Genomic DNA, 65761 nt, shown 5'->3' with positions numbered 1-65761 from the left:
TTCTAACAGCTATTCTTTCTCCTATTCTTAATTTCTTACAAGAAATGTATTCAGGTTTTTTTATCAATATGTTTTATTTATATTTATACAGATGTCACTCCATTATTCGTTTATTGAAGTCATATATGTACCTAACAAAATATTAGCCAATAGGCCATTGATCTCAATAATGATTCCCATAATCCTAGGACACCTTCTCTTTTACTCTTCCTTTCCATTCTTACTTTTCTCCTGTAAAGCATTTTATATTACTTGAGCTTACTTATTCTATAGTTGTAATCTTATACTTCTGCGGTATCTTACCCTTTTCCTACATCACTCATCTTAAAACCATGGTCTACTTTGACTTTCATTTCAGGTATTATATGCTAGGCACCAATAACCAAACATTTTCTGAAAGACTGTAACATGTCACCAGACTGTTTACATTCTCCTGCTTTCACAGGCTGTCAGGGCTGCACCAGGCTCTCTTCTAGCCTTTCGTTTCCTTGAATTTGACTTTTGACAGAGCTTGTCCATAACATGATGTTTAACAAACAAATTCTGGTTCTTCTTGTGGAGACACCATGACTATTTATGTATTACTATTATTATCCATCTGTTTATTCAATGTATATTTTGGATTACTTTTCTTATAATAGTCTTTCTTTCTGATTTCTGATGCTTGAGACACTCTGTATAGAGCCAAAGATCCTCATGAATATGATAAATCTGTTGTTACATTTTTAAATATAATTCTAAAATGATTGCCAAAACATAGACATTTACCTTATATCACCTTCAAACTATACATATTCATAAACACACAAAGCACATACACATTGATATCTAAAGATAATTCAGATATCCGATCTGTGGCATGTTTTATTGACCCTGCAGTGTCTCAAACAGCCCTTATAACTTATTATTTAAGCTTATGATTATTTAGAATAAAATGTCAAATAATCCCACTCGATTATTTCATTATTTCACTATCTCAGTTTTCTTGATCCATTGTGAAAAAGTTCTGTTATTTCCTCCTCATCTGTAGAGGCTACATTAGCCCACTCCCCGGTCTGATATTCTCGTAGTAACTGTATCCAAATGTTGGGCGGACATTTAGCCTTCACGATGATGTGTACATCGTGCGGGTGAAGGAGGTGAATAACCATCTTTTCATCTAGAATATCCCAAAAAGTTGTGTTACCCTGGTTTGGTTTTAATTTTGGGAGGGACGCCCATATCATTTCTTTTTCTCCTGGGGAGAAGGGGACATGGGTTTTAGTCGTATAGACTATTGATTGACCTTCCTCTTTACTCTGTCTAGTTTTGACTTGCATGGGTGCAGCTGGGACCGTTTTCAGAGCGGTCATATCTGGATACAATGTATTATTATAACCAAAATCAGTGATTGATTTATATTCCGGATTATATGGGGGAGGAGCGCTAGCAAAACCTCCTTTTTCATATTCCCATGCTTTGCGATCTAAATCATCCCAATCGGGCCTGTCGTCCTCGGAGTGATCTGTGTCGCGACGCGCTCCTAACACGGCAGCACATCGCGCACCTACACCTTCACCTTTTCTGACCACTTTTCTTGCCCTTCTAATTTGCCTTGTAGTTCTATTAATTCTATCGTATTTTTCACAACTTCTTCTCTCAATTCACATTACTGTTTATGATGATCTTCCATTTCTGTTATTTTCTTTTCTTGATTCTCACCAACCTGACACAATATCACAATTCCTTTCTCTGTCTTATCTGGTTGTTGTTGCTTCCACCAGTCCCGGTGCTCCTTCGAAGACCAGTCTTTCTCCCAACTTCCTTCCAACATTTTCTTCTCTACATTCTGTTTTTTTATTTCTCAAAAAACCAATAATGCTGGTGTCACTCACTGTGACGATTTATCTGAAATATTACATTATTATATATTATATTATGTATATATATTATAATAAAAACAAACACTCCAGTAAGGTACGGACACCCGTACATGACACTGGCTAAGGTAAGGGAACCCATAAACAACCATAAGCACCCCCGGACCTAGGACAGACTGTAACTTGCTAACTTGCTAACTGTTTTGTTTGCTTCACATCGTTTGCTGCTAGTTGCATGCCAAACGAGTTCGTTCTGTCCAAAATATAAGCTTTTTTCTTCTAATAAACTCAATAAAAATACAGTGCACTAGCAACTATTTCCTTTCAAAAGTTGTAGTCCCGTTTCAGTTAAAACAAAATGTGTTCTTCAAACAAAGAAAATACTTGTGTTTCTTTTCCCTCTTTACCTGCTCTTATCACAAAGCTTCTCAACACAATCTCAGGTGCAGGTGCACTCTGCGCTATCCTTTGCCCGAGCTTTGTCCAGGAAAACTCACTGTAGCCATCTTAGTTCAACACGGGCTCTCCTTACCTGCGAGTCACACGGGTCCAGTTCACTTTGCAAGTGAACAGTCTCTTCTCAGAAACAATAAGGAAACTTGGAAAGAAACACAATCCCAGGTCGGTGTTAAAAAAAAGTTCTTTGTTTTCATATTAAAAGAAAACATTTGTATTTTCTCTGCACACTTCACAGCTCCAATTAGCACACTCAACTAATCCCTGCCCCTTTCAGAACCGTCACTAAAGAAAGGTACTCACAGTCATTTTAAAAATGACATCCTGTAGTGTTTGTTTTCAAAATATGATCTTATTATCACTTGAACCAAATAAATCCTTTGACCCACTAATACCAAATTACAGTTATGGGGGCCACAGATGTGATTTGAAAATACGATCTTCCATGTCTTTCTGTTGTGTTTTGACCTGGGGATCTGTAATTGTCCAAGTGGCTACTGCACATGTACTTATTTAATATTAAATGTGTTATTTAATTAGGCTTGGTTCTGGTGAGCATGTACAAGACGTCAGCTTTTTAAATAACTGTGTGTATTGGATCATACACATTTTAGAAATACTCTCTCAAACTTCCCGCATTGGTACCTCACCAGGGAGGTAGAAAACAGCAATAGCATTGAAAAAGTGTGATTGTAGTTCTGCTCTTCTGCAATATATTTCTACAATATCTTTAACATCTTCTTTAACATTGTTTTAAAGGCTGGGACCAATATGGTGGAATATCTCCAACACACGGACATTGAGAGACTCGACCCCTTTGTGCTGCTGCTCAGAGACCAACTCTCAGTTGTCTCTGAGTAGGCTATGGATCAACTTCCTTTCCTAATATGAAGGAGACCATGGATACAAAACCTATGAAAAACAGGTGATTATTGTTATTCTTCTCATTATAAACTACTTAATACATCTCTCCCATAAAGTACAACAGGATAGTGGTGACGTCATTCAGGATTGGATTGCCATTGGTCAAAAGCCCTCTGAGAGAAATTGTGTGGCGACACTCCACACTCTTAGAAGAAATTGTTCTGCACAGAACCATAAAGGGTTCCTCGAGTAATCGCTCTGGTGGATCCCTTTATGGTTCTATGTAGAACCCCTTCAAAGGGGTTACATGAAGAACCCCCAAACATAGCGTTCTACACAGAACCATTCGTTTTAAAATGTTATATATAGAACCCATTCAAAAGGGGGACACGTGCTATACCTGAATTTGTTTTCCAAATACAATCTTTAAAAAATGTATGAGTTCATATATACAAACACACATACACAACGAAAAAATCGCACTACTAGTGAAGTAACTTCATTTACATTATATGCCACAACTCCTCAATTTGGAAAGCAAAAACAAGACATCTGATGTAAAAGTGTAAACTAATTACGAACAGCACTTTTGATTTTTATCTTCAATTCAGGGGCTACTTATTCGAACAGTAAACTGTATTCTCTCTTCAGAGTGACTGGAATGTTTTTGCCTACATTCAACTTAAATATGAAAGTTTCCAAAAACGGCATAGTTTTCTTTAAGGCTATTCAATGCCAAACACAAAATTCTCTCTGCTTTCAGTGCTTGTCCTTCAGCACAATTACACAGGTTCATGATGTTCTCATTTCAATACATTGTTTTCTTATTTAAACTATTTGACTTTGAGCTTACATTGAGAATAAAATCACTTTTGCAAGTAAAACCTGGCCAAGAAAGGAAGCAGCACTACAATAAAACAATACACAGAATACAAAGCAGTTCCTTCAAAAGTGAAAGTGATAAAGAGTGATGTCTGTCAGTAAATTACGTTGAGATACATATTGGTTATTTTGAATTAGGAGTCCAACTTCAATAACTTCTATTAACAAGCCAAAATATAGATCAGAATTACGGGTAATTGAAAATAATATGTAGCGCCTAGGTAAGCTTGGATGTGTTCAGAGAAACACTAAAAACGGACCTTCCTCACACCCGTCTTGTTGAGGTGGACGTGGTCATACAGGTGATGTGGCTGGATGTCTCAGTGGTGTGCCAGGTGGACGTTGGGGAGGAGGGCACATCTTCGGGATACTTCTGCGTTGATGGCCTGGATGATGTGCAGGGGCACGTCTGTGCGGGGCAGCAGTGTGGAGATGGTGATTTTGGCAGTTTGGAATTCCTCTGTGGCTTTCTTTGCCACCTGTCTCAGGGCTGAGGCCACATCGCCCCTGCGGGCACTCAGGTCGTTAGTGCCGGTGTGGATGAGGATGTGTTTGACCTGGCACAGCCTCCTCTTGGAGAGCAGCTCCAGGGCTCTCTGTGCTGTGGAGCACCAAAGCTTTTTCACTTTTCGCCCAGGGAAGAGGCGCCTCTCATCCAGGAACTTCCCATTGGAGTCGCTCAGAATGACCACCTCTGTGTTGACCTGCCACTCCGGGTTTTGCGTCGGGAGTGGTGGGGGCAGCGGGTGTGTTTTAGGGGAGTGGCGTTTCAGGGGTTTGTGTATTAGTGGCAGGTCTGGTGATAGTGGGTGTGTCAGGAGTGGTGGGGAGTGTGGGTGCGTCAGTGGGTGCGTCAGGGGTTGTAGGTGTTGTGGGGTCAGTGCAGTGCAGTCTCTGTGCTCCTCTCTTAGCTTCTCCAGCTGGCTCTGCAGGCTCCTCAGCTGGCTGTGCTGGGGTGTCCTGGTCAGCTCCTCCCTCGCTCTGTGCAGCTCCGTCCTCAGGGTTTGGCTCTGCTCCTCCTGGTCTCTCACTGCTGCTCTCAGCTTATGGATCTCAGCCTTGTGGTGCATCTTTAGTCCCTGAACTCCGCAAACTTCAGCTCCAGCACTGATAGGCATTCCTTTAGTGTTTTAATGTTGCTGGAGAGTTTTGGGGAGACAGGGGGGCAGTCTGTGGGAGATGGGGCACTGTCTGGCTCCGTGTGGCTGGGGGCAGACTGCAGGGTGGCCGGCTATGGCTCGTGTTTCTCTACCTCAGTCTGCTGCTTTGAGGTGTGGAAGCCGAGAGATAATTGGTCCAGGCTGCTCTCGCTGTCCTGCACCATGATGGTCCCGTTGTGGTATACATTAAAAGTGAGCATCACACTGTCTGTGTCTTTCTCTACCAGCACTGAGATCTGCCTGCCTCTGCTAATGCCCCTCTTGTTGTTATTGGGGTATGTCTGGCACAGGGTTTTGTGAAAGGCGGTGGGGTACTGAGTGTAGAACAGTAGATTGTTCTTGACCCTGTTTTCTCCTTTACCGGTGTAGTCTAGGATGAGGGTCTCAGGAGATGCTCTCATCACAGCTTGTTTGTAGTCCTTATAGCCTGTGCAGAGCGAATGTCTTCAGGGTATCGGATTTCAAAAGGCAGCTCTGCAGTCAGACTGCTGTTCGATAGATTTGTATCAGTCTCAGTGGCAGTTGGGCTCTCTCCTACTGTCACTCTATTCAAATTGGAGCTCTGCATTTTCATTGGCTGAGTCAACTACTGAGAATGCTTATTTATTTTATTAATACATATTTTTTTGTTTAATTATTTGTCTCTATAGGTGAAAGGTCTTACCTCCAATTCTTGTCTTCAGCTTTTCTTTTCTGACTTTTCTTCCTGAACTGTCTCTCTGCTTTCTTCTTTTTGTGTTTCTCTTAAAATTATTATTTTTTGAATACTTTTTCTTCTGAATTTCTATTCCATGTCTTCTGTGTATGTTTATAGTGCTATATATTCATTTGTAAATGACAAATTAAATCCGCTTATGTATAAAAACAAATGTTTTTTAGGAGCTCATATTCCTCTCTCTCTCTCTCTCTCTCTCTCTCTCTTTCTCTCTCTCCCTCTCAATTCAATTCATTTGTATTGTCAAAGCAATTGGACATACATACATATACATACATACATACATACATACATACATACATCTACACGGAAAATAAATAATAGAATTATGAATCACAATAAGATGTAATGAAGTACAGAAAATGAAAATGTAAAAAAATGTGATCTTTAATACATACAAATAAAGAAAATAGGTTTACTATTTCCAGATTCCTTTTTTGAAATACAATGACATGCATAACAAACAAGTATTTACATTATATTTACAGCCGGTGCTCGTGTGTCACTGTGTCCCTCAGGCTGTGGTAGGCGCTGACATATTGGGCAGCCAGGGTGGCTGTGTGTCCCTCCCCCAGGAGGACTGGCGTTTTTCTTTTTTCTCAGTTTTGTCACAGGTTGGGTGGGCATCCATTATGTTGTTACAGAATTTGTCCCTTATTTTGGGCTAAAGCTTTCCGTGGAGGGGAACGTGGATCAGTTTGTACCATTTTTGGGAGAATCTGCCTTGTTGGGGCGGAGCTGTGACCAGGTGAACAGCAGATCGGGCATAGGTGGGCATGTGGGCAGAGGAGTTGGAAGGCCGGTCAAGCAAATAAGCTTGCTAAGGTACGCAGCAGCAGCAAGCATCCCCCACATCCAGCCAGCCAGCCAGTCTGCAACGGCAAGCAACGGAATGTACGTGCTCTGTGATGTCATAGCAGTCAGCTGAGAGAGGCTCGTGATGTCATCGCTGAGCTGGCTGGCTGGCTGGCTCTGTGTGTGTGTGTGTATGTCTGTGTGTGTGTGTGTGTGTCTGTTTGTCTGTTTTTCAGTCTGTCTGTCTCTCTCTCTCTCTCTCTCTCTCTCCATCTCAATTCAATTCATTTGTATTGTCAAAGCAATTGGACATACATACATGCATACATGCTAGAAAGTCATTACTATGTTATCTTAAAGGCTAACTAAGCAGAACATATATCATTATAGAACAGAGTCCATAGGTCTACACATGGTTTTAGGGAACAGGCACGTAGGTCATACCGTTTGACATTGTTTCCAAGGTTCTCATCGTAAATAACAAACAGAAATCAAACTAGCTTCTGGCCTGACCTTCTAGCTTGACTCTATCTTTCCGCCTTATATACTTGGTGAATAATTGAGGAAGTAGCACCAAGTGACCACATTAGGCTGCCTGAGGGTTTCTGGGGAGTGTAGTTGTCTAGGGTCAGTTTTCTTCCCTAGAGTGCAGACCTTGCAGCAGACCTGGCCTGACATGTCTGCCATGTATGACCCTGCCCCTTGGTTTGTCCCACATCCTCCCCCCCAGCTGCGACCCCATAGGTCGAGCGACAGCCGCAAAAAAGCATGCACCCGGGACAGCCCATCAACATTCCCCATGGCCTTCCCTGGCCTGTGCTGCAGGGTGAAATGAAAATGTTGGAGACTCAAAAACCACCTCATCACACGGGCATTCCTGTCTTTCGAACGATGCATCCAAGTGAGGGGGGCATGGTCAGTGATCAGGGTGAAGTGCCTGCCCAACAAATAGTATCGAAGACTGTCCAAAGCCCACTTCACTGCCAAACATTCTTCTTCAACTACCAAATAATTTATTTCATTGGATTCCAACTTTCTGCTAAGGAACAACACCGGGTGTTCGTGATCACCCATTCTTTGGGACAAAACCACTCCGATCCCCACCTCAGAGGCGTCCGTCCGGACTATAAATTCTTTCTGAAAGTCAGGTACCATTAAAACGGGGTTGCGGCAGAGCGCCTCCTGTAGGCTCCGGAAAGCCCGGTTTGCTGTATCACCCCATCTAACCATATTGGGTTCTGTAGCCTTAGTCATATCAGTCAGAGGGGCCGCTAAGGTAGCATAGTTGGGAATAAACCTCCGGTAATACCCAGTTAACCCTAAAAATGCCCTAACCTGCTTTTTATTGACAGGCCTAGGCCAAGAGTTTATGGCTTCAACCTTGGATATTTGGGGTTTCACCATACCCCTCCCTACTGTATAGCCCAAGTATTTGGCCTCTTCCAACCCCAAATTGCATTTGGTTGGATTAGCCATCAGGCCTGCTGCATGTATTGAATCCAATACCGCTTGGAGCTGAGACAAATGTGATTCCCAATCTGGACTGTGAATGACCACATCATCTAAATATGCTGCCGCATACGTCCTGTGTGGTCTAAGTATGTGGTCCATCAACCTTTGAAAGGTGGCAGGAGCACCATGCAGGCCAAAGGGCATCACTGTGTAGTGAAACAGACCATCTGGGGTTGCAAAGGCTGTTTTTTCTTTGGCACCCGGGGTCAAGGGAATCTGCCAGTAGCCCTTGGCTAAGTCAATAGTTGAAATATAGCGAGCATTCCCAATATTCTCTAACAATTCATCTACTCGGGGCATTGGGTATGCATCAAACTTTGAAATTTCATTAACCTTTCTAAAATCATTACAGAATCTCCAGGAGCCATCAGGTTTGGAAACCATGACTATAGGGCTGGACCACTCACTGTGGGATTCTTCAATAACCCCTGCCTCCAGCATTTCCTTAACCTCATTTCTAATAGTGTTCCTGCGAGCTTCTGGTACCCTGTAAGGCCTCATATTTACCTTCTTTCCTGGGAGAGACACAATGTTGTGAGAGACTAAATGGGTACGCCCCGGTATGCCTGAGAAAACTTCCCTATTATGTATTATCAAGTCGTTCACCTCCTTCAACTGGTCAGGTGACAAGGCAGCTGCAATATTCACCTTCGGTGTCCCTAGTGGCTGAGGGGGGTAAGTCAACATCAACACTTCCCTGTCCTTCCAGGCTTTTATTAAGTTGACATGATATATTTGTTCTGGGGGTCGGCGGCCGGGTTGCTGAACCTTATAGTTCACTTCCCGTATTCGCTCTATAATCTCATAAGGTCCAATCCACGTAGCCAGAAATTTACATTCTACAGTGGGAACCAACACCAACACCCTATCACCAGGCTGGAACACCCTCAGTGTAGCCTGACGATTATAGGCGAATTGTTGGTGTTCCTGTGCCTGCCTTAGGTGCTCTCTCACAATGGGAGTGGCTATTCTCTCTTGCATAGCATTGATGTGCTCGACTACACTCCGGAAAGGAGTGGACTCGTGTTCCCACGTTTCACGGGCTATGTCTAATATCCCCCTGGGGTGCCTCCCATATAACAGTTCAAAAGGCGAAAAGCCCAGGGAAGCCTGTGGGACTTCCCTAATGGCAGACATCAAGTAGGGCAGCATGAATTCCCAATTTTTCCCATCCTTATCGATTACCTTTCTTAGCATGGACTTCAGGGTCCTATTAAATCTCTCAACCAACCCATCTGTTTGTGGGTGGTAGACTGATGTTCTCAACTGCTTAACCTGCAACAATTTACACAGATCGGTCATAACCTTAGACATAAAGGGTGTGCCCTGATCTGTTAATATCTCCCTCGGTATCCCCACCCTACTACACATCAACATTAGCTCTTTTGCAATACCTTTTGAAGCCATGGTCCGCAGTGGAATGGCTTCTGGGTACCTGGTGGCATAATCCAAAATAACCAGTATATACTGATGCCCTCTGGCTGATTTCGGGAGAGGTCCCACCACATCCATAGCTATCCTAGCAAAGGGGGTCTCTATGATGGGCAAAGGGACCAGTGGGCTTCTGAAGGCTGGTTTAGGAGCATGTAGTTGACATTCAGGACATGAGCTACAATGTTCTGTCACGTCTGCATGTACGCCTGGCCAGTAAAACCTCCTCAGGAGTCTATCCTTGGTTTTGTCCATCCCCAGATGTCCCCCCAGGATATGCCCATGTGCCAGATTGAGAACTGTTCGTCTGAATGGGGTGGGAACTAGCAATTGCTCCACAATGTCCACCCCTATCTTATTTACACGGTACAATAGGTCATTTTTTACCATAAAATAAGGATAAGCTGTTGGCGGGTCTGCAGTAGTCATAGGGGTCCCATTTACTACCTTCACATTTTCTTTAGCATAGTGTAGAGTGAGATCTCGCACCTGTGCACTGCCAAAATCAGTGGGGAGTCCCTCTAACACTAACACTTCTACATTGTCAGCTTCAGGGGTCTCTATGAATGGATTCTCACCCACCCTGCTAGTGCTGGGTTCCTCACCCTCCATAGGGTCATCTACGTCACTACATTCCACCCCTATGTTTTCAGTTTAATTTTCCCCAACCAAAACCTTCACTGTCGACTCAACTGGAACCAGGTCTACTTTTAGCTCTAGTTGTGGGATCGAGGCAACTTCTGGCTTACAGTTTTCAGTGTGCATTTCCAATTTACTATGTTTTCTATCTAGTTTTCCAAAATTAGGAAAATATCGTCCCAGTATCACATCATATGGCATGTTGGGTACCACACCGACTTCGTAATCTAGTTTCCCGGCCTCTGTCTGTATGTTTACAAGGGCTGTGGGATAGGGGCGTGTGTCACCATGTGTGCATGTGATACTGAGCTCCTGATGTCTATCCAGCTTGTTGGTCGCTACTAATTTTTCTGTGACCAGTGTAACCATACTGCCAGAGTCGAGTAGAGCAGCCACTTCTTTCTCATCGACTATCACTGTACACATGTGTTTTGGATTAGGTACTCCGCCTATGAAAACATCCGTCCCAACAGGGCAGGCATAAAATACCGGTTTCTCTTTCCCCATATCACACACATTACATTGCATTGGTTCCTCTCTACCTGGGCAGTGGGCCGCAATATGTCCTACTTTGTCACAATTGTAGCAGACAATTGGTTGTGATGGTGACCCCCTATAACCCTTAGTCTCGGCTTTAGGCCCCACCTTTGCCCCCCCCAGTCTTGCTCTTTTCTTCCAACCCAGCGCGTCATGTTTCCCAGAGTACTTTGGAACCATCTTACCCGGTCCGCTGGTTCGTCATGGCCTGGGGAACGAGTTTTTAACCTCCGGTACATGCTCTGCTGCTCCGGCTGTATAGAACCGCTCTACAATGGCCACCAAGGTGTCAGCGGACAGCACCTCATTCTGGCCAACCCAGCGTCGAACGTCCTTGGGCAAACAGCGTTGGTAGTTGTCAAGGACTATGGCCTCCACCACCTCGGCTGATGAATGGACCTCTGGCTGTAGCCATTTCCTGGCCAGATGGATCAGATCAAACATCTGCGTTCGGATTGGTTGTCCTGGTTGGTAGGCCCACTGCTGAAACCGATGTGCCCTCACTGCGGTGGTCACGCCCAATCGGGTCATTATCTCCGCTTTCAATTTATCATAGACCTGGGCGTCCTTCAGCTCCAGATCAAAGTACGCTTTCTGTGCATCCCCTGCCAGATAAGGTGCCACAAGCCCTGCCCAGGAATCTTTTGGCCATCTCTCTCTCTGCTGTCCTCTCAAAGGTCATAAGGAAGGCCTCAACATCGTCCTGTTTTGTCATTTTCTGCAGAAAGTGATTGGTGCGGGGAGTGGAATGGGTTGCAGCCCCCTGTGGCCCAATCCTGGTTGCAAGTGCTTCAACACTCTCTTTCAGCTCTTTAGTCACCTTTTCCTGCTCTTCTCTAAACATTTTATTTGTATCATGCTGGACCTGCAGTGCTTCCTGATGCATCCGCATAGCATCCTGGTGAGCCACCTGCTGCACCCTGGTCGCTTCCTGTTGGGCTATTACAGCCTGTAGTTTTTTTTTATTTGGATAAAAAAATTCACTTAGCCAGTCTGGGTTTCATGAGGTGCTGCCCGCATTCTACACCAAATGTGACAAAACGCCTTGGCTGTACACATGTGCGGGTCTTCTCTGTGATCTTCTTAGGAGTAAAAACCAGTAATGACCCAGGGAGGAGGTTGCAAATACAGGGCTGTGCCTGTATGTTTACTTCAAACAAAACAAATCTGAAAACAAAACCTAACTCACACTGGAGTTGTAACTAATCTTACATAATCATTCTATTTTAAACAAAGTCTGGAATAAATAAGTCTTGGCTTTCTCCTTATGAGCTACCTCTGTTTTCCAGATAACTCACCCTATTGTCTCTCACTTCTCTCTCTCTCAGGCCCGCCTTATATACCTGGTGAATAATTGAGGAAGTAACACCAAGTGACCACATTAGGTGCTAGAATGGCTGCCTGAGGGTTTCTGGGGAGTGTAGTTGCCTAGGGTCGGTATTCTACCCTAGAGTACACACCTTGCAGCAGACCTGGCCTGACATATCTGCCATGTATGACCCTGCCCCTTGGTTTGTCACAATACATACATACATACATATACACGGAAAATAAATAATAGAATTATGAATCACAATAAGATGTAATGAAGTACAGAAAAAGAAAATGTAATAAAATGTGATCTTTAATACATACAAATAAAGAAAATAGGTATACCATTTCCAGATTCCTTTTTTGAAATACAATGACATGCATTACAAACGAGTATTTACATTATATTTACAGCCGGTGCTCGTGTGTCACTGTGTCCCTCAGGCTGTGGTTGGCGCTGACATATTGGGCAGAATGTGTCCCTTATTTTGGGCTAAAGCTTTCTGTGGAGGGGAACGTGGGTGAGTTTGTACCATTCTTGGGGGGCTCTGCCTTGTTGGGGCGGAGCTGTGATCCAGGTGAACAGCAGATCGGGCATAGGTGGGCATGTGGGCAGAGGAGTAGGAAGGCCGGTCAAGCAAATAAGCTTGCTAAGGTACGCAGCAGCAGCAAGCAGCCCCCCCATCCAGCCAGCCAGCCAGTCTGGCTGGCAGTGACTGAGTGGTTGACAGACGGCAAGCAACGGAATGTACGTGCTCTGTGATGTCATAGCAGTCAGCTGAGAGAGGCTCGTGATGTCATGGCTGAGCTGGCTGGCTGTCTGGCTGGCTGGCTCTGTGTGTGTGTGTGTGTGTGTGTGTGTGTGTGTGTGTGCGTGTGTCTGTCTGTCTGTCTGTCAATTCATTTCAATTCAATTCAAAGGTGCTTTATTGGCATGATCTATCACAATATTGCCAAAGCAGATACAAATGTTCTATCAATCAAGACAAAACATTGCAATACAAGATTCAGTGGAACAAATATAGTACACATTGAAATAAAATTAAGTAGGATATAAACCATATTTGTTGTTTGTATCAAAATTTGTGTCATGACATCAGAAAAATCACTGTTTTTATTTTGTTTTGCAAATGGAGTGCCACAGGCTGGTGTCTACACACTGTCTCGCAGGCTGTGGCAGGTGGATACATATTGCGCTGCTAAGAAGGCAGTGCGCTCCTCCTCTCCCAGCAGGACGGGGAGTTTGCAGCAATCGGGGATCATGCTGAACTCAGGGATATGCATTTTTAATATTTTAAAGTATGTCTCCCTGATTTTTGTGTATTTAGGGCAGGACAGCAGGAAATGCGCCTGTGTTTCGACCTCCCCTAGGTCACACTGGCTGCACAGCCGCTCTTCTCTGGCAACCCAGAATTTTCTGTAGCGGCCTTTTTCAATGGCGAGGCTGTGGTCACTGAGCCTGTATTTAGTTAGATTTTGTCTCTCTTTTATATTTTGGATTTTTAAGTATTCAGCCAATGTAATGTTTCTATTCAGGGCCTGGTAGCATTCCAATTTGTTTTGTAATTCTAATTCGTGTCTCTAATCTTTTGTGTATTTGCTTTTCAGGTACATGTCAATTTTCCCAATTGTTGTTGTTTTGGTCATTGTGTGTTCGGGCTCTGTGAGCCTCAGAGCCGTGGGGGCGTTTCTGTGTACGTGTAAGATGTTTTTATTAAATTCTAGGTGGAATATTTCCATGGGGCTTTTGTCCCAATTGTTGTTATTGAGGTTCATGAGGGGACCCCACACTTCGCTCCCATATAGCAGGATTGGTTGGATGATGGAGTTTAATATTTTAATCCAAATACTTATTGGTATTGTTGTTTTCCCAAATTGTGTCTTTATGGCATAAAATGCCCGGCGTGCCTTGTCTTTTAATGCGTTTATAGCCAGGCTGAAGCTCCCTGACGCACTGATGGTCAGGCCAAGGTAGTTGTATCTGGTGCAGTGCTCTAATCCAGTGCTGCCCAGAGTGGGGCTTTTTTCTGGAAAACCATAACTCTGGTCTTGTCCAGATTGACTGCCAGGGCCCATTTCTGACAGTACTGCTCTAGCAGCGCCAGGTTCTGCTGAAGCCCCTGCTCTGTGGGCGACAGCAGCACCAGGTCGTCTGCATAGAGCAGGAACTTGATCTCTGTGTCATGGAGAGTTAGGCTGCGGGCGTCAGACTGCTCCAACACTGTGGCCAACTCGATGATGTAGATGTTGAACAGTGTTGGACTCAGACTGCAGCCCTGTCTCACTCCCCGCCCCTGAGTGAAGAACTCTGTTCTTGAGTTGCCAATTTGAACTCCGCATTTGTTTTCAGAATACATTGATTTAATGATGTCATAAACTTTACCCCCTACACCACTCTGTAGAAGTTTATAAAATAATCCCTTGTGCCAGATTGAGTCAAATGCCTTTCTAAAGTCTACAAAACAGGCAAATATTTTTCCTTTATTGTTTTGGGTATATTTATTTATGAGGGTGTGTAGAGTGTAAATATGATCGGTTGTGCGGTGTTTTGGTAGGAAGCCAATCTGACTCTTATTCAGGACACTGTGCTTGGTAAGGAAGGCCAGTATCTGGGCGTTCATGATACTGCAGAACACCTTCCCCAGGTTACTGCTCACACAGCTGCCCCAGTAGTTATTGGGGTCTAATTTGTCTCCACTTTTAAAAATCGGGGTGATCAATCCTTGATTCCCGACCTCAGGGAAACACCCGGCTCTCAGCACCAGGTTAAAGAGTTTGAGCAGAGCCTCCTGCAGCTGCGGGCTGCTGTGCTTCAGCATCTCAGGGCTGATGCTGTCGGGGCCGCTGGCTTTCCTGGGTTTGAAGATTTTGAGTTGATGTTTTAGTTCCTGTATTGTAAATGGGTTATCTAAGGGATTTTGGTTATTCTTAATGATTTCTTCCAATTTATTTAGGTTTTTTAATATTTTAACCTGTTCTGGCTTTGGATTGTTTTCAACATTTTGGTAAAATTTTTCAAAGTGTGTTTTCCAGATTTCTCCATTTTGAATTGGTATTTCATTTTTTGTTTTTGGGGTATTTATTCTGCCCATATAGTGGTCTTTTTTCTTACTGAGGAGTTGCTTGTAGTGCCGCAGGGCCTGGCAGTAGCTGAGGCGAGCCTCCTGGTTGTCGGGCTCTCTGTGTTTAGTGTTGGAGAGATGTCTCAGGTGTTTCCTAGAAGTTTCACACTCCTGGTCACACCACTGTCCTTTTTTTCTTTTAGACGATTTCATATTTTGGTTTTTAATTGTTTTAATGTTTGATTTTAAAGCCAGTCTCTCAAATATTTCATTCAGTGTTTTGGTGGCTGAGTTTATTCCGTTTTGGTTTATTTGATAGTGTGAGGATTGATATCTGTCTAACATGTTTTCAATCTCATCACTATTCAGGGCTCTTGTGTAGTTCTCTGTGCTGGGCTCTGACCATCTCTAACTGGGTGGCAGGGAGACCAGTTTTGTGGGAAGTTTGGCTCTGACTTGTGGCTGCGCTGATCTTTTTAGGTAAAGTGTTATTTGGCTGAGGTCTGATAGTGGAGATTGTTGTCTGACTACAAACGCATTGTTGGCTTGTGGGTCCAGGTCAGTTATGGCGTAGTCCACCACACTGCTGCCCAGAGCCGAGCAGTATGTGAATCTCCCCAGAGAGTACCCCCTGGTCCTGCCATTGATGATATATAGACCCAGGCTTTTACATAGGCGCACTACCTGCTTCCTGCTCTTGTTTACCACGCTGTCGTGGCTGTGTCAGTGTGGAGGTGTGTGTGTGGCACAGCGGGGAGTCTCCGAACAGGTGTGTGTTCCCCTCTGTATTGATGTAGTCCATCTCTCTGCCAGTCCTGGCATTGAGATCGCCACACAGCAGTACAGAGCCCAGGGTCTGGAAGTGGCAGATTTCGTTTTGAAGCTCATGAAAGCCTTCCTCATTATAGTAGGGGGAGTCTGCGGGTGGCATATAAATTGCACATAGGTATATATCTGTGTTATTTTGTAGGGTGTCTTTTCTGATTTTCATCCACAGGTGTGTGTCTCCTCTCTGTACTGGGCATAGGGCTGCTCGGAGCTCCTCCCTGTACCACACGATAATCCCCCACGAGGCCCTGCCACACCTGACTTTGGGTTTTTTATAGGAGGGCACAATCAGCTCCCTGTATCCATTGTATCCATCCAGTGTATAGACATATCTGCACAGCACCAAGTCTCTACAAGAATGAAAACATCTGAACTATTTACAGTGTTGATCAGTTCAGGGCCTGTGCTCTTCATTCCAAAAGTTGAGGAGTGTAAACCCTGCATATTCCAACTGCTTATTTTAAAGGACATGTTAATATATTTTATTATACTTGTCTCTTCTACATAAGAAAGTTTAATTTGTGGTCTACAACTGATATTATATTACTATTAATAATTATATATGGATATACATAATAATCACTCAAAGATTTTATCTTTGCATCAAAATATCAGAATAATTAAATCACATTTTTTCTTACTCTCCATCTCCACAACCATATATATGTGTGTTGAGGCTCAGTTAACTCAGCAGTGTGGTACAGATGACACTGAGGAGTTGCCTTATCTGGGCCAGCTGGGCAGCATCGGGCCTCCAGGCTCTGGAAGCCGCTGCTGCGTGGCTGTGTGGCTGTGCTGGTCCCCGGCTGTCCGCTCTGCTGTGCTGGATGGGCCCTCTGGGGATGGGGGGGTGGGGAATGGGGCCGCGGGGTCTCAGGGGCTGGGGCTGGGGTGGAGCCGGTGGCTGGGGATGTGGCCGGGGGCTGGGGGGTTTGCTCCTGGTCTCGAGGTGGGGGTGTGTGGGGTTTCGGCCCAGGGTTGTGTCCTTGAGGACCTTTGAGATGATCCTCACACCCGTCTTGTTGAGGTGGACGTGGTCATACAGGTGATGTGGCTGGATGTCTCAGTGGTGTGCCAGGTGGACGTTGGGGAGGAGGGCACATCTTCGGGACACTTCTGCGTTGATGGCCTGGATGATGTGCAGGGGCACGTCTGTGCGGGGCAGCAGTGTGGAGATGGAAATTTTGGCAGTTGGGAATTCCTCTGTGGCTTTCGTTGCTACCTGTCTCAGGGCTGAGGCCACATCGCCCCTGCGGGCACTCAGGTCGTTAGTGCCGGTGTGGATGAGGATGTGTTTGACTTGGCAAAGCCTCCTCTTGGAGAGCAGCTCCAGGGCTCTCTGTGCTGTGGAGCACCAAAGCTTTTTCACTTTTCGGCCAGGGAAGAGTCGCCTCTCAACCAGGAACTTCCCATTGGATTCGCTCAGAATGACCACCTCTGCGTTGACCTGCTACTCCGGGTTTGCGTCGGGAGTGGTGGGGGCAGCGGGTGTGTTTTGGGGGAGTGGCGTTTCAGGGGGTTGTGTATTAGTGGCAGGTCTGGTGATAGTGGGTGTGTCAGGAGTGGTGGGGAGTGTGGGTGGATCAGTGGGTGCGTCAGGGGTTGGAGGTGTTGTGGGGTCAGTGCAGTGCAGTCTCTGTGCTCCAGTGATGTGTAGCTCCTCTCTTAGCTCCTCCAGCTGGCTCTGCAGGCTCCTTAGCTGGCTGTGCTGGGGTGTCCTGGTCAGCTCCTCCCTCGCTCTGCGCAGCTCCGTCCTCAGGGTTTGGCTCTGCTCCTCCAGGTCTCTCACTGCTGCTCTCAGCTCATGGATCTCAGCCTTGTGCTGCATCTTTAGTCTGTGCATCTCATCCCGGAGCTGATCGCACAAGGAGGTCTGGGCCAGGGTGCTCAAGGTCTGCTCCCTGAACTCCGCAAACTCCAGCTCCAGCACTGATAGGCATTCCTTTAGTGTTTTAATGTTGCTGGAGAGTTTTGGGGAGACAGGGGGGCAGTCTGTGGGAGATGGGGCACTGTCTGGCTCCGTGTGGCTGGGGGCAGACTGCAGGGTGGCCGGCTCTGGCTCTTGTTTCTCTACCTCAGTCTGCTGCTTTGAGGTGTGGAAGCCGAGAGCTAATTGGTCCAGGCTGCTCTCGCTGCCCTGCACCATGATGGTCCCGTTGTGGTATACATTAAAAGTGAGCATCACACTGTCTGTGTCTTTCTCTACCAGCACTGAGATCTGCCTGCCTCTGCTAATGCCCCTCTTGTTGTTATTGGGGTATGTCTGGCACAGGGTTTTGTGAAAGGCGGTGTAGAACAGTAGATTGTTCTTGACCCTGTTTTCTCCTTTACCGGTGTAGTCTAGGATGAGGGTCTCAGGAGATGCTCTCATCACAGCTTGTTTGTAGTCCTTCTTAGCCTGTGCAGAGCGAATGTCTTCATGGTATCGGATTTCAAAAGGCAGCTCTGCAGTCAGACTGCTGTTCGATAGATTTCTATCAGTCTCAGTGGCAGTTGGGCTCTCTCCTACTGTCACTCTATTCAAATCGGAGCTCTGCATTTTCATTGGCTGAGTCAACTACTGAGAATGCTTATTTATTTTATTAATACATATTTTTTTGTTTAATTATTTGACTCTTACCTCCAATTCTTGTCTTCAGCTTTTCTTTTCTGACTTTTCTTCCTGAACTGTCTCTCTGCTTTCTTCTTTTTGTGTTTCTCTTAAAATTATTATTTTTTGAATACTTTTTCTTCTGAATTTCTATTCCATGTCTTCTGTGTATGTTTATAGTGCTATATATTCATTTGTAAATGACAAATTAAATCCGCTTATGTATAAAAACAAATGTTTTTTAGGAGCTCATATTCCTCCCTCTCTCTCTCTCTCTCTCTCTCTCTCTCTCTCTCTCTCAATTAATTTCATTTGTATTGTCAAAGCAATTGGACATACATACACATACATACATATACGCTCACCTAAAGGATTATTAGGAACACCTGTTCAATTTCTCATTAATGCAATTATCTAATCAACCAATCACATGGCAGTTGCTTCAATGCATTTAGGGGTGTGGTCCTGGTCAAGACAATCTCCTGAACTCCAAACTGAATGTCTGAATGGGAATGAAAGGTGATTTAAGCAATTTTGAGCGTGGCATGGTTGTTGGTGCCAGACGGGCCGGTCTGAGTATTTCACAATCTGCTCAGTTACTGGGATTTTCACGCACAACCATTTCTAGGGTTTACAAAGAATGGTGTGAAAAGGGAAAAACATCCAGTATGCGGCAGTCCTGTGGGCGAAAATGCCTTGTTGATGCTAGAGCTCAGAGGAGAATGGGCCGACTCGATTCAAGCTGATAGAAGAGCAACTTTGACTGAAATAACCACTCGCTACAACCGAGGTATGCAGCAAAGCATTTGTGATGCCACAACACGTACAACCTTGAGGCGGATGGGCTACAACAGCAGAAGACCCCACTGGGTACCACTCATCTCCACTACAAATAGGAAAAAGAGGTGAGACATTCAGATGGTAGAGTCAGAATTTGGCGTAAACAGAATGAGAACATGGATCCATCATGTCTTGTTACCACTGTGCAGGCTGGTGGTGGTGGTGTAATGGTGTGGGGGATGTCTTCTTGGCACACTTTAGGCCCCTTAGTGCCAATTGGGCATCGTTTAAATGCTACGGCCTACCTGAGCATTGTTTCTGACCACGTCCATCCCTTTTTGACCACCATGTACCCATCCTCTGATGGCTACTTCCAGCAGGATAATGCACCATGTCACAAAGGTGGAATCATTTCAAATTGGTTTCTTGAACATGAAAATGAGTTCACTGTACTAAACTGGCCCCCACAGTCACCAGATCTCAACCCAATAGAGCATCTTTGGGATGTGGTGGAACGGGAGCTTCGTGCCCTGGATGTGCATCCCACAAATCTCCATCAACTGCAAGATGCTATCCTATCAATATGGGCCAACATTTCTAAAGAATGCTTTCAGCACCTTGTTGAATCAATGCCACGTAGAATTAAAGCAGTTCTGAAGGCGAAAGGGGGTAAAACACAGTATTAGTATGGTGTTCCTAATAATCCTTTAGGTGAGTTCATCGTAGCTCTTAATACTCTCTTTCTGTCTGGAGGAGATATAATTGAAGTATTGTACACGTACCCGGCTACTTTCAACACCCATTGCTGCACTGATATTTTTCCCTCCATTTTTCTTTATCCATTTTTTTTTTGCTGGAAGTTCCGTCAATACCCGTCAGCCTTTAAGAGACATCATGCAGCCAGGGCTCTTGGCTTGCGGCCACACCGTCCTGAACGCGCCCGATCTCGTCTGATCTCGGAAGCTAAACGGGGCAGGGCCTGGTCAGTACTTTGATGGGAGACCTCCTAGAAATACCAGGTGCTGCAAGCTTTTTCGTCTCCTGGGTAACTTCATCATAGCTCTTAGTACTCTCTTTCAGTCTGGAGGAGATATTATTGAAGAATTCTACACGTACCCGGCTACTTTCAACACCCTTTGCTGCACTGATATTTTTCCCTCCATTTTTCTTTTTTCTTTTTTCTTTTTTATTTTTTGCTGGAAGTACCGTCAATACCCGCCAACCTTTAAGAGACATCATGCAGCCAGGCCTCTCGGCTTGTGGCCACACTGTCCTGAATGCGCCCGATCTCGTCTGATCTCGGAAGCTAAACGGGGCAGGGCCTGGTCAGTACTTTGATGGGAGACCTCCTAGAAATACCAGGTGCTGCAAGCTTTATTGTCTCCTGGGTAACTTCATCGTAGCTCTTAATACTCTCTTTCTGTCTGAAGGAGATATAATTGAAGTATTGTACACGTACCCAGCTACTGTCAACACCCTTTGCTGCACTGATATTATTCCATCCATTTTTTTTTTTTTTTTTTTGCTGGAAGTACCGTCAATACCCGCCAACCTTTAAGAGACATCATGCAGCCAGGCCTCTCGGCTTGTGGCCACACTGTCCTGAATGCGCCCGATCTCGTCTGATCTCGGAAGCTAAACGGGGCAGGGCCTGGTCAGTACTTTGATGGGAGACCTCCTAGAAATACCAGGTGCTGCAAGCTTTTTACGTCTCCTGGGTAACTTCATCGTAGCTCTTAATACTCTCTTTCAGTCTGCAGGAGATATAATTGAAGAATTGTACATGTACCCGGCTACTTTCAACACCCTTTGCTGCACTGATATTTTTCCATCCATTTTTCTTTTTTTATTTTTTGCTGGAAGTTCCGTCAATACCCGCCAACCTTTAAGAGACATCATGCAGCCAGACATCTCGGCTTGCGGCCACACCGTCCTGAACGCGCCCGATCTCGTCAGATCTCGGAAGCTAAACGGGGCAGGACCTGGTCAGTACTTGAATGTGAGACCTCCTGGAAATACCTGGTGCTGCAAGCTATTACGTCTCCTGGGTAACTTTATCGTAGCTCTTAATACTCTCTATCTGTCTGGAGGAGACATAATTGAAGGATTGTACACGTACCCGGCTACCTTCAACACGCTTTGCTGCACTGATATTTTTCCCTCCATTTTTCTTTTTTCTTTTGTTTTTTGCTGGAAGTTCCATCAATACCCTCCAGCCTTTAAGAGACATCATGCAGCCAGGCCTCTTGGCTTGAGGCCACACCGTCCTGAAGACGCAAGATCTCGTCAGATCTCGGAAGAAAAACTGGGCAGGGCCTGGTCAGAAATTGGATGGGTGACCTCCTGGAAATACCAGGTGCTGCAAGCCTTTTACATCTCCTGGGTAACTTCAGCGTAGCTCTTAATACTCTCATTCAGTCTGGAGGAGACATAATTGAAGTATTGTACACGTACCCGGCTACTTTCAACAGCCTTTGCTGCACTGATATTTTTCCCTCCATTTTCCATTTTTTTTTTTTTTTTTTTTTGCTGGAAGTTCCGTCAATACCCGCCAGCCTTTAAGAGACATCATGCAGCCAGGCCTCTTGGCTTGCGGCCACACCGTCCTGAACGCGCCCGATCTCGTCAGATCTCGGAAGCTAATGGGGCAGGGCCTGGTCAGTACTTGGATGGGTGAGCTCCTGAAAATACCAGGTGCTGCAAGCTTTTTACGTCTCCTGGGTAACTTCATCATAGCTCTTAATACTCTCTTTCAGTCTGTAGGAGATATTATTGAAGAATTGTACACGTACCCGGCTACTTTCAAAACCCTTTGCTGCACTGATATTTTTCCCTCCATTTTTCTTTATTCTTTTTTTTTTTGCTGGAAGTTCCGTCAATACCCGCCAGCCTTAAAGAGACATCATGCAGCCGGGCCTCTCGGCTTTCGGCCACACCGTCCTAAACGCGCATGATATCGTCAGATCTCGGAAGCTAAACGGGGCAGGACCTGGTCAGTACTTGAATGTGAGACCTCCTGGAAATACCAGGTGCTGCAAGCTTTTACGTCTCCTGGGTAACTTCATCGTAGCTCTTAATACTCTCTTTCAGTCTGCAGGAGATATAATTGAAGAATTGTACACGTACCCGGCTACTTTCAACACCCTTTGCTGCACTGGTATATTTCCCTCTATTTTTCTTTTTTTTTTTTGCTGGCAGTTCCGTCAATACCCGCCAGCCTTTAAGAGACATCATGCAGCCAGGCATCTCGGTTTGCGGCCACACCATCCTGAACGCGCCCGATCTCGTCAGATCTCGGAAGCTAAACGGGGCAGGACCTGGTCAGTACTTAAATGTGAGACCTCCTGGAAATACCAGGTGCTGCCAGCTTTTTACGTCTCCTGGGGAACTTCACCGTAGCTCTTAATACTCTCTTTCTGTCTCCAGGAGATATAATTGAAGAATTGTACACGTACCCGGCTACTTTCAACACCTTTTCCTGCACTGATATTTTTCCATCCATTTTTCTTTTTTTTTTTTTTTTTTTTTTGTTTTTTTGCTGGAAGTTCCGTCAATACCCGCCAACCTTTAAGAGACATCATGCAGCCAGGCCTTTTGACTTGTGGCCACACCGTCCTGAATGCGCCCGATCTCGTCAGATCTCGGAAGCTAAACGGGGCAGGGCCTGGTCAGTACTTGGATGGGAGACCTCCTAGAAATACCAGGTGCTGCAAGCTTTTTACGTCTCCTGGGTAACTTCATCGTAGCTCTTAATACTCTCTTTCTGTCTCCAGGAGATATAATTGAAGAATTGTACACGTACCCGGCTACTTTCAACACCTTTTCCTGCACTGATATTTTTCCCTACATTTTTCTTTTTTTTTTTTTTTTTTTTTGCTGGAAATTCCGTCAATACCCGCTAGCCTTTAAGAGACATCATGCAGCCAGACATCTCGGCTTGCGGCCACACCGTCCTGAACGCGCCCGATCTTGTCAGATCTCGGAAGCTAAACGGGGCAGGACCTGGTCAGTACTTAAATGTGAGACCTCCTGGAAATACCAGGTGCTGCCAGCTTTTTATGTCTCCTGGGGAACTTCACCGTAGCTCTTAATACTCTCTTTCTGTCTGGAGAAGATATAATTGAAGAATTGTACACGTACCCGGCTACTTTCAACAGCCTTTGCTGCACTGATATTTTTCCTTCAATTTTTTTTTTTTTTTTTTTTTCTTTGCTGGAAGTTCCGTCAATACCCACCAGCCTAAAGAGACATCATGCAGCCGGCCCTCTTGGCTTTCGGCCACACCGTCCTGAACGCGCACGATCTCGTCAGATCTCTGAAGCTAAACGGGCAGGGCCTGGTCAGTACTTGGATGGGTGACCTCCTGGAAATACCTGGTGCTGCAAGCTTTTTACGTCTCCTGGGTAACTTCATCGTAGCTCTTAATACTCTCTTTCTGTCTGCAGGAGATATAATTGAAGAATTGTACACGTACCCGGCTACTTTCAACACCCTTTCTGCACTGGTATTTCTCCCTCCATTTCTCTTTTTTTTTTTTCTGGATGTTCCGTCAAAACCCGCCAACCATTAAGAGACATCATGCAGCCCGGCCTCTTGGCTTGCAGCCACACCGTCCTGAACGCCCCCGATCTCATCAGATCTTGGAATTTAAACGGGGCAGGGCCTGGTCAGTACTTGGATGGGTGACCTCCTGGAAATGCCAGGTGCTGCAAGCTTTTTACGTCTCCTGGGTAACTTCATCGTAGCTCTTAATACTCTCTTTCTGTCTGCAGGAGATATAATTGAAGAATTGTACACGTACCCGGCTACTTTCAACACCCTTTGCTGCACTGGTATTTCTCCCTCCATTTCTCTTTTTTTTTTTTGCTGGAAGTTCCGTCAATACCCGCCAGCCATTAAGAGACATCATGCAGCCAGGCCTCTCGGCTTGAGGCCACACCGTCCTGAACGCGCCCGATCTCGTCAGATCTCGGAATTTAAACGGGGCAGGGCCTGGTCAGTACTTTTATGGGTGACCTTCTGGAAATACGAGGTGCTGCAAACTTTTTACATCTCCTGGGTAACTTCATCGTAGCTCTTAATTCTCTCTTTCTGTCTGGAGGAGATATAATTGAAGAATTGTACACGTACCCGGCTACTTTCAACAGCCTTTGCTGCACTGATATTTTTCCCTCCTTTTTTTTTTTTTTTTTTTTTTTTTTGCTGGAAGTTCCGTCAATACCCGCCAGCCTTTAAGAGACATCATGCAGCCAGGCCTCTTGGCTTGCGGCCATATTGTCCTGAACGCGCCTGATCTCGTTAGATCTCGGAAGCTAAACGGGGCAGGGCCTGATCAGTAATTGGATGGGAGACCTCCAGGAAATACCTGGTGCTGCAAGCTTTTTACGTCTCCTGGGAAACTTCATCGTAGCTCTTAATACTCTCTATCTGTCTGGAGGTGTTATAATTGAGGAATTGTACACGTACCCGGCTACTTTCATCAGCCTTTGCTGCACTGGTATTTTTCCCTCTATTTTTTTTTTTTTTTTTTGCTGGCAGTTCCGTCAATACCCGCCAGCCTTTAAGAGACATCATGCAGCCAGGCGTCTTGGCTTGCGGCCACACCATCCTGAACGCGCCCGATCTCGTCAGATCTCGGAAGCTAAACGGGGCAGGGCCTGGTCAGTACTTGGATGGGAGACCTCCTGGAAATACCAGGTGCTGCAAGCTTTTTACGTCTGCTGGGTAAGTTTATCGTAGCTCTTAATACTCTCTTTCTGTCTGGAGGAGATATAATTGAAGTAATGTACACGTACCCGGCTACTTTCAACACCCATTGCTGCACTGATATTTTTCCCTCCATTTTTCTTTTTTTTTTTTTTTTTGCTGGAAGTTCCGTCAATACCTGCCAACCATTAAGACACATCATGCAGCCAGGCCTCTCGGCTTGCGGCCACACCGCCCTTAACACCCCCAATCTCGTCAGACCTCGGAAGCTGAACGGGGCAGGGCCTGTTCAGTACTTGCATGGGAGACCTGCTGGAAATAAAAGGTGCTGCAAGCATCTTACGTCTCCTGAGTAACTTCACCGTAGCTCTTAATACTCTCTTTCTGTCTGGAAGAGATATAATTGAAGAATTGTACACGTACCCGGCTACTTTCAACACCCTTTGCTGCACTGATATTTTTCCCTCCATTTTTCTTTTTTCATTTTTTTTTGCTGGAAGTTCCGTCAATACCCGCCAGCCTTTAAGAGACATCATGCAGCCAGGCATCTTGGCTTGCGGCCACACCATCCTGAACTCGCCCGATCTCGTCAGATCTTGGAAGCTAAACGGGGCAGGACCTGGTCGGTACATGAATGTGAGACCTCCTAGAAATACCTGGTGCTGCAAGCTTTTACGTCTCCTGGGTAACTTTATCGTAGCTCTTAATACTCTCTATCTGTCTGGAGGAGATATAATTGAAGTATTGTACACGTACCCGGCTACTTTCAAAACCCTTTGCTGCACTGATATTTTTCCCTCCATTTTTCTATTTTTTTTTTTTTTTTTTGCTGGAAATTCCGTCAATACCCGCCAGTCTTTAAGAGACATCATGCAGCCAGGCATCTCGGCTTGCGGCCACACCATCCTGAACGCGCCCGATCTCATCAGATCTCGGAAGCTAAACGCGGCAGGACCTGGTCAGTACATGAAAGTGAGACCTCCTGGAAATACCTAGTGCTGCAAGCTTTTACGTCTCCTGGGTAACTTTATCGTAGCTCTTAATACTCTTTCTCTGTCTGGAGGAGATATAATTGAAGTATTGTACACGTATCCAGCTACTGTCAACACCCTTTGCTGCACTGATATTTTTCCATCCATTTTTCTTTTTTCTTTTTTATTTTTTTTTTTTGCTGGAAGTTCCGTCAATACCCGCCAACCTTTAAGAGACATCATGCAGCCAGGCCTTTCGGCTTGTGGCCACACCGTCCTGAATGCGCCCGATCTCGTCAGATCTCGGAAGCTAAACGGGGCAGGGCCTTGTCAGTACTTGGATGGGAGACCTCCTAGAAATACCAGGTGCTGCAAGCTTTTTACGTCTCCTGGGTAACTTCATCATAGCTCTTAATACTCTCTTTCTGTCTCCAGGAGATATAATTGAAGAATTGTACACGTACCCGGCTACTTTCAACACCCTTTGCTGCACTGGTATATTTCCCTCTATTTTTCTTTTTTTTTTTTGCTGGCAGTTCCGTCAATACCCGCCAGCCTTTAAGAGACGTCATGCAGCCAGGCCTCTTGGCTTGTAGTCACACTGTCCTGAACGCGCCCGATCATATCAGATTTCGGAAGCTAAATGGGGCATGGCCTGGTCAGTACTTGGATGTGTGACCTCCTGGAAATACCAGGTGCTGCAAGCTTTTTACGTCTCCTGGGTAACTTCATCGTAGCTCTTAATACTCTCTTTCTGTCTCCAGGAGATATAATTGAAGAATTGTACACGTACCCGGCTACTTTCAACACCCTTTGCTGCACTGGTATATTTCCCTCTATTTTTCTTTTTTTTTTTGCTGGCAGTTCCGTCAATACCCGCCAGCCTTCAAGAGACATCATGCAGCCAGGCATCTCGGCTTGCGGCCACACCGTCCTGAACGCGCCCGATCTCGTCAGATCTCGGAAGATAAACGGGGCAGGACCTGGTCAGTACTTGAATGTGAGACCTCCTGGAAATACCTGGTGCTGCAAGCTTTTACGTCTCCTGGGTAACTTTATCGTAGCTCGTAATACTCTCTATCTGTCTGGAGGAGATATAATTGAAGAATTGTACACGTACCCGGCTACCTTCAACACGCTTTGCTGCACTGATATTTGTCCCTCCATTTTTCTTTTTTCTTTTGTTTTTTGCTGGAAGTTCCATCAATACCCTCCAGCCTTTAAGAGACATCATGCAGCCAGGCCTCTTGGCTTGAGGCCACACCGTCCTGAAGACGCAAGATCTCGTCAGATCTCGGAAGCTAAACGGGGGAGGACCTGGTCAGTACTTGGATGGGAGACCTCCTAGAAATACCAGGTGCTGTAAGCTTTTTACGTCTCCTGGGTAACTTCATCGTAGCTCTTAATACTCTCTCTCTGTCTGGAGGAGATATAATTGAAGTATTGTACACGTATCCAGCTACTGTCAACACCCTTTGCTGCACTGATATTTTTCCATCCATTTTTCTTTATTCTTTTTTTCTTTTTTTTTATTGCTGGAAGTTCCATCAATACCCGCCAACCTTTAAGAGACATCATGCAGCCAGGCCTTTCGGATTGTGGCCACACCGTCCTGAATGCGCCCGATCTCCTCAGATCTCGGAAGCTAAACGGGGCAGGGCCTGGTCAGTACTTGGATGGGAGACCTCCTTGAAATACCAGGTGCTGCAAGCTTTTTACGTCTCCTGGGTAACTTCATCGTAGCTCTTAATACTCTTTTTCTGTCTCCAGGAGATATAATTGAAGAATTGTACACGTACCCGGCTACTTTCAACACCCTTTGCTGCACTGGTATATTTCCCTCTATTTTTTTTTTTTTTTCTGCTGGCAGTTCCGTCAATACCCGCCAGCCTTTAAGAGACATCATGCAGCCAGGCATCTTGGCTTGCGGCCACACCATCCTGAACGCGCCCGATCTCGTCAGATCTCGGAAGCTAAACGGGGCAGGGCCTGGTCAGTACTTGGATGGGAGACCTCCTAGAAATACCAGTTGCTGCAAGCTTTTTACGTCTCCAGGGTAACTTCATCGTAGCTCTTAATACTCTCTTTCTGTCTCCAGGAGATATAATTGAAGAATTGTACACGTACCCGGCTACTTTCAACACCCTTTGCTGCACTGGTATATTTCCCTCTATTTTTCTTTTTTTTTTTTTGCTGGCAGTTCCGTCAATACCCGCCAGCCTTTAAGAGACATCATGCAGCCAGGCATCTTGGCTTGCGGCCACACCATCCTGAACGCGGCCGATCTCGTCAGATCTCGGAAGCTAAACGGGGCAGGACCTGGTCAGTACATGAAAGTGAGACCTCCTGGAAATACCAGGTGCTGCCAGCTTTTTACGTCTCCTGGGGAACTTCATCGTAGCTCTTAATACTCTCTTTCTGTCTGGAGAAGATATAATTGAAGAATTGTACATGTACCCGGCTACTTTCAACACCCTTTGCTGCTATGGTATTTTTCCCTCTATTTTTCTTTTTTTTTTTCGCTGGCATTTCCGTCAATACCCGCCAGCCTTTAAGAGACATCATGCAGCCAGGCATCTCGGCTTGCGGCCACACCATCCTGAACGCGCCCGATCTCGTCAGATCTCGGAAGCTAAACGGGGCAGGGCCTGGTCAGTACTTGGATGGGAGACCTCCTAGAATTACCAGGTGCTGCAAGCTTTTTACGTCTCCTGGGTGACTTCATCGTAGCTCTTAATACTCTCTTTCTGTCTCCAGGAGATATAATTGAAGAATTGTACACGTACCCGGCTACTTTCAACACCCTTTCCTGCACTGATATTTTTCTCTCCATTTTTCTTTTTATTTTATTTTTTTGCTGGAAGTTCCGTCAATATCCGCCAGCCTTTAAGAGACATCATGCAGCCAGGCCTCTTGGCTTGTAGTCACACTGTCCTGAACGCGCCCGATCATATCAGATTTCGGAAGCTAAATGGGGCATGGCCTGGTCAGTACTTGGATGTGTGACCTCCTGGAAATACCAGGTGCTGCAAGCTTTTTACGTCTCCTGGGTAACTTCATCGTAGCTCTTAATACTCTCTTTCTGTCTCCAGGAGATATAATTGAAGAATTGTACACGTACCCGGCTACTTTCAACACCCTTTGCTGCACTGGTATATTTCCCTCTATTTTTCTTTTTTTTTTTGCTGGCAGTTCCGTCAATACCCGCCAGCCTTTAAGAGACATCATGCAGCCAGGCATCTCGGCTTGCGGCCACACCGTCCTGAACGCGCCCGATCTCGTCAGATCTCGGAAGATAAACGGGGCAGGACCTGGTCAGTACTTGAATGTGAGACCTCCTGGAAATACCTGGTGCTGCAAGCTTTTACGTCTCCTGGGTAACTTTATCGTAGCTCGTAATACTCTCTATCTGTCTGGAGGAGATATAATTGAAGAATTGTACACGTACCCGGCTACCTTCAACACGCTTTGCTGCACTGATATTTGTCCCTCCATTTTTCTTTTTTCTTTTGTTTTTTGCTGGAAGTTCCATCAATACCCTCCAGCCTTTAAGAGACATCATGCAGCCAGGCCTCTTGGCTTGAGGCCACACCGTCCTGAAGACGCAAGATCTCGTCAGATCTCGGAAGAAAAACTGGGCAGGGCCTGGTCAGTAATTGGATGGGTGACCTCCTGGAAATACCAGGTGCTGAATGCTTTTTACATCTCCTGGGTAACTTCATCGTAGCTCTTAATACTCTCATTCAGTCTGGAGGAGATATAATTGAAGAATTGTACATGTACCCGGCTACTTTCAACACCCTGTCCTGCACTGATATTTTTCCCTCCATTTTTCTATTTATTTATTTTTTATTTTTTGCTGGAAGTTCCGTCAATACCCGCCAGCCTTTAAGAGACATCATGCAGCCCGGCCTCTTGGCTTGCGGCCACACCGTCCTGAACACGTCCGATCTCATCAGATCTCGGAAGCTAAACGGGGCAGGGCCTCGTCAGTACTTGGATGGGAGACCTCCTGGAAATACCTGGTGCTGCAAGCCTTTTACGTCTCCTGGGAAACTTCATCGTAGCTCTTAATACTCTCTATCTGTCTGGAGGAGATATAATTGAAGTATTGTACACGTACCCGGCTACTTTCAACAGCCTTTGCTGCACTGATATTCTTCCCTCCATTTTCCATTTTTTTTTTTTTTTTTTTTTTGCTGGAAGTTCCGTCAATACCCGCCAACCTTTAAGAGACATCATGCAGCCAGGCCTCTTGGCTTGAGGCCACACCGTCCTGAAGACGCAAGATCTCGTCAGATCTCGGAAGAAAAACTGGGCAGGGCCTGGTCAGTAATTGGATGGGTGACCTCCTGGAAATACCAGGTGCTGAAAGCTTTTTACATCTCCTGGGTAACATCAGCGTAGCTCTTAATACTCTCATTCAGTCTGGAGGAGATATAATTGAAGAATTGTACATGTACCCGGCTACTTTCAACACCCTGTCCTGCACTGATATTTTTCCCTCCATTTTTCTATTTATTTATTTTTTATTTTTTGCTGGAAGTTCCGTCAATACCCGCCAGCCTTTAAGAGACATCATGCAGCCCGGCCTCTTGGCTTGCGGCCACACCGTCCTGATCGCGCCCGATCTTGCCCGATCTTGCCCGATCTTGTCAGATCTCGGAAGCTAAACGGGGCAGGACCTGGTCAGTACTTAAATGTGAGACCTCCTGGAAATACCAGGTGCTGCCAGCTTTTTACGTCTCCTGGGGAACTTCATCGTAGCTCTTAATACTCTCTTTCAGTCTGGAGAAGATATAATTGAAGAATTGTACACGTACCCGGCTACTTTCAACACCCTTTGCTGCACTGATATTTTTCCCTCCATTTTTTTTTTTTTTTTTTTGCTGGAAGTTCCGTCAATACCCGCCAACCTTTAGGAGACATCATGCAGCCAGGCCTTTCGGCTTGTGGCCACACCGTCCTGAATGCGCCAGATCTCGTCAGATCTCGGAAGCTAAACGGGGCAGGGCCTGGTCAGTACTTGGATGGGAGACCTCCTAGAAATACCAGGTGCTGCAAGCTTTTTACGTCTCCTGGGTAACTTCATCGTAGCTCTTAATACTCTCTTTCTGTCTCCAGGAGATATAATTGAAGTATTGTACACGTACCCAGCTACTGTCAACACCCTTTGCTGCACTGATATTTTTCCATCCATTTTTTTTTTTTTTTTTTGCTGGAAGTTCCGTCAATACCTGCCAACCTTTAGGAGACATCATGCAGCCAGGCCTTTCGGCTTGTGGCCACACCGTCCTGAATGCGCCCGATCTCGTCAGATCTCGGAAGCTAAACGGGGCAGGGCCTGGTCAGTACTTGGATGGGAGACCTCCTAGAAATACCAGGTGCTGCAAGCTTTTTACGTCTCCTGGGTAACTTCATCGTAGCTCTTAATACTCTCTTTCTGTCTCCAGGAGATATAATTGAAGAATTGTACACGTACCCGGCTACTTTCAACACCCTTTCCTGCACTGATATTTTTCCCTCCATTTTTCTATTTTTTTTTTTTTTTTTGCTGGAAATTCCGTCAATACCCGCCAGCCTTTAAGAGACATCATGCAGCCAGGCATCTCGGCTTGCGGCCACACCATCCTGAACTCGCCCGATCTCGTCAGATCTTGGAAGCTAAACGGGGCAGGACCTGGTCGGTACATGAATGTGAGACCTCCTGGAAATACCTGGTGCTGCAAGCTTTTACGTCTCCTGGGTAACTTCATCGTAGCTCTTAATACTCTCTTTCTGTCTACAGGAGATATAATTGAAGAATTGTACACGTACTAGGCTACTTTCAACACCCTTTGCTGCACTGATATTTTTCCCTCCATTTTTCTTTTTATTTTATTTTTTTGCTGGAAGTTCCGTCAATACCCGCCAGCCTTAAAGAGACATCATGCAGCCGGGCCTCTCGGCTTTCGGCCACACCATCCTGAACGCGCATGATATCGTCAGATCTCGGAAGCTTAACGGGGCAGGACCTGGTCAGTACTTGAATGTGAGACCTCCTGGAAATACCAGGTGCTGCAAGCTTTTACGTCTCCTGGGTAACTTTATCGTAGCTCCTAATACTCTCTTTCAGTCTGCAGGAGATATAATTGAAGAATTGTACACGTACCCGGCTACTTTCAACACCCTTTCCTGCACTGATATTTTTCTCTCCATTTTTCTATTTTTTTTTTTTTTTTTTTTGCTGGAAGTTCCGTCAATACCCGCCAACCTTTAAGAGACATCATGCAGCCAGGCCTCTTGGCTTTCGGCCACACCGTCCTGAATGCGCCTGATCTCGTCAGATCTCGGAAGCTAAACGGGGCAGGGCCTGGTCAGTACTTGGATGGGAGACCTCCTAGAAATACCAGGTGCTGCAAGCTTTTTACGTCTCCTGGGTAACTTCATCGTAGCTCTTAATACTCTCTTTCTGTCTCCAGGAGATATAATTGAAGAATTGTACACGTACCCGGCTACTTTCAAAACCCTTTGCTGCACTGATATTTTTCCCTCCATTTTTCTTTTTTCTTTTTTTTTTTGCTGGAAGTTCCGTCAATACCCGCCAGCCTTAAAGAGACATCATGCAGCTGGGCCTCTCGGCTTTCGGCCAGACCGTCCTGAATGCGCATGATATCGTCAGATCTCGGAAGCTAAACGGGGCAGGACCTGGTCAGTACTTGAATGTGAGACCTCCTGGAAATACCAGGTGCTGCAAGCTTTTACGTCTCCTGGGTAACTTTATCGTAGCTCTTAATACTCTCTTTTTGTCTGGAGGAGATATAATTGAAGAATTGTACACGTACTAGCCTACTTTCAACACCCTTTGCTGCACTGATATTTTTCCCTCCATTTTTCTTTTTATTTTATTTTATTGCTGGAAGTTCCGTCAATATCCGCCAGCCTTTAAGAGACATCATGCAGCCAGGCCTCTCGGCTTGTAGTCACACCGTCCTGAACGCGCCCGATCATATCAGATTTCGGAAGCTTAACGGGGCAGGGCCTGGTCAGTACTTGGATGTGTGACCTCCTGGAAATACCAGGTGCTGCAAGCTTTTTACGTCTCCTGGGTAACTTCATCGTAGCTCTTAATACTCTCTTTCTGTCTCCAGGAGTTATAATTGAAGAATTGTACACGTACCCGGCTACTTTCAACACCCTTTGCTGCACTGGTATATTTCCCTCTATTTTTCTTTTTTTTTTTTGCTGGCAGTTCCGTCAATACCCGCCAGCCTTTAAGAGACATCATGCAGCCAGGCATCTCGGCTTGCGGCCACACCATCCTGAACTCGCCCGATCTCGTCAGATCTTGGAAGCTAAACGGGGCAGGACCTGGTCGGTACATGAATGTGAGACCTCCTGGAAATACCTGGTGCTGCAAGCTTTTACGTCTCCTGGGTAACTTTATCGTAGCTCTTAATACTCTCTTTCAGTCTGCAGGAGATATAAATGAAGAATTGTACACGTACCCGGCTACTTTCAACACCCTTTCCTGCACTGATATTTTTCCCTCCATTTTTCTATTTTTTTTTTTTTTTTTTTGCTGGAAGTTCCGTCAATACCCGCCAACCTTTAAGAGACATCATGCAGCCAGGCCTTTTGGCTTGTGGCCACACCGTCCTGAATGCGCCCGATCTCGTCAGATCTCGGAAGCTAAACGGGGCACGGCCTGGTCAGTACTTGGATGGGAGACTTCCTAGAAATACCAGGTGCTGCAAGCTTTTTACGTCTCCTGGGTAACTTCATCGTAGCTCTTAATACTCTCTTTCTGTCTCCAGGAGATATAATTGAAGAGTTGTACACGTACCTGGCTACTTTCAACACCCTTTCCTGCACTGATATTTTTCCCTCCATTTTTCTATTTTTTTTTTTTTTTTTTGCTGGAAATTCCGTCAATACCCGCCAGCCTTTAAGAGACTTCATGCAGCCAGGCATGTCGGCTTGCGGCCACACCGTCCTGAACGCGCCCGATCTCGTCAGATCTCGGAAGCTAAACGGGGCAGGACCTGGTCAGTACATGAATGTGAGACCTCCTGGAAATACCTGGTGCTGCAAGCTTTTACGTCTCCTGGGTAACTTTATCGTAGCTCTTAATACTCTCTATCTGTCTGGAGGAGATATAATTGAAGTATTGTACACGTACCCAGCTACTGTCAACACCATTTGCTGCACTGATATTTTTCCATCCATTTTTCTTTTTTTTTTTTTTTTTTTGCTGGAAGTTCCGTCAATACCCGCCAACCTTTAAGAGACATCATGCAGCCAGGCCTTTCGGCTTGTGGCCACACCGTCCTGAATGCGCCCGATCTCGTCAGATCTCGGAAGCTAAACGGGGCAGGGCCTGGTCAGTACTTGGATGGGAGACCTCCTAGAAATACCAGGTGCTGCAAGCTTTTTACGTCTTCTGGGTAACTTCATCGTAGCTCTTAATACTCTCTTTCTGTCTCCAGGAGATATAATTGAAGAATTGTACACGTACCCGGCTACTTTCAACACCCTTTGCTGCACTGGTATATTTCCCTGTATTTTTCTTTTTTTTTTTTGCTGGCAGTTCCGTCAATACCCGCCAGCCTTTAAGAGACATCATGCAGCCAGGCATCTCGGTTTGCGGCCACACCATCCTGAACGCGCCCTATCTCGTCAGATCTCGGAAGCTAAACGGGGCAGGACCTGGTCAGTACATGAAAGTGAGACCTCCTGGAAATACCTAGTTCTGCAAGCTTTTACGTCTCCTGGGTAACTTTATCGTAGGTCTTAATACTCTCTCTCTTTCTGGAGGAGATATAATTGAAGTACTGTACACGTATCCAGCTACTGTCAACACCCTTTGCTGCACTGATATTTTTCCATCCATTTTTCTTTTTTCTTTTTTTTTTTTTTTTTTTTGCTGGAAGTTCCGTCAATACCCGCCAACCTTTAAGAGACATCATGCAGCCAGGCCTTTCGGCTTGTGGCCACACCGTCCTGAATGCGCCCGATCTCGTCAGATCTCGGAAGCTAAACGGGGCAGGGCCTGGTCAGTACTTGGATGGGAGACCTCCTAGAAATACCAGGTGCTGCAAGCTTTTTACGTCTCCTGGGTAACTTCATCGTAGCTCTTAATACTCTCTTTCTGTCTCCAGGAGATATAATTGAAGAATTGTACACGTACCCGGCTACTTTCAACACCCTTTGCTGCACTGGTATATTTCCCTCTATTTTTCTTTTTTTTTTTTGCTGGCAGTTCCGTCAATACCCGCCAGCCTTTAAGAGACATCATGCAGCCAGGCATCTCGGCTTGCGGCCACACCATCCTGAACGCGCCCTATCTCGTCAGATCTCGGAAGCTAAACGGGGCAGGACCTGGTCAGTACTTGAAAGTGAGACCTCCTGGAAATACCTAGTTCTGCAAGCTTTTACGTCTCCTGGGTAACTTTATCGTAGCTCTTAATACTCTCTCTCTGTCTGGAGGAGATATAATTGAAGTACTGTACACGTATCCAGCTACTGTCAACACCCTTTGCTGCACTGATATTTTTCCATCCATTTTTCTTTTTTCTTTTTTTCTTTTTTTTTTTGCTGGAAGTTCCGTCAATACCCGCCAACCTTTAAGAGACATCATGCAGCCAGGCCTTTCGGCTTGTGGCCACACCGTCCTGAATGCGCCCGATCTCGTCAGATCTCGGAAGCTAAACGGGGCAGGGCCTGGTCAGTACTTGGATGGGAGACCTCCTAGAAATACCAGGTGCTGCAAGCTTTTTACGTCTCCTGGGTAACTTCATCGTAGCTCTTAATACTCTCTTTCTGTCTCCAGGAGATATAATTGAAGAATTGTACACGTACCCGGCTACTTTCAACACCCTTTGCTGCACTGGTATATTTCCCTCTATTTTTCTTTTTTTTTTTGCTGGCAGTTCCGTCAATACCCACCAGCCTTTAAGAGACATCATGCAGCCAGGCATCTCGGCTTGCGGCCACACCATCCTGAACGCGCCCGATCTCGTCAGATCTCGGAAGCTAAACGCGGCAGGACCTGGTCAGTACATGAAAGTGAGACCTCCTGGAAATACCTAGTGCTGCAAGCTTTTACGTCTCCTGGGTAACTTTATCGTAGCTCTTAATACTCTCTCTCTGTCTGGAGGAGATATTATTGAAGAATTGTACACGTACCCGGCTACTTTCAAAACCCTTTGCTGCACTGATATTTTTCCCTCCATTTTTCTTTTTTCTTTTTTTTTTTGCTGGAAGTTCCGTCAATACCCGCCAGCCTTAAAGAGACATCATGCAGCTGGGCCTCTCGGCTTTCGGCCACACCGTCCTGAATGCGCATGATATCGTCAGATTTCGGAAGCTAAACGGGGCAGGACCTGGTCAGTACATGAATGTGAGACCTCCTGGAAATACCTGGTGCTGCAAGCTTTTACGTCTCCTGGGTAACTTTATCGTAGCTCTTAATACTCTCTATCTGTCTGGAGGAGATATAATTGAAGTATTGTACACGTATCCAGCTACTGTCAACACCCTTTGCTGCCCTGATATTTTTCCATCCATTTTTCTTTTTTCTTTTTTTATATTTTTTTTTTGCTGGAAGTTCCGTCAATACCCGCCAACCATTAAGAGACATCATGCAGCCAGGCCTTTCGGCTTGTGGCCACACCGTCCTGAATGCGCCTGATCTCGTCAGATCTCGGAAGCTAAACGGGGCAGGGCCTGGTCAGTACTTGGATGGGAGACCTCCTAGAAATACCAGGTGCTGCAAGCTTTTTACGTCTCCTGGGTAACTTCATCGTAGCTCTTAATACTCTCTCTCTGTCTGGAGGAGATATAATTGAAGTATTGTACACGTATCCAGCTACTGTCAACACCCTTTGCTGCACTGATATTTTTCCATCCATTTTTCTTTTTTCTTTTTTTATATTTTTTTTTTGCTGGAAGTTCCGTCAATACCCGCCAACCTTTAAGAGACATCATGCAGCCAGGCATCTCGGCTTCCGGCCACACCATCCTGAAGACGCAAGATCTCGTCAGATCTCGGAAGAAAAACTGGGCAGGGCCTGGTCAGTAATTGGATGGGTGACCTCCTGGAAATACCAGGTGCTGAAAGCTTTTTACATCTGCTGGGTAACTTCAGCGTAGCTCTTAATACTCTCATTCAGTCTGGAGGAGATATAATTGAAGAATTGTACATGTACCCGGCTACTTTCAACACCCTGTCCTGCACTGATATTTTTCCCTCCATTTTTCTATTTATTTATTTTTTATTTTTTGCTGGAAGTTCTGTCAATACCCGCCAGCCTTTAAGAGACATCATGCAGCCCGGCCTCTTGGCTTGTGGCCACACCGTCCTGAACACGCCCGATCTCGTCAGATCTCGGAAGCTAAACGGGGCAGGGCCTCGTCAGTACTTGGATGGGTGACCTCCTGGAAATACCAGGTGCTGCAAGCTTTTTACGTCTCCTGGGTAACTTCATCGTAGCTCTTAATACTCTCTTTCTGTCTCCAGGAGATATAATTGAAGAATTGTACACGTACCCGGCTACTTTCAACACCCTTTACTGCACTGGTATATTTCCCTCTATTTTTCATTTTTTTTTTTGCTGGCAGTTCCGTCAATACCCGCCAGCCTTTAAGAGACATCATGCAGCCAGGCATCTCGGCTTGCGGCCACACCATCCTGAACGCGCCCGATCTCGTCAGATCTCGGAAGCTAAACGGGGCAGGACCTGGTCAGTACATGAAAGTGAGACCTCCTGGAAATACCTAGTTCTGCAAGCTTTTACGTCTCCTGGGTAACTTTATCGTAGCTCTTAATACTCTCTCTCTGTCTGGAGGAGATATAATTGAAGTATTGCACACGTATCCAGCTACTGTCAACACCCTTTGCTGCACTGATATTTTTCCATCCATTTTTCTTTTTTCTATTTTTTTTTTTTTTTTTTGCTGGAAGTTCCGTCAATACCCGCCAACCTTTAAGAGACATCATGCAGCCAGGCCTTTCGGCTTGTGGCCACACCGTCCTGAATGCGCCCGATCTCGTCAGATCTCGGAAGCTAAACGGGGCAGGGCCTCGTCAGTACTTGGATGGGTGACCTCCTGGAAATACCAGGTGCTGCAAGCTTTTTACGTCTCCTGGGTAACTTCATCGTAGCTCTTAATACTCTCTTTCTGTCTCCAGGAGATATAATTGAAGAATTGTACACGTACCCGGCTACTTTCAACACCCTTTGCTGCACTGGTATATTTCCCTCTATTTTTCATTTTTTTTTTTGCTGGCAGTTCCGTCAATACCCGCCAGCCTTTAAGAGACATCATGCAGCCAGGCATCTCGGCTTGCGGCCACACCATCCTGAACGCGCCCGATCTCGTCAGATCTCGGAAGCTAAACGGGGCAGGACCTGGTCAGTACATGAAAGTGAGACCTCCTGGAAATACCTAGTTCTGCAAGCTTTTACGTCTCCTGGGTAACTTTATCGTAGCTCTTAATACTCTCTCTCTGTCTGGAGGAGATATAATTGAAGTATTGCACACTTATCCAGCTACTGTCAACACCCTTTGCTGCACTGATATTTTTCCATCCATTTTTCTTTTTTCTATTTTTTTTTTTTTTTTTTGCTGGAAGTTCCGTCAATACCCGCCAACCTTTAAGAGACATCATGCAGCCAGGCCTTTCGGCTTGTGGCCACACCGTCCTGAATGCGCCCGATCTCGTCAGATCTCGGAAGCTAAACAAGGCAGGGCCTGGTCAGTACTTGGATGGGAGACCTCCTAGAAATACCAGGTGCTGCAAGCTTTTTACGTCTCCTGCGTAACTTCATCGTAGCTCTTAATACTCTCTTTCTGTCTCCAGGAGATATAATTGAAGAATTGTACACGTACCCGGCTACTTTCAACACCCTTTGCTGCACTGGTATATTTCCCTCTATTTTTCTTTTTTTTTTTTGCTGGCAGTTCCGTCAATACCCGCCAGCCTTAAAGAGACATCATGCAGCTGGGCCTCTCGGCTTTCGGCCACACCGTCCTGAATGCGCATGATATCGTCAGATTTCGGAAGCTAAACGGGGCAGGACCTGGTCAGGACTTGAATGTGAGACCTCCTGGAAATACCTGGTGCTGCAAGCATTTTACGTCTCCTGGGAAACTTCATCGTAGCTCTTAATACTCTCTATCTGTCTGGAGGAGATATAATTGAAGTATTGTACACGTACCCGGCTACTTTCAACAGCCTTTGCTGCACTGATATTTTTCCCTCCATTTTCCATTTTTTTTTTTTTTTTTTTTGCTGGAAGTTCCGTCAATACCCGCCAGCCTTTAAGAGACATCATGCAGCCAGGCCTCTTGGCTTGCGGCCACACCGTCCTGAACGCGCCCGATCTCATCTGATCTCGGAAGCTAACGGGGCAGGGCCTGGTCAGTACTTGGATGGGTGACCTCCTGGAAATACCAGGTGCTGCAAGCTTTTTACGTCTCCTGGGTAACTTCATCATAGCTCTTAATACTCTCTTTCAGTCTGTAGGAGATATTATTGAAGAATTGTACACGTACCCGGCTACTTTCAAAACCCTTTGCTGCACTGATATTTTTCCCTCCATTTTTCTTTTTTCTTTTTTTTTTTTGCTGGAAGTTCCGTCAATACCCGCCAACCTTTAAGAGACATCATGCAGCCAGGCCTTTCGGCTTGTGGCCACACCGTCCTGAATGCGCCTGATCTCGTCAGATCTCGGAAGCTAAACGGGGCAGGGCCTGGTCAGTACTTGGATGGGAGACCTCCTAGAAATACCAGGTGCTGCAAGCTTTTTACGTCTCCTGGGTAACTTCATCGTAGCTCTTAATACTCTCTCTCTGTCTGGAGGAGATATAATTGAAGTATTGTACACGTATCCAGCTACTGTCAACACCCTTTGCTGCACTGATATTTTTCCATCCATTTTTCTTTTTTCTTTTTTTATATTTCTTTTTTGCTGGAAGTTCCGTCAATACCCGCCAACCTTTAAGAGACATCATGCAGCCAGGCATCTCGGCTTGCGGCCACACCATCCTGAAGACGCAAGATCTCGTCAGATCTCGGAAGAAAAACTGGGCAGGGCCTGGTCAGTAATTGGATGGGTGACCTCCTGGAAATACCAGGTGCTGAAAGCTTTTTACGTCTCCTGGGTAACTTCAGCGTAGCTCTTAATACTCTCATTCAGTCTGGATGAGATATAATTGAAGTATTGTACACGTACCCGGCTACTTTCAACAGCCTTTGCTGCACTGATATTTTTCCCTCCATTTTCCATTTTTTTTTTTTTTTTTTTTTGCTGGAAGTTCCGTCAATACCCGCCAGCCTTTAAGAGACATCATGCAGCCAGGCCTCTTGGCTTGCGGCCACACCGTCCTGAACGCGCCCGATCTCATCAGATCTCGGAAGCTAACGGGGCAGGGCCTGGTCAGTACTTGGATGGGTGACCTCCTGGAAATACCAGGTGCTGCAAGCTTTTTACGTCTCCTGGGTAACTTCATCGTAGCTCTTAATACTCTCTTTCTGTCTCCAGGAGATATAATTGAAGAATTGTACACGTACCCGGCTACTTTCAACACCCTTTGCTGCACTGGTATATTTCCCTCTATTTTTCATTTTTTTTTTTGCTGGCAGTTCCGTCAATACCCGCCAGCCTTTAAGAGACATCATGCAGCCAGGAATCTCGGCTTGCGGCCACACCATCCTGAACGCGCCCGATCTCGTCAGATCTCGGAAGCTAAACGGGGCAGGACCTGGTCAGTACATGAAAGTGAGACCTGCTGGAAATACCTAGTTCTGCAAGCTTTTACGTCTCCTGGGTAACTTTATCGTAGCTCTTAATACTCTCTCTCTGTCTGGAGGAGATATAATTGAAGTATTGCACACGTATCCAGCTACTGTCAACACCCTTTGCTGCACTGATATTTTTCCATCCATTTTTCTTTTTTCTATTTTTTTTTTTTTTTTTTGCTGGAAGTTCCGTCAATACCCGCCAACCTTTAAGAGACATCATGCAGCCAGGCCTTTCGGCTTGTGGCCACACCGTCCTGAATGCGCCCGATCTCGTCAGATCTCGGAAGCTAAACAAGGCAGGGCCTGGTCAGTACTTGGATGGGAGACCTCCTAGAAATATCAGGTGCTGCAAGCTTTTTACGTCTCCTGGGTAACTTCATCGTAGCTCTTAATACTCTCTTTCTGTCTCCAGGAGATATAATTGAAGAATTGTACACGTACCCGGCTACTTTCAACACCCTTTGCTGCACTGGTATATTTCCCTCTATTTTTCTTTTTTTTTTTTGCTGGCAGTTCCGTCAATACCCGCCAGCCTTTAAGAGACGTCATGCAGCCAGGCATCTCGGCTTGCGGCCACACCATCCTGAACGCGCCCGATCTCGTCAGATCTCGGAAGCTAACGGGGCAGGGCCTGGTCAGTACTTGGATGGGAGACCTCCTAGAAATACCAGGTGCTGCAAGCTTTTTACGTCTCCTGGGTAACTTCATCATAGCTCTTAATACTCTCTTTCAGTCTGTAGGAGATATTATTGAAGAATTGTACACGTACCCGGCTACTTTCAAAACCCTTTGCTGCACTGATATTTTTCCCTCCATTTTTCTTTTTTCTTTTTTCTTTTGCTGGAAGTTCCGTCAATACCCGCCAGCCTTAAAGAGACATCATGCAGCTGGGCCTCTCGGCTTTCGGCCACACCGTCCTGAACGCGCCCGATCTCATCTGATCTCGGAAGCTAACGGGGCAGGGCCTGGTCAGTACTTGGATGGGTGACCTCCTGGAAATACCAGGTGCTGCAAGCTTTTTACGTCTCCTGGGTAACTTCATCATAGCTCTTAATACTCTCTTTCAGTCTGTAGGAGATATTATTGAAGAATTGTACACGTACCCGGCTACTTTCAAAACCCTTTGCTGCACTGATATTTTTCCCTCCATTTTTCTTTTTTCTTTTTTTTTTTGCTGGAAGTTCCGTCAATACCCGCCAACCTTTAAGAGACATCATGCAGCCAGGCCTTTCGGCTTGTGGCCACACCGTCCTGAATGCGCCCGATCTCGTCAGATCTCGGAAGCTAAACGGGGCAGGGCCTGGTCAGTACTTGGATGGGAGACCTCCTAGAAATACCAGGTGCTGCAAGCTTTTTACGTCTCCTGGGTAACTTCATCGTAGCTCTTAATACTCTCTTTCTGTCTCCAGGAGATATAATTGAAGAATTGTACACGTACCCGGCTACTTTCAACACCCTTTCCTGCACTGATATTTTTCCCTCCATTTTTCTATTTTTTTTTTTTTTTTTTTTTGCTGGAAGTTCCGTCAATACCCGCCAACCTTTAAGAGACATCATGCAGCCAGGCCTTTCGGCTTGTGGCCACACCGTCCTGAATGCGCCCGATCTCGTCAGATCTCGGAAGCTAAACGGGGCAGGGCCTGGTCAGTACTTGGATGGGAGACCTCCTAGAAATACCAGGTGCTGCAAGCTTTTTACGTCTCCTGGGTAACTTCATCGTAGCACTTAATACTCTCTTTCTGTCTCCAGGAGATATAATTGAAGAATTGTACATGTACCCGGCTACTTTCAACACCCTTTGCTGCACTGGTATATTTCCCTATATTTTTCTTTTTTTTTTTTGCTGGCAGTTCCGTCAATACCCGCCAGCCTTTAAGAGACGTCATGCAGCCAGGCATCTTGGCTTGCGGCCACACCATCCTGAACGCGCCCGATCTCGTCAGATCTCGGAAGCTATCGGGGCAGGGCCTGGTCAGTACTTGGATGGGAGACCTCCTAGAAATACCAGGTGCTGCAAGCATTTTACGTCTCCTGGGTAACTTCATCATAGCTCTTAATACTCTCTTTCAGTCTGTAGGAGATATTATTGAAGAATTGTACACGTACCCGGCTACTTTCAAAACCCTTTGCTGCACTGATATTTTTCCCTCCATTTTCCATTTTTTTTTTTTTTTTTTTTGCTGGAAGTTCCGTCAATACCCGCCAGCCTTTAAGAGACATCATGCAGCCAGGCCTCTTGGCTTGCGGCCACACCGTCCTGAACGCGCCCGATCTCATCTGATCTCGGAAGCTAAACGGGGCAGGGCCTGGTCAGTACTTGGATGGGAGACCTCCTAGAAATACCAGGTGCTGCAAGCTTTTTACGTCTCCTGGGTAACTTCATCGTAGCTCTTAATACTCTCTTTCTGTCTCCAGGAGATATAATTGAAGAATTGTACATGTACCCGGCTACTTTCAACACCCTTTGCTGCACTGGTATATTTCCCTCTATTTTTCTTTTTTTTTTTTGCTGGCAGTTCCGTCAATACCCGCCAGCCTTTAAGAGACGTCATGCAGCCAGGCATCTCGGCTTGCGGCCACATCATCCTGAACGCGCCCAATCTCGTCAGATTTCGGAAGCTAAACGGGGCAGGGCCTGGTCAGTACTTGGATGGGAGACCTCCTAGAAATACCAGGTGCTGCAAGCCTTTTACGTCTCCTGGGTAACTTCATTGTAGCTCTTAATACTCTCTTTCTGTCTCCAGGAGATATAATTGAAGAATTGTACACGTACCCGGCTACTTTCAACACCCTTTCCTGCACTGATATTTTTCCCTCCATTTTTCTATTTTTTTTTTTTTTTTTTTTGCTGGAAATTCCGTCAATACCCGCCAGCCTTTAAGAGACATCATGCAGCCAGACATCTCGGCTTGTGGCCACACCGTCCTGAACGCGCCCGATCTCGTCAGATCTCGGAAGCTAAACGGGGCAGGACCTGGTCAGTACTTGAATGTGAGACCTCCTGGAAATACCTGGTGCTGCAAGCTTTTACGTCTCCTGGGTAACTTTATCGTAGCTCTTAATACTCTCTATCTGTCTGGAGGAGATATAATTGAAGAATTGTACACGTACCCGGCTACTTTCAACACCCTTTCCTGCACTGATATTTTTCCCTCCATTTTTCTATTTTTTTTTTTTTTTTCTTTTGCTGGAAGTTCCGTCAATACCCGACAACCTTTAAGAGACATCATGCAGCCAGGCCTTTCGGCTTGTGGCCACACCGTCCTGAATGCGCCCGATCTCGTCAGATCTCGGAAGCTGAACGGGGCAGGGTCTGGTCAGTACTTGGATGGGAGACCTCCTAGAAATACCAGTGCTGCAAGCTTTTTACGTCTCCTGGGTAACTTCATCGTAGCTCTTAATACTCTCTTTCTGTCTCCAGGAGATATAATTGAAGAATTGTACACGTACCCGGCTACTTTCAACACCCTTTGCTGCACTGGTATATTTCCCTGTATTTTTCTTTTTTTTTTTGCTGGCAGTTCCGTCAATACCCGCCAGCCTTTAAGAGACATCATGCAGCCAGGCATCTCGGCTTGCGGCCACACCATACTGAACGCGCCCGATCTCGTCAGATCTCGGAAGCTAAACGGGGCAGGACCTGGTAAGTACATGAATGTGAGACCGCCTGGAAATACCTAGTGCTGCAAGCTTTTACGTCTCCTGGGTAACTTTATCGTAGCTCTTAATACTCTCTATCTGTCTGGAGGAGATATAATTGAAGAATTGTACATGTACCCGGCTACTTTCAACACCCTTTGCTGCACTGATATTTTTCCCTCCCTTTTTCTATTTTTTTTTTTTTTTTTTGCTGGAAGTTCCATCAATACCCTCCAGCCTTTAAGAGACATCATACAGCCAGGCCTCTTGGCTTGCAACCACACCGTCCTGAACGCGCCCCATCTCGTCAGATCTCGGAAGCTAAACGGGGCAGGGCCTGGTCATTACTTGAATGTGGGACCTCCTGGAAATACCTGGTTCTGCAAGCTTTTTACGTCTCCTGGGTAACTATATCGTAGCTCTTAATACTCTCTTTCTGTCTGGAGGAGATATAATTGAAGTATTGTACACGTACCTGGCTACTTTCAACATCCTTTGCTGCACTGATATTTTTCCCTCCGTTTTTCTTTTTTTTTTTTTTTGCTGGAAGTTCCGTCAATACCCGCCAACCATTAAGAGACATCATGCAACCAGGCCTCTCGGCTTGTGTCCACACCGTCCTGAACGCGCTCGATCTCGTCAGATCGCGTAAGCTGAACGGGGCAGGTCCTGGTCAGTACTTGGATGGGTGACCTCCTGGAAATACCAGGTGCTACAAGCTTTATACGTCTCTTGGGTAACTTCATCGTAGCTCGTAATACTCTCTTTCTGTCTGGAGGAGATATAATTAAAGTATTGTACACGTACCCGGCTACTTTTAACACCCTTTGCTGCACTGATATTTTTCCCTCCATTTTTCTTTTTTCATTTTTTTTTGCTGGAAGTTCTGTCAATATCCTCCAGCCATTTAGAGACATCATGCAGCCAGGCCTCTTGGCTTGCGGCCACACCGTCCTGAACGCGCCCGATCTCGTCAGACCTTGGAAACTAAACGGGCCAGGGCCTGGTTAGTACTTGGATGGGTGACCTCCTGGAAATACCAGGTGATGCAAGCTTTTTACGTATCCTGTGTAACTTCATCGTAGCTCTTAATACTCTCTTTCAGTCTGGAGGAGATATAATTGAAGAATTGTACACGTACCCGGCTACTTTCAACACCCTTTGCTGCACTGATATTTTTCCCTCCGTTTTTCTTTTTTTTTTTTTTTTTGCTGGAAGTTCCATCAATACCCTCCAGCCTTTAAGAGACATCATACAGCCAGGCCTCTTGGCTTGCAACCACACCGTCCTGAACGCGCCCCATCTCGTCAGATCTCGGAAGCTAAACGGGGCAGGGCCTGGTCATTACTTGAATGTGGGACCTCCTGGAAATACCAGGTGCTGCAAGCTTTATACGTCTCTTGGGTAACTTCATCGTAGCTCGTAATACTCTCTTTCAGTCTGGAGGAGATATAATTGAAGAATTGTACACATACCCGGCTACTTTCAACACCCTTTGCTGCACTGATATTTTTTCCTCCATTTTTCTTTTTTCTTTTTTTTTTTGCCGGAAGTTCCGTCAATACCCTCCAGCCTTTAAGAGACATCATGCAGCCAGGCTGCTTGGCTTGCGGCCACACCGTCCTGAACGCGGTCGATCTCATCAGATCTCGGAAGCTAAACGGTGCAGGGCCTCGTCAGTACTTGGATGGCTGACCTCCTGGAAATACCAGGTGCTGCAAGCTTTTTCGTCTCCTGGGTAACTTCATCGTAGCTTTTAATACTCTATTTCTGTCTGGAGGAGATATAATTGAAGAATTGTACACATACCCGGCTACTTTCAACACCCTTTGCTGCACTGATATTTTTCCCGCCATTTTTCTTTTTATTTTTTCTTTTTTCTGGAAGTTCCATCAATAACCGCCAGCCTTTAAGAGACATCATGCAACCAGGCATCTCGGCTTGCGGACACACAGACCTGAACGCGCCCGATCTCGTCAGATCTCGGAAACGAAACGGGGCAGGACCTGGTCAGTACTTGGATGGGAGATCTCCTGGAAATACCAGGTGCTGCCAGCTTTTTACGTCTGCTGGGTAACTTTATCGTAGCTCTTAATACTCTCTTTCAGTCTGGAGGAGATATAATTGAAATATTGTACACGTACCCGGTTACTTTCAACACCCTTTGCTGCACTGATATTTTTCCCTCCATTTTTCTTTTTTCTTCATTATTTTGCTGGAAGTTCCGTCAATATCCTCCAGCCTTTAAGAGACATCATGTAGCCAGGCCTCTTGGCATGCGGACACATTGTCCTGAATGCGCCCGATCTCATCAGATCTCGGAAGCTAAACGGGGCAGGACCTGGTCAGTACTTGAATGTGAGACCTCCTAGAAAAACCTGGTGCTGCAAGCTTTTTACGTCTCCTGGGTAACTATATCGTAGCTCTTAATACTCTCTTTCTGTCTGGAGGAGATATAATTGAAGTATTGTACACGTACCTGGCTACTTTCAACATCCTTTGCTGCACTGATATTTTTCCCTCCGTTTTTCTTTTTTTTTTTTTTTGCTGGAAGTTCCGTCAATACCCGCCAACCATTAAGAGACATCATGCAGCCAGGCCTCTCGGCTTGTGTCCACACCGTCCTGAACGCGCTCGATCTCGTCAGATCGCGTAAGCTGAACGGGGCAGGTCCTGGTCAGTACTTGGATGGGTGACCTCCTGGAAATACCAGGTGCTGCAAGCTTTATACGTCTCTTGGGTAACTTCATCGTAGCTCGTAATACTCTCTTTCAGTCTGGAGGAGATATAATTGAAGTATTGTACACTTTGTCTTAGGGACAGTCTGGCTAGCAGTGACTGAGTGGTTGACAGACGACAAGCATCGGAATGTACGTGCTCTGTGATGTCATAGCAGTCAGCTGAGAGAGGCTCGTGATGTCATCGCTGAGCTGTCTGTCTGTCTGTCTGTCTGTCTCTCTCTCTCTCTTTCTCTCTCTCTCTCTCTCTCTCTTCCTCTCAATTCAATTCATTTGTATTGTCAAAGCAATTGGACATACATACATACATATATATATATATATATATATATATACATACATATATACATCTATACATGCTAGAAAGTCATTACAATGTTATCTTAAAGGCTAACTAAGCAGAACATATATCATTATAGAACAGAGTTCATAGGTCAACACATGGTTTTAGGGAACAGGCACGTAGGTCATACCGTTTGACAATGTCTCCAAGGTTCTCATCGTAAATAACAAACAGAAATCAAACTATCTTCTGGGCTGACCTTCTAGCTTGACCGTATCTTTCTTAAGTATACAAGAGAGAAAAACAGGTGTAAGAAAATAATTTCTAATTTTCCTTCTACACATATATACATACATACATACATATGTAGCGTTATGTTGGGTGTATTTTGATAAGAGCATTTGGGCTCTGAGCTGAAGCACTGATCTAAAGAAGACCTCTCCCCCCCCAAAGTTATCAGATTTCCTTAGCTCATCAGCTTGGAACTGGTTTGCATCAAAGTGACAGTTTTGGGGAGGATGGCACCGAGAAGAGGCCAAATACTTTGGAATTCTGCTATGAGATGTCTGGAGAAAGGGGCCTGTAGGTGATAAAAACTCTTTGAAGTGGATGAGAGCCGAAATCCCGACATAGAGCTACGAACCCAGGCCAACCGGCATTTCCAAAAGATGGCATGGATTGACATCAGTCATAAATAAAGCCTCCCTCCAATAGGACACTTGGGGCTGAAACCGAAATCGAATCTCAAGAACTCAGGGACCAATCACCTACTGATCTGACAGACTATAAGGAACAGCGGACAGTCTTTCTCTCTCTCTCTCTCTCACCTGAACCAGAATCTCGCTGCCACAGCTCAACCTGTAGCTCTGTTGCCAGAACCGGAATCAGAAACCAACCAAGTCTTTGCCGGCAACAGAAGAGTTAAACTGGGAGAAGGAGATTGAGCGAAGAATTATTTTAAAGGACTTTATTAAATAAATAACTTCACAGACCCACCTGATCAGTGGAGTTTTACAGCTGGACAATTGACTAAGTCGACTGAATACGAAAGTGTCAGTCACTTAAATAGCTATTTGAGTCTTAAGAAACTTGACCCTTGGAATAAACAGGGCCCTGCTTTCCTCAAAGACTTTGTCTTCAAGTAACTACGGTGGAACCCTGCTTACAAAGAAGATTTTGTGCACTACCTTGGAGCCTTCAAACCAGTGGAAAATCTGTTTGGAAAAGACTCTACATTCGCGAAACCCCAACTTCCAGGTGCATCGACTGAGTGGAAGTTCTTGGACAAAGCCGAACCGGACTGCCTTTGTTCCAAACCACACGGACCTCGTGCCGTGTGCTGTTATCTGAGCCCGAAGCCAGAGAGGCCTCTCTGCGACGAAGTTCACATAAGTTTAACAGTTTGGAGTTCATGATTCATGACATTTGAGAAATCAATTAGAAATGTTAATCTGTGATTCATAACTCTAGAATGTGTAATATCATTTAGTTTTCTTAAATATAAATGTGTGTTGCATTCAACTGTTTTGTTGATAATTTTAGAAATAAAATCTGACAACGCCGAGAAATATCTTCTCATTCCTGTTTAACTGTTTAGTCTGAAATTGACACAAGTTAATAGACACCAGATTATAGGTGGCCCTGCCTATCCTTAATCATTGAATAATAATCAGTTAAGGGAAATTGTGGTAACAAGTAATGATAGGATCTTTCTCTCCACCTAAACGTTAATGAGACTGATATATATATAACGAGAAGTTACCTGACATAAATACTAACCTGCGTAGTTATTGAATGTCTGACTAACAATACTAATGAGAGACTCACCTTCGTCTTACTAACCGGTATTGTAGTCAATGTGTTTATAACCTTTTTTGTTTAATGATTTGTGTGTTATCATATGCGATCCCATGGTCTTTGATTTGGTCACGGAAGTGATTTGTCTTTGATTTGTTGATCTAGAGTTGAATTTTAATTAGTTTTTCCCTTTTGTATAATTAGTGTAGTGCTACATTTAGTCTTTGTTTTTGAATAAATTTGACAATTTATATCTTTGGAATTGGTGTCTGCATCCAATTATTACAGAAAATGAGTTCTACAAGATTCCAGGATTCGTGATAAGGTGATACTATAAATTCACTTCTTTAATTGAATTTTATAAGTGTACCTTACGCTACACCTTTGACCACCACGTCTTCCTCCTCCCACTGCTTGACCTCTATTGTGACCTGGATCACCTGCCGGCTCCATGTTATCGCTGTGTTGTTGAGGTGGATAGCACGCATTTCACTCGATACTCGTACCACAATGTGAAATCAATCATCAATAACCAGTTGGCAGTATTGGAAAAGCAATTACAAGGGCCTGCATACATACAGTAATGTCAAATCTGATGTGGAAGAACAATTCCTTTATCCCTCTGTTCTCCACCAGGGTTGTGCTGATCGCCTCGATTGGCAAGTTTGCAGTGTGAGGAGTGGATCCATGTCGTCGTTCCTAGGCACTTCACAGCTGTGTGGGTGGTCAGGAGCACCTGGTAGGGCCCTGTCCACCTGGGCTGTTGGGAGGACTTTCTCTTGTGTGCTTTGATATACACAGTCATCTTGCTGGAAGGGGTGGTAAACCTGCTGGGATGGTTCAGTCTGGGCGGCTTTCATCTGTGAATGGACAGCTTCGAAAGCACGTGTTAGTCCCATACAAAAAGACAACATAGCATCATCCATCAAGTGGATGTCCATTTCCCTTACAGACAATGGAGGAGTGATGGAGAGTCTCATAAGTCATCCCATAATAATCTCACACGGAGAAAGACCTGTTTTTCTCAATTTGCTGACGATTTCATTGTCATTAGGACTATAGGAAGGGGATCTGGACGTTTGAGTCCTGTTTGTTTGCATATATTAGACAGCTTATTCTTTAATATCCCATTTTGTTTCTCCACTGCTCCAGCTGACTGAGCCTGATGGGGCAGTGAAAATGTTGTTTACCTCGCAGGGCTTTGCATAGTTCCTGCACTATTGTCCCAGTGAAGTGAGTGTTCCTATCACTGGAAATTTCCCTGGAATGCGAAATCTACATATAACATCCCTTAACTGTATTTTTGCTACTTTTACTACTTCAGCCTTCCTACGGGATAGGCTTCAACCCATTTAGAACACCTATATATTATTACAAGTATATATTCATATCCACAACATTTAAGCTTTTGAACACAATCTATTTGCATATTGCAGGATTATGAGCTTGACAAATGTGGCAAGTTCTACAATATTGCTAAGCTGTTACTATAAAACCTGGGGCAAACCAATTTAAAAGACTGATGCACACATCCCCCCTTTGCCCGTGTGGCCAACACCATGCGCCACATGGGCAAACCAGGGAAAGAGTGCCTGTGAGGCAACCAATGCATTAGCAAATGTTTGAGCTCTCTTATGGAAGGTGCAGTGGCCAGTTGCAATTTCCTGGAGCTTTTACAGTGCATCTCAAATTAAATTTCATCCAGCCCCAGGTCATAAAAGTCAAACCCTAGTTACGACATACATAACACATACATTTTGTTGCTTCAAAGAGAATACAAAAGTCAGCAAAACATTCTTTTTTACAAATTCAGTTTGTAAACTGTATTGTACATATATTTGTTGCGTTTTGATTTATAAACATTATACATTGTACAAATCTTAAGTGAAGGGCAATGGACTGATTCTGACTTCATGGCTGTCATTCTATTCATTTGAATAATGTGACATCTCCACTAATAGTACATTATAAATTAAACTATCAATAGAAGAATATGTGCTACTGCGGACGTCATCTGAGCAGTTTCACAATATATTGTAGATTCCTATAATCTGGAAAACCTTTAATTATAGTATTTTAACTTATTTCTCCACTGAGTCAAGCATCACTTCAGCGTAGTGGACCTCAGCATTGGTCTGTTCAAGTTGCTGTGAGGCTGTCTTTAAAGCCGCGCCCTCGGCCTACTGTGTCTCAACAAGAACACCAGCATCTTCTCCATATGGGTCAGACATCGGTTCCTTCAGGACACGATTCATAATATGCATATCTGCCATGTGGAATAAATCAGTCTGAAGACACAATGTGTGGTTCACACAACATCAGAGATCGTCCTTATAAAAGGCATCTCTATCACATTAGTTGACATTCGCACAATCTATAAGGTTTCTAGTAAAGGGAAAATTCAAAATAATAATAATCTTGATTCCAATTTATCTCATTTATCAAATTATTTCAGTACAGCACTCAGCTGTCGTCAGCAGCATCATATCTCCTGTGTTTATTGAATCAGCTTTACTTCCTAGTGTAGATACTCTTTTTGTGTGGAGTTGTCAAAGTTTCAAAACAATGTGCTTATCTTTGTCCTTTTATCTAACTTAAATACCTGAGAACATTACAATAACTATTACAGCAGCTCCTTCAACACCATAGTTAATAGTAGTTGGGTAAATGATGGCAGTTATTAATCTTTGTTTCTCAATTCATTTTTTACCAATAAACCATAATTTGAAATTATTTCCATACTCCTATTATTCCTATTTTCATTATTATTAGTTTTATGCGGTTGTCATCTAGTATGTGATGTATTCGTCTGTATCAACATCAATATTATTATCATTATTAATACAAGCAGTGTAAATTACCATTCATTACACTCTTGCTCTGTTTGTAATTAGTTATGAACCCTTACACGTACTTACAGTCTCTGCCTTGTCTCTGACTTCTCTCTCTCTCTCTCTCTCTCTCTCTCTCTCTCTCTCTCTCTCTCTCTCTCTCTCTCTCTCTCTCTCTCTCTCTCTCTCTCTCTCTCTCTCTCTCTCTCTCTCTCTCTCTCTCTCTCTCTCTCTCTCTCATCTCAGGCTGCTTGTCTGCTCAGGCGAACAGGGGGAGCAGAGGAGCACATACGGCCCTTGCCCCCTGCCCCCCTCTTCCTAATTGATAGGGTATTTCTGTTTGTGAAAGGACTATTTCCAAACAGTTTTATAACTTGCCATGACTATGTTTCATTAAATTAGTTATGTTACACCTTTAGTTATACCTGTAGTAACTTCATTATTTTCCCTCATATTCCAGTCAATCACCATCAGAGTCTCTCGTGGCAGTACATTTGTCTCACACAGAACAAACTCTCCTTTCTCAACCGCTTTCAATTTTGGATAACATCGCACTGCATCCCAACAGCTGTTCTTTCTCCTATTCCTAATTTCTTACAAGAAAATGCAAGTTATATTTGATCGATTTGTATTATTACTATTTATATACATTTCACTACATTATTGTAGTTAATGAATGTATTTAATCTTTGGAAAATAAGCCTTTTCATTGATCTCAATAATGATGTCCAGGTACTTCAGGAAAGCACATTTTCAAAAAATGTGTCCAGTCAATGATTTCCCCAACTAAGAACCTGCGTGGGCACTAAGACTGTCCTCCTGCGCGGCTCATGTCTTTATTGTGACACTTCCTCCTATTGAAGTCCAATCTACACCAGTACAGGTTCAGAAGAACTGTTCCCGAATCCAGATTGAACTGATCAATAGTTAATTTCTTACCTACACATTGTATTTAGGGATCTATTACTAGGGATTTAAAAACTCTTCATTGTGGAACTCATAGCTTCCAAATGAGCACATCGTTAATTTCCTGAAGTATCTGGTTATCTATTTATCAATATGTAAGAAACCTTCACCGAATGTTTGTGGTTGCCTCGGATTCCTATTTCTAAATTTGGCTCTAATTCCATTTCTAACATGTTACTTTTAACTTCTGTATTCGTAAGACCTATTTAAATAACTTAATTTTGTATTATTATTTCTGTTTGCAATAGCATTCTGTGTACAGTTAAATGCTGACTTTCTTGTAGGTCTGTTATTACAACATATTTAACTGGCGTTTTTTAGCTATCATTCTGTAACTATTTGTGACTTATGACTCTCTTAGTCATATTCTGGACTATACAGTACATGAAAAAGTCAAAATATGGACATTTACCTTGCGCAAACTGAAAACGTACAAACATACAAAGAGACACATATTAATTTATATCCATAGTAAATTCAGATACCATGGTTTTGGTTGGCATGTTATATTGACCTGCAGTGTCTCAAACTACCCTTATTTATTACTTATCTAGTAATTTTCCTTCAGTATCTTGAGGACTGTCATTTATACTGAAAAACATATATATATATATTTTTAATTTGTCTTCGGGGCATTCAGATTGAATTATGCCTGTTGTCTTTTCTTTCTTTTCTCTAACAAATGTTTTAAGATAGCTAGCTTTGGTTTGACATCAAGGTTCTGAAATGAGTGCCAAAGTGATTGTAAAAAAGTGTAATATCAGGGGACAGTGGCTATTACTGATCTGGCCTTCCGTGGCCTCTGTATTAATGTAACAGGTCACATTGTATGTGTACACTGATACTTGATAGTATAATATAGTACAAGTAAAAAACATACATAGGTATCATAGAAGTATTTTGCAGAAATGATTATGGATAGTTATCAAAATGGAGAGGAAATGCTAAATCCAGTCTCCCCAGGCTGAGCTTCTATTGCTGCACCTGCTAAGTGGCTGCTGGCCCCACTATATGGATAGAGCCACACCAAGTACAAGAGTCTCCCCATTGCTATTTATATCTCCCTATCCAGTCTTCTGTAGGTGTCAGGGTGGGGTGCCTATTCCCCTGCATGCTTTGAAACCTATAGCACCTGGGACGCACACTTGGGATCCGGTTCCTCTGCCCCTCACATACACATGAGGAATCCTAGGTGCTCAATACGTCATACTGTCTCTTTCATCTCATGTGTAAACTATGGACAAATACATGACTAAACGTGTTTAGTTGCTTTTCCCAGAATGCTTTGCGCCACGATATGCAAATAACGGGGACTATGATTGGCTCCCTGACATTACCCACACTGCGACTGATGCTACCCATTTCACTACCCAACAAAGACCCATAATATGCGTGTGTCTGTCTGTCTGTCTGTCTGTCTGTGTGTGAAAGTGTGTGTGTGTCTGTCTGTCTGTCTGTCATGTAACTTGCACATCTGTGAGGGCACCACTAATGCCGAAAGAGATGTACACATATTGTTTATTTTCCATATATATGTATGTATGTATGTATGCATGTCCAATTGCTTTGACAATACAAATGAATTGAATTGAGAGGGAGAGAGAGAGAGAGAGAGACAGACAGACAGACAGACAGAGAGACACACATACACACACACACACACACACACACACACAGAGAGCCAGCCAGCCAGCCAGCCAGCTCAGCGATGACATGACGAGCCTCTCTCAGCTTACTGCTATGACAGCACAGAGCACGTACATTCCGTTTAACAAATCGTTAAACAAAAAAGGTTATAAACACATTGACTACAATACCGGTTAGTAAGACGAAGGTGAGTCTCTCGTTAGTATTATTAGTCAGACATTAAATAACTACGCAGGTTAGTTTTTATGTCGGGTAACTTCTCGTTATATATATATCAGTCTCATTTACGTTTAGGTGCCGAGAAAGATCCTATTTGTTACCACAATTTCCCTTAACTGATTATTATTCAATGATTAAGGATAGGCAGGGCCACCAATAATCTAATGTCTATTAACTTGTGTCAATTTCAGACTAAACAGTTAAACAGGAATGAGAAGATATTTCTCGGGGTTGACAGATTTTATTTCTAAAATTATCAACAAAACAGTTTAATGCAACACACATTTATATTTAAGAAAACTAAATGATATTACACATTCTAGAGTTATGAATCACAGATTAACATTTCTAATTGATTTCTCAAATGTCATGAATCACAAACTCCAAACTGTTAAACTTATGTGAACTTCGTCGCAGAGAGGCCTCTCTGCCTTCGGGCTCAGATAACAGCACTCGGCACGAGGTCCGTGTGGTTTGGAACAAAGGCAGTCCGGTTCGGCTTTGTCCAAGAACTTCCACTCAGTCGATGCACCTGTAAGTTGGGGTTTCGGGAATGTAGAGTCTTTTCCAAACAGATTTTCCACTGGTTTGAATGCTCCAAGGTTGTGCACAAAATCTTCTTTGTAAGCAGGGTTCCACCGTAGTTACTTGAAGACAAAGTCTTTGAGGAAAGCAGGGCCCTGTTTATTCCAAGGGTCAAGTTTCTTAAGACTCAAATAGCTATTTAAGTGACTGACACTTTCGTATTCAGTCGACTTAGTCAATTGTCCAGCTGTAAAACTCCACTGATCAGGTGGGTCTGTAAAGTTATTTATTTAATAAAGTCCTTTAAAAGAATTCTTCGTACGGCTCAATCTCCTTCTCCCAGTTTAACTCTTCTGTTGCCGGCAAAGACTTGGTTGGTTTCTGATTCCGGTTCTGGCAACAGAGCTACAGGTTGAGCTGTGGCAGCGAGTTTCTGGTTCAGGTGAGAGAAAGAGAGAGAGAAAGACTGTCCGCTGTTCCTTAAAGTCTGTCAGATCAGTAGGTGATTGGTCCCTGAGTTCTTGAGATTGGATTTCGGTTTCAGCCCCCAGTGTCCTATTGGAGGGGGGCTTGATTTATGACTGATGTCAATCCATGCCATCTTTTGGAAATGCCGGTTGGCCCGGGTTCGTAGCTCTATGTCGGGATTTCGGCTCTCGTCCACTTCAAAGAGTTTTTATCACCTACAGGCCCCTTTCTCCAGACATCTCATAGCAGAATTCCAAACTATTTGGCCTCTTCTCGGTGCCATCCTCCCCAAAACTGTCACTTTGATGCAAACCAGATCCAAGCTGATGAGCTAAGGAAATCTGATAACTTTGGGGGGGGGAGAGGTCTTCTTTAGATCCGTGCTTCAGCTCAGAGCCCAAATGCTCTTATCCAAATACACCCAACATAACGCTACATATGTATGTATGTATGTATATATGTGTAGAAGGAAAATTAGAAATTATTTTCTTACACCTGTTTTTCTCTCTTGTATACTTAAGAAAGATACGGTCAAACTAGAAGATCAGCCCAGAAGATAGTTTGATTTCTGTTTGTTATTTACGATGAGAACCTTGGAGACAATGTCAAACGGTATGACCTATGAGCCTGTTCCCTAAAACCATGTGTTGACCTATGAACTCTGTTCTATAATGATATATGTTCTGCTTAGTTAGCCTTTAAGATAACATAGTAATGACTTTCTAGCATGTATGGATGTTTGTATGTATGTATATATATATATATATATATATATATATATATATATGTATGTATGTATGTATGTATGTATGTCCAATTGCTTTGACAATACAAATGAATTGAATTGAGAGGAAGAGAGAGAGAGAGAGAGAGAGAGAGAGAGAGAGACAGACAGACAGACAGACAGCTCAGCGATGACATCACGAGCCTCTCTCAGCTGACTGCTATGACATCACAGAGCACGTACATTCCGTTGCTTGCCGTCTGTCAACCACTCAGTCACTGCTAGCCAGACTGGCTGGCTGGCTGGATGGGGGGGCTGCTTGCTGCTGCTGCGTACCTTAGCAAGCTTATTTGCTTGACCGGCCTTCCTACTCCTCTGCCCACATGCCCACCTATGCCCGATCTGCTGTTCACCTGGATCACAGCTCCGCCCCAACAAGGCAGATCTTCCCAAAAATGGTACAAACTGATCCACGTTCCCCTCCACGGAAAGCTTTAGCCCAAAATAAGTGACACATTCTGTAACAACATAATGGATGCCCACCCAACCTGTGACAAAACTTAGAAAAAAGAAAAACGGTCAGTCCTCCTGGGGGAGGGACACACAGCCACCCTGGCTGCCCAATATGTCAGCGCCTACCACAGCCTGAGGGACACAGTGACACACGAGCACCGGCTGTAAATATAATGTAAATACTCATTTGTAATGCATGTCATTGTATTTCAAAAAAGGAATCTGGAAATAGTAAACCAATTTTCTTTATTTGTATGTATTTAAGATCACATTTTATTACATTTTCTTTTTCTGTACTTGATAACATCTTATTGTGATTCAAAATTCTATTATTTATTTTCCGTATGTATGTATGTATGTATGTATGTATGTATGTATGTATGTATGTATGGAAGGAAAGTTAGAAATTCTTTTCTCACACCTGTTTTTCTCTCTTGTATACTTAAGAAAGATTAGGTCAAGCTAGAAGGTCAGGCCAGAAGGTAGTTTGAATTTTGTTTGTTATTCACGATGAGAACCTTGGAGACAATGTCAAACGGTATGATGGCAGCATCACTTACAATTTTGACAGCCGGAAGTCCCGCCCTCCCTACGTACCATAGACCGGAAGGCCCACCTCACCTTCCGGTTACCCCCACCTTTGAACCGGAACTTCTCTCTCCTTCCCATCACCCCCAGGGTTACCCTTTTACCCTCCCTTGTCAGCCATCTTGGATGATATCGGCCATATTGGATGTCAGCCATTTGTAAGGTCATAGGTCATCTGGTAAGATGGGAGCCATTTTGTTACCATTTGTAAGGTCATAGGTCATTTGGTAAGATGGTAGCCATTTTGCTAGGGTGACATCCATCATGGTGAGGGTCCGAGTGTACCTCACCCTGCTTGTGTGGAGGTGTAATGTTTTATAGCATAAACTGTGTTTTTAAGGTTATATTGTCTTATGATACTGTTTTAGTAAATTAAAAAATACAAGTTTTAAATACACACATATATATTGGACTTGGTCATGATAGGGATGGTGTTTCCAAAAGAACTCTGGAGAACTTTTTGAACAGCTGTAAAAGCAGGTACACCAGGACGTGGATCTTTATACAGCATTCTCTTGAGCATGTTGGGGAGGGCATCCACTGTTTTCACAATATCCTCAACCAGCAATGTCACATTAGGATTACTAGTGTCATACAAATCACCAAACTTGTGAGCTATTAGAGTGAGGATGGCATCTTCAAGCAGAGATTCCTCAAACATACGTATACATAAACCCACGGCAGCAGGAGTTTTCTTTCTCTGGAAAAAATATATATAATGTCTTATTGCAAAACAAATTTGTAAAACATCTTATAAGGCTTGTTATTTATAACCTTCTCAATTAATTGTATCACTTACTCATCTACACTTTCCAACAAGTCACTTAACCATCTCGAAGGTAGAGTGCATGTTTCTAAGCTATGCAAAAGAGATTTCACTTCTTTCTCAGTCTGTCTGGTGATGCATAGCCCACATAGGGCACGTGCAACACATAACACAACATTTAGAAAGTGGGTGACACTTATTTTGTTACATATAAGAGCGACACTACTCCAGACACTCCCTTGCTCGTGATCTAAAGTTAGACAGAGATGCTGTGCTTGGCTGGGGTCACCTATCAGACAGGCCTCACACTTATCAACTAATTCACGGCCAATACAATGTTGTAACACTAGCGCAATAATGCCCTTTATGGTGTGTGTCATCACTAGTGTTACATGATCATCATAGTTTTTACAATTATATCTCGGAACTTCCCTGTCTGAATCAAAACTCTTGTGGGTTCTAGCAAGGCAAGAACAGAAGCATGCAATGTTCAATCTTGTTCGGGGTCTTAAAGAGTTGACAGAGGAATCCATATCACTGGTGTCTGGTACTCCACTATTCTAATGAAGAGAAAAGAAAATAACACTTAAAACTGTAATGTGTGTCGGTCAGTAAAGAAGTACACAACTATACACAGTTGTAGGACCTCTATATTTACCTCTCTTTCCATTGATGGTCCAACTCCATCATCAGTGTCTGAGGTTTTATCCTCCCTGCCATGTTCATGGTCCTTGTCATCATCTTCAGACTCATCACCAGTGTTGACACCTTCGTCTTCATCAGACATTGGGAGAGCATCCCTGGGGCTCGGAGGAGGAGCGCTGACACTATTCTTTTGATAAACATACAAAAAAGAAAACATGCATTTAAATTCACTTTGCATTGAAATTTATATATACACACATACGGCCTAACAGCATGTAAACACCGGCATACGTTTAAAATTAATAATAATATTCTAAACACGTTTTTAAAGTAAAATAAAGTGTTACCTCTTTTGGGTCCCTGTCTTCCGACCATCTTAATTTTGTGTTAGGTGCCCCCGCATCTTCATCAGCAGCGTGGTCGCTAGGGGGTGTCTTCTTAGCTGGTGTAGCCATAGTGCGCTATGGGGGTTTCCACCAGTTACCGCAGACCTGTTCTGTCCCGAACGGGTGACATGTTTTCTGTGTTTACCAGCATGCTCTTTATACTGTAAATGGTGGCCGGCGGCTCTACAGAGGAGGCGTGGTGTGGGTGGGGTTGGGGGCGTGTGTGGGGACACGTGGGTAAATGGGGGGCAGTGGCTCTACAGAGGAGGAGGAGTGTGGGCGGAGTTGGGTGCGTGTATGGGTGCCACGTGGGTACAGTCATTTGTACCCATTAGGCTCGTGTCCATAACAAATATGTGATAACAATTTATCTCTCCAAATGGTCACCTCACCCAGTGTGTACACGTTGTTTTGAACGTGAGACCATGACCATAGCACGCATAGATACAGATGTCTGTTGGAGATCAACTTTATCGGAGTGAAATAGACACCCCAACATACCGCCCCAACTGAATTCTGTAATAAGAACAACATTTTTGGCGGTTTCCTGGTATGTTATGTGGAATACAATTTTGTGTGATTCTTAGAAAAATTATGAAATACCATTTTGCCCCCCCATAAATAAGCCGCTCCAAGCAGTTAATTTTACACATCCAATATAATATATGAAGGGACACACTCTTCATAATGGCATCTGACTGGGGTCCATTTGATGAGGAAGAGCTAGTAAATGCGTTATCATGTATTGATGGTAAGAATGTTTTTTATAGTAATAGAGTTGGGTTTAAAAGTGTTAGTATATCATGCATAGTTCATGGTTTGTATAATTTAAGGTGAGAGAGAACCGAGATATTACAGCACAGAATAACAGAGCCGAGACTGTCGGGCCGAGCACCCCGCAGGGGACCACGGAGAGTGGAACTCGCAACCCCCAACGCCTACGTCCCGAACAGCGCCTTCCAAACCGCAGGAGACACGTGTTCTGAAGGTGGGCCAAAGCAATGTGTTTAATGGCCAGTTTTATTCAGATTTCATGGTATGCCATAGAACAAGTTGTTACATATTATAAATTAATTACATCTTCTAAAACATTATATTGTGTACATTTATGGGACCAATGTTTGTTTTTTGATTTGACAGTTGTTTAACCCACATAACTAAGCACTCCCCCACCCACCCCAAGTCACAGAGCAAACTTTGAATGGAGGTGTGTAACATTCACCGTTTTTACCAATGTTATTAATAATAATAATAATAATAATAATAATATTATATTTTGTATTTGTTCGAAATGTAGTGAAAAGTCACTGTATAAAGTGTAATTGACATGTTTGTTTTATTATAGCTAAAAATGCGGCACAGCCTGCATTGCCCTGCTTGAGAGGCTTGTCAAGTGGAAAACAGGTGAAGAGATCCGATCGTGCTGATAAAGGGAGGTCCGTTCTACAGCGGGGGAGACAGCCACCAGTCACACAAAGGGGAAACACAGCGCCCAGAAAAGCCCTGAGTAAGACAAACCGGGTGGCACACGACACCACCGATGTGGGGGTGCAATGTGTGAAAGTGAACCGACCGAGCTCCGCTACTGTAAAAAGAGGTAAACGGGGTAAAAGCACGGTTAAAGCCACCACTAGTGGGGATACTGAGATGAAATGTGATCAATCACCCTGTGTTGACATACAGACCCCTGGTGATTGTAGGGCCCTGGTGTTTAGCAAGATATGCAGTCAGCTTGTGGAGGCGTTAAACACCGCTCAGTGCATAATACATGTTTTGACAAATTTGTTAAAACAAATAGGGAATTGCCCCGTTTCTGATGAGAGTTTGATGAATCTGTAATTCACACTGTGAATCAATCAGTCTCTGCAAGATCGAGAAGGGTTGTTACAAAAAACAACCAATTCTGAAAACAACAATTGACAAACAATGAAAAAGGAGAAGCACAAAATCTGTCAGTCTGCTTGTGTAATTAGGGGGGTAATGCGAAATAAAATTAATGCTGCGAAAAGAATGCTGCGTAGGCTTAAATTTAGAACAAATGTGTCACAATTAGCACGGTCACAGACACTGTTGCACACTCTCCAGACGGGAGGCCATCCGGTAAACTTGGAAATTCAGGAATATATAGATCAGGATGTATCTAAGGAACTAGCATCGGTAGCTAATAACAATGATAATCAGATCGGGGGTGGTGATGCTGCAATGTTAGAGATGAATAATGAAAATGATGAACAAATGGCTGAGGGTGGCGTTGGCGGGGACCCTCCTCGGGGGTTTTTGGAGATTATTCGTCGCTATGACCGAGAAATTAATAGGTTTCGGGGTATGGAGTTTTATGAAGAATTCAGGTTTGTGAACCTGGATCTGGTACAATCTTATATGAATGCTGTCCGTATTGTGCATGGAGCTGTGCAAGGATTGCTAAATGAAATATCACACAATGTGGGTCCTAATGATTTTGTACAGCTGAGACCGAGCTCGGGGTCATTACATAATCCTTTCTAATCGAGGAGTCGAAATGTGGGGGAGCTGGACGCTGCAGATTTCTTAGAGAGCATAGCTAATTTACTACAAAGTCACAACAAAATTCTATCACATTTGAGTTTGCGAATAACGGTCACTGTGATTAGAAATATGCAAGGTGGTGGTGGTGCGCGGAGGCGCTTAAAAGGTATTTTATTTTGTAAAATAATAGACATAAACCAAGGTAACAATTTATGTTTTGCTGCCAGTGTGTACCGCCTGTGGAAGGGTAAAGAATGCACAGATTCCGAAATGTTAGATGGTGCCAAACGAATGCATAGCCAGCTAGGGTTTTCAATTCAGAAAAAAAAAATGTTTTTCAGATATTCAGGCATTTGAAAGACTATTGGGGGTCATTATCAAAGTATTGTACCATGAAAACGGATGGGAATATTTTACTACGGGGCCTACACCTATAAATTCTAAGTATCCGTTGCTCTTATCCTGTATCAAGTGTTGCTCATTGCTTCGCTGTCCTCGTCCTGTACCCTCAGTGTTTTCAGAGCCCGTTCTTGATCTTGTAGAAATATATTGCAGAAGAGCAGAACTACAATCACACTTTTTCAATGCTATTGCTTTTTTCTACCTCCCTGGTGAGGTACCAATGCGGGAAGTTTGAGAGAGTATTTCTAAAATGTGTATGATCCAATACACACAGTTATTTAAAAAGCTGACGTCTTGTACATGCTCACCAGAACCAAGCCTAATTAAATAACACATTTAATATTAAATAAGTACATGTGCAGTAGCCACTTGGACAATTACAGATCCCCAGGTCAAAACACAACAGAAAGACATGGAAGATCGTATTTTCAAATCACACCTGTGGCCCCCCTAACTGTAATTTGGTATTAGTGGGTCAAAGGATTTATTTAGTTCAAGTCATAATAAGATTATATTTTGAAAGGAAACATTACAGGATGTAATATTTAAAATGACTGTGAGTACCTTTCATTAACATTGTTTTAAAGGCTGGGACCAATATGGTGGAATATCTCCAACACACGGACATTGAGAGACTCGACCCCTTTGTGCTGCTGCTCAGAGACCAACTCTCAGTTGTCTCTGAGTAGGCTATGGATCAACTTCCTTTCCTAATATGAAGGAGACAATGGATACAAAACCTATAGGCAACTATGAAAAACAGGTGATTATTGTTATTCTTCTCATTATAAACTACTTAATACATCTCTCGCATAAAGTACAACAGGATAGTGGTGATGTCATTCAGGATTGGATTGCCATTGGTCAAAAGCCCTCTGAGAGAAATTGTGTGGCGACACTCCACACTCTTAGAAGAAATTGTTCTGCACAGAACCATAAAGGGTTCCTCGAGTAATCGCTCTGGTGGATCCCTTTATGGTTCTATGTAGAACCCCTTCAAAGGGGTTACATGAAGAACCCCCAAACATAGCGTTCTATACAGAACCATTCGTTTTAAAATGTTATATATAGAACCCATTCAAAAGGGGGACACGTGCTATACCTGAATTTGTTTTCCAAATACAATCTTTAAAAAATGTATGAGTTCATATATACAAACACACATACACAACGTAGAAATCACACTACTAGTGAAGTAACTTCATTTACATTATATGCCACAACTCCTCAATTTGGAAAGCAAAAACAAGACATCTGATGTAAAAGTGTAAACTAATTACGAACAGCACTTTTGATTTTTATCTTCAATTCAGGGGCTACTTATTCGAACAGTAAACTGTATTCTCTCTTCAGAGTGACTGGAATGTTTTTGCCTACATTCAACTTAAATATGAAAGTTTCCAAAAACGGCATAGTTTTCTTTAAGGCTATTCAATGCCAAACACAAAATTCTCTCTGCTTTCAGTGCTTGTCCTTCAGCACAATTACACAGGTTCATGATGTTCTCATTTCAATACATTGTTTTCTTATTTAAACTATTTGACTTTGAGCTTACATTGAGAATAAAATCACGTTTGCAAGTAAAACCTGGCCAAGAAAGGAAGCAGCACTACAATAAAACAATACACAGAATACAAAGCAGTTCCTTCAAAAGTGAAAGTGATAAAGAGTGATGTCTGTCAGTAAATTACGTTGAGATCTATTGCATAATCTACAACTCCTTATACATCAAACCCAATTTACTAATATTATTGTTATGCATTAATTTGTCACATCTGCCTTTGTTGGTTAGGATAACAGTACAGGATCATCAATATGTACTGAAACGAAACCTGTCCTAGTAAGGTCGTGTCCTAACTGGATTTGACAGAGGAGCGTGTAGCTGCCACCACCTTTGGTTTACCGGACGGTCCGGTCGAATAACCCTGGAAGCTAAAATTAGTGATGTAAAGGGAGAGTGAAAAGCCAAGAGGAAGTATATAACCAAGTCTTTTTAATAACCAATTTAATACGCTGGGTACACAATGTGCAATTTAGGCAAATAGAATAACAATCACAGTATCACTAAACAATCCATAAAAAGTCAATATCCATTAAACAGTTAAGTTAATTTCTCCCTCAAATACATACGACCAATTATTATAATAAAACCGCAATTGACCTTCATTAAAGAAATACTAAAATAAACCATACAATAAACACCAATGTAAGTGAAAAGAAACCACAATATAAACATCAGATAAACCATACAATAAACACACCAATATAAGTTACCACAATTACAACAGCAATTTCAACTAAAAAAGGACACAATACAAACTCTTCAATGTAAAGCCAAAATTCACAACAAGCCAAAAAAAAAAAAAAGACAGAATAAAAGTATGAATGTTGTGTTGATGTGCTGCGTATGATGACATTGTCCCGGTGCTCCCGTTTGGTGCAGCACACACACCTCAACACAACATTCAGTCAGTGTGAGTGGTGCGGCCGAGCAGTGTGGCGAAAAAAAAATACGATCTTCCAACAGCAATTTCAACTAAAAAAAGAACACAATACAAACTCTTCAATGTAAAGCCAAAATTCACAACAAGCCAAAAAAAAAAAAAAAAAAACGGGTTAATTGCTGTTTTAGATCAATTGATTGGAATATAGCTAATAGGATCAGCAAAATCCAATCAATCAATCACTCACTTGGCCCTGTTACACAGACTGATTAATAGCAGTATGTTTAAGTCTAACCATAAATTCATAAATTAAAGCAAAGACATTGTTACTATTGGCAAGGACTTGTATAAAACCAAGTTTAAACAATGAAAACATGTAATCAAATACACATAATCCCACAAACAAACACATATAGATTTAAAATAGAGTCAGAGAGCTCCCGTCAACTGAACAGCTCCCCAGTGGCTCCAGAGGTTCAGCTCCAGGCTGGATCTAAACATTTAACTGTATATAGAGTGCATATAGAGTGCATAAGGCATCACAAATTATAAATAAATTATATATTCTATTATGAGAATAATGTTAAAGTAATACACAATATACACTAAATAATAAAAATAAAGTAATAATAAAGTAAATAAATAGTAATGGTGTCGTCTAAGACCCAGAAGGACAAGGATTTGTTTGTTAAAAATCATATTATGGACAAATTCTATAAAGTCAAATTAAAGGGAAATGAAAGGCTGACATCCACAGGAGCAGCACTCTGGTGCAGCCCTGACAGCCTG

At 44.0% G+C, this 65761-nt stretch overlaps 23 non-coding genes and 53 pseudogenes across 23 annotated transcripts; all 76 read left to right on the top strand.

The window, feature by feature from the left end:
* The first annotated feature begins 20333 nt into the window (after positions 1-20333).
* LOC136737975 (5S ribosomal RNA) lies at positions 20334-20452 on the top strand. Its single transcript, XR_010812542.1, has one exon. It is a non-coding gene; the product is annotated as a 5S ribosomal RNA (ribosomal RNA).
* Positions 20453-20676: 224 nt separating this feature from the next.
* Positions 20677-20795, top strand: LOC136737888 (5S ribosomal RNA). The gene has a single exon (XR_010812508.1). It is a non-coding gene; the product is annotated as a 5S ribosomal RNA (ribosomal RNA).
* Positions 20796-21005: 210 nt separating this feature from the next.
* Positions 21006-21124, top strand: LOC136737887 (5S ribosomal RNA). The gene has a single exon (XR_010812507.1). It is a non-coding gene; the product is annotated as a 5S ribosomal RNA (ribosomal RNA).
* Positions 21125-21336: 212 nt separating this feature from the next.
* Positions 21337-21455, top strand: LOC136737965 (uncharacterized; annotated as a pseudogene).
* Positions 21456-21670: 215 nt separating this feature from the next.
* LOC136738238 (uncharacterized) lies at positions 21671-21789 on the top strand (annotated as a pseudogene).
* Positions 21790-22009: 220 nt separating this feature from the next.
* LOC136738050 (uncharacterized) lies at positions 22010-22127 on the top strand (annotated as a pseudogene).
* A 544-nt stretch (positions 22128-22671) lies between these two features.
* Positions 22672-22790, top strand: LOC136738056 (uncharacterized; annotated as a pseudogene).
* A 228-nt stretch (positions 22791-23018) lies between these two features.
* On the top strand, positions 23019-23137 carry LOC136738291 (5S ribosomal RNA). Its single transcript, XR_010812593.1, has one exon. It is a non-coding gene; the product is annotated as a 5S ribosomal RNA (ribosomal RNA).
* Positions 23138-23356: 219 nt separating this feature from the next.
* Positions 23357-23475, top strand: LOC136738087 (uncharacterized; annotated as a pseudogene).
* A 216-nt stretch (positions 23476-23691) lies between these two features.
* LOC136738128 (uncharacterized) lies at positions 23692-23809 on the top strand (annotated as a pseudogene).
* Positions 23810-24017: 208 nt separating this feature from the next.
* On the top strand, positions 24018-24136 carry LOC136737929 (uncharacterized; annotated as a pseudogene).
* A 210-nt stretch (positions 24137-24346) lies between these two features.
* On the top strand, positions 24347-24465 carry LOC136738134 (uncharacterized; annotated as a pseudogene).
* A 217-nt stretch (positions 24466-24682) lies between these two features.
* Positions 24683-24801, top strand: LOC136737977 (uncharacterized; annotated as a pseudogene).
* Positions 24802-25011: 210 nt separating this feature from the next.
* On the top strand, positions 25012-25130 carry LOC136737992 (5S ribosomal RNA). The gene has a single exon (XR_010812544.1). It is a non-coding gene; the product is annotated as a 5S ribosomal RNA (ribosomal RNA).
* A 215-nt stretch (positions 25131-25345) lies between these two features.
* On the top strand, positions 25346-25464 carry LOC136738201 (uncharacterized; annotated as a pseudogene).
* A 215-nt stretch (positions 25465-25679) lies between these two features.
* LOC136738195 (uncharacterized) lies at positions 25680-25798 on the top strand (annotated as a pseudogene).
* Positions 25799-26015: 217 nt separating this feature from the next.
* LOC136738178 (uncharacterized) lies at positions 26016-26134 on the top strand (annotated as a pseudogene).
* A 223-nt stretch (positions 26135-26357) lies between these two features.
* LOC136737937 (uncharacterized) lies at positions 26358-26476 on the top strand (annotated as a pseudogene).
* Positions 26477-26686: 210 nt separating this feature from the next.
* On the top strand, positions 26687-26805 carry LOC136738168 (uncharacterized; annotated as a pseudogene).
* A 209-nt stretch (positions 26806-27014) lies between these two features.
* LOC136737994 (uncharacterized) lies at positions 27015-27133 on the top strand (annotated as a pseudogene).
* Positions 27134-27348: 215 nt separating this feature from the next.
* LOC136738199 (uncharacterized) lies at positions 27349-27467 on the top strand (annotated as a pseudogene).
* Positions 27468-27692: 225 nt separating this feature from the next.
* On the top strand, positions 27693-27811 carry LOC136737943 (uncharacterized; annotated as a pseudogene).
* A 209-nt stretch (positions 27812-28020) lies between these two features.
* On the top strand, positions 28021-28139 carry LOC136737902 (5S ribosomal RNA). The gene has a single exon (XR_010812521.1). It is a non-coding gene; the product is annotated as a 5S ribosomal RNA (ribosomal RNA).
* Positions 28140-28350: 211 nt separating this feature from the next.
* Positions 28351-28469, top strand: LOC136738189 (uncharacterized; annotated as a pseudogene).
* Positions 28470-28679: 210 nt separating this feature from the next.
* Positions 28680-28798, top strand: LOC136737886 (5S ribosomal RNA). The gene has a single exon (XR_010812506.1). It is a non-coding gene; the product is annotated as a 5S ribosomal RNA (ribosomal RNA).
* Positions 28799-29014: 216 nt separating this feature from the next.
* Positions 29015-29133, top strand: LOC136738167 (uncharacterized; annotated as a pseudogene).
* A 209-nt stretch (positions 29134-29342) lies between these two features.
* On the top strand, positions 29343-29461 carry LOC136737993 (uncharacterized; annotated as a pseudogene).
* A 215-nt stretch (positions 29462-29676) lies between these two features.
* LOC136738261 (uncharacterized) lies at positions 29677-29795 on the top strand (annotated as a pseudogene).
* A 221-nt stretch (positions 29796-30016) lies between these two features.
* LOC136737935 (uncharacterized) lies at positions 30017-30135 on the top strand (annotated as a pseudogene).
* A 221-nt stretch (positions 30136-30356) lies between these two features.
* On the top strand, positions 30357-30475 carry LOC136738237 (uncharacterized; annotated as a pseudogene).
* A 221-nt stretch (positions 30476-30696) lies between these two features.
* On the top strand, positions 30697-30835 carry LOC136738252 (uncharacterized; annotated as a pseudogene).
* A 211-nt stretch (positions 30836-31046) lies between these two features.
* Positions 31047-31165, top strand: LOC136737910 (5S ribosomal RNA). Its single transcript, XR_010812529.1, has one exon. It is a non-coding gene; the product is annotated as a 5S ribosomal RNA (ribosomal RNA).
* Positions 31166-31375: 210 nt separating this feature from the next.
* Positions 31376-31494, top strand: LOC136738125 (5S ribosomal RNA). Its single transcript, XR_010812558.1, has one exon. It is a non-coding gene; the product is annotated as a 5S ribosomal RNA (ribosomal RNA).
* A 217-nt stretch (positions 31495-31711) lies between these two features.
* Positions 31712-31830, top strand: LOC136738160 (uncharacterized; annotated as a pseudogene).
* A 553-nt stretch (positions 31831-32383) lies between these two features.
* Positions 32384-32502, top strand: LOC136737974 (uncharacterized; annotated as a pseudogene).
* Positions 32503-32718: 216 nt separating this feature from the next.
* LOC136738249 (uncharacterized) lies at positions 32719-32837 on the top strand (annotated as a pseudogene).
* A 215-nt stretch (positions 32838-33052) lies between these two features.
* Positions 33053-33171, top strand: LOC136738117 (uncharacterized; annotated as a pseudogene).
* A 210-nt stretch (positions 33172-33381) lies between these two features.
* LOC136738158 (uncharacterized) lies at positions 33382-33500 on the top strand (annotated as a pseudogene).
* A 218-nt stretch (positions 33501-33718) lies between these two features.
* LOC136738014 (uncharacterized) lies at positions 33719-33837 on the top strand (annotated as a pseudogene).
* A 218-nt stretch (positions 33838-34055) lies between these two features.
* On the top strand, positions 34056-34174 carry LOC136738028 (uncharacterized; annotated as a pseudogene).
* A 216-nt stretch (positions 34175-34390) lies between these two features.
* LOC136738112 (5S ribosomal RNA) lies at positions 34391-34509 on the top strand. The gene has a single exon (XR_010812557.1). It is a non-coding gene; the product is annotated as a 5S ribosomal RNA (ribosomal RNA).
* Positions 34510-35062: 553 nt separating this feature from the next.
* Positions 35063-35181, top strand: LOC136738099 (5S ribosomal RNA). Its single transcript, XR_010812555.1, has one exon. It is a non-coding gene; the product is annotated as a 5S ribosomal RNA (ribosomal RNA).
* A 210-nt stretch (positions 35182-35391) lies between these two features.
* Positions 35392-35510, top strand: LOC136738240 (uncharacterized; annotated as a pseudogene).
* Positions 35511-35733: 223 nt separating this feature from the next.
* On the top strand, positions 35734-35852 carry LOC136738088 (5S ribosomal RNA). Its single transcript, XR_010812553.1, has one exon. It is a non-coding gene; the product is annotated as a 5S ribosomal RNA (ribosomal RNA).
* Positions 35853-36061: 209 nt separating this feature from the next.
* Positions 36062-36180, top strand: LOC136738192 (uncharacterized; annotated as a pseudogene).
* A 558-nt stretch (positions 36181-36738) lies between these two features.
* Positions 36739-36857, top strand: LOC136738286 (5S ribosomal RNA). The gene has a single exon (XR_010812588.1). It is a non-coding gene; the product is annotated as a 5S ribosomal RNA (ribosomal RNA).
* A 225-nt stretch (positions 36858-37082) lies between these two features.
* LOC136738165 (uncharacterized) lies at positions 37083-37201 on the top strand (annotated as a pseudogene).
* Positions 37202-37422: 221 nt separating this feature from the next.
* Positions 37423-37541, top strand: LOC136737908 (5S ribosomal RNA). The gene has a single exon (XR_010812527.1). It is a non-coding gene; the product is annotated as a 5S ribosomal RNA (ribosomal RNA).
* A 210-nt stretch (positions 37542-37751) lies between these two features.
* LOC136738209 (uncharacterized) lies at positions 37752-37870 on the top strand (annotated as a pseudogene).
* Positions 37871-38094: 224 nt separating this feature from the next.
* Positions 38095-38213, top strand: LOC136737879 (5S ribosomal RNA). The gene has a single exon (XR_010812499.1). It is a non-coding gene; the product is annotated as a 5S ribosomal RNA (ribosomal RNA).
* A 210-nt stretch (positions 38214-38423) lies between these two features.
* LOC136738208 (uncharacterized) lies at positions 38424-38542 on the top strand (annotated as a pseudogene).
* Positions 38543-38766: 224 nt separating this feature from the next.
* Positions 38767-38885, top strand: LOC136738253 (5S ribosomal RNA). The gene has a single exon (XR_010812572.1). It is a non-coding gene; the product is annotated as a 5S ribosomal RNA (ribosomal RNA).
* A 548-nt stretch (positions 38886-39433) lies between these two features.
* Positions 39434-39551, top strand: LOC136738194 (5S ribosomal RNA). Its single transcript, XR_010812564.1, has one exon. It is a non-coding gene; the product is annotated as a 5S ribosomal RNA (ribosomal RNA).
* Positions 39552-39768: 217 nt separating this feature from the next.
* On the top strand, positions 39769-39887 carry LOC136738285 (5S ribosomal RNA). The gene has a single exon (XR_010812587.1). It is a non-coding gene; the product is annotated as a 5S ribosomal RNA (ribosomal RNA).
* Positions 39888-40112: 225 nt separating this feature from the next.
* LOC136738146 (uncharacterized) lies at positions 40113-40231 on the top strand (annotated as a pseudogene).
* A 220-nt stretch (positions 40232-40451) lies between these two features.
* Positions 40452-40569, top strand: LOC136738171 (5S ribosomal RNA). Its single transcript, XR_010812562.1, has one exon. It is a non-coding gene; the product is annotated as a 5S ribosomal RNA (ribosomal RNA).
* Positions 40570-40779: 210 nt separating this feature from the next.
* Positions 40780-40898, top strand: LOC136738239 (uncharacterized; annotated as a pseudogene).
* A 224-nt stretch (positions 40899-41122) lies between these two features.
* Positions 41123-41241, top strand: LOC136737898 (5S ribosomal RNA). Its single transcript, XR_010812518.1, has one exon. It is a non-coding gene; the product is annotated as a 5S ribosomal RNA (ribosomal RNA).
* Positions 41242-41451: 210 nt separating this feature from the next.
* Positions 41452-41569, top strand: LOC136737921 (uncharacterized; annotated as a pseudogene).
* A 216-nt stretch (positions 41570-41785) lies between these two features.
* On the top strand, positions 41786-41903 carry LOC136737971 (uncharacterized; annotated as a pseudogene).
* Positions 41904-42119: 216 nt separating this feature from the next.
* LOC136738076 (5S ribosomal RNA) lies at positions 42120-42238 on the top strand. Its single transcript, XR_010812552.1, has one exon. It is a non-coding gene; the product is annotated as a 5S ribosomal RNA (ribosomal RNA).
* Positions 42239-42459: 221 nt separating this feature from the next.
* LOC136738064 (5S ribosomal RNA) lies at positions 42460-42578 on the top strand. The gene has a single exon (XR_010812551.1). It is a non-coding gene; the product is annotated as a 5S ribosomal RNA (ribosomal RNA).
* Positions 42579-42788: 210 nt separating this feature from the next.
* On the top strand, positions 42789-42906 carry LOC136738015 (uncharacterized; annotated as a pseudogene).
* A 219-nt stretch (positions 42907-43125) lies between these two features.
* On the top strand, positions 43126-43244 carry LOC136738224 (5S ribosomal RNA). The gene has a single exon (XR_010812569.1). It is a non-coding gene; the product is annotated as a 5S ribosomal RNA (ribosomal RNA).
* Positions 43245-43454: 210 nt separating this feature from the next.
* On the top strand, positions 43455-43573 carry LOC136738022 (uncharacterized; annotated as a pseudogene).
* Positions 43574-43793: 220 nt separating this feature from the next.
* On the top strand, positions 43794-43912 carry LOC136737984 (uncharacterized; annotated as a pseudogene).
* A 220-nt stretch (positions 43913-44132) lies between these two features.
* LOC136738094 (uncharacterized) lies at positions 44133-44250 on the top strand (annotated as a pseudogene).
* Positions 44251-44459: 209 nt separating this feature from the next.
* LOC136738143 (uncharacterized) lies at positions 44460-44578 on the top strand (annotated as a pseudogene).
* A 217-nt stretch (positions 44579-44795) lies between these two features.
* On the top strand, positions 44796-44914 carry LOC136738245 (uncharacterized; annotated as a pseudogene).
* A 213-nt stretch (positions 44915-45127) lies between these two features.
* Positions 45128-45246, top strand: LOC136738172 (uncharacterized; annotated as a pseudogene).
* A 215-nt stretch (positions 45247-45461) lies between these two features.
* On the top strand, positions 45462-45580 carry LOC136738008 (uncharacterized; annotated as a pseudogene).
* A 215-nt stretch (positions 45581-45795) lies between these two features.
* On the top strand, positions 45796-45914 carry LOC136738185 (uncharacterized; annotated as a pseudogene).
* A 216-nt stretch (positions 45915-46130) lies between these two features.
* Positions 46131-46249, top strand: LOC136738101 (uncharacterized; annotated as a pseudogene).
* Positions 46250-46464: 215 nt separating this feature from the next.
* LOC136738223 (uncharacterized) lies at positions 46465-46583 on the top strand (annotated as a pseudogene).
* A 216-nt stretch (positions 46584-46799) lies between these two features.
* On the top strand, positions 46800-46918 carry LOC136738190 (uncharacterized; annotated as a pseudogene).
* A 213-nt stretch (positions 46919-47131) lies between these two features.
* On the top strand, positions 47132-47250 carry LOC136738169 (uncharacterized; annotated as a pseudogene).
* The last annotated feature ends 18511 nt before the right edge of the window (positions 47251-65761 follow it).

The sequence above is a fragment of the Amia ocellicauda genome, unplaced genomic scaffold, assembly GCF_036373705.1.
Source record: "Amia ocellicauda isolate fAmiCal2 unplaced genomic scaffold, fAmiCal2.hap1 HAP1_SCAFFOLD_55, whole genome shotgun sequence".
Classification (NCBI taxonomy): domain Eukaryota; kingdom Metazoa; phylum Chordata; class Actinopteri; order Amiiformes; family Amiidae; genus Amia; species Amia ocellicauda.
This window is presented reverse-complemented; position numbering and strand designations above follow the sequence as displayed.